General features: G+C 37.7%; 3 protein-coding genes across 8 annotated transcripts; 1 reads left to right on the top strand and 2 right to left on the bottom strand.

The window, feature by feature from the left end:
* Positions 1–13,823: 13,823 nt before the first annotated feature.
* Positions 13,824–21,135, bottom strand: LOC137963996 (putative GTP diphosphokinase RSH1, chloroplastic). 2 transcript variants are annotated; one of them, XM_068811252.1, is made up of 6 exons: positions 20,891–21,135; positions 15,278–15,314; positions 14,730–14,883; positions 14,472–14,603; positions 14,294–14,380; positions 13,824–14,064 (listed from the first exon to the last, which is right to left on the bottom strand). In XM_068811252.1, exons 1-6 carry the CDS (start codon positions 20,979–20,981, stop codon positions 13,930–13,932), a joined length of 636 nt encoding a protein of 211 aa, XP_068667353.1. In that variant the 5' UTR covers positions 20,982–21,135; the 3' UTR covers positions 13,824–13,929. The 2 variants fall into 2 exon arrangements, with proteins under 2 accessions (XP_068667353.1, XP_068667354.1); XM_068811253.1 differs by having other exon boundaries at positions 15,278–15,348.
* A 380-nt stretch (positions 21,136–21,515) lies between these two features.
* On the bottom strand, positions 21,516–25,623 carry LOC137962524 (uncharacterized). Of its 4 annotated transcripts, none has more exons than XM_068809430.1 (2): positions 25,429–25,623; positions 21,516–23,852 (listed from the first exon to the last, which is right to left on the bottom strand). In XM_068809430.1, exon 2 carries the CDS (start codon positions 23,550–23,552, stop codon positions 21,762–21,764), a length of 1,791 nt encoding a protein of 596 aa, XP_068665531.1. In that variant the 5' UTR covers positions 23,553–23,852; positions 25,429–25,623; the 3' UTR covers positions 21,516–21,761. The 4 variants fall into 4 exon arrangements, with proteins under 4 accessions (XP_068665531.1, XP_068665532.1, XP_068665530.1 ...); XM_068809431.1 differs by having other exon boundaries at positions 21,516–23,869; XM_068809429.1 differs by having other exon boundaries at positions 25,402–25,623.
* A 15,214-nt stretch (positions 25,624–40,837) lies between these two features.
* LOC137962685 (uncharacterized) lies at positions 40,838–50,787 on the top strand. Of its 2 annotated transcripts, XM_068809698.1 has the most exons (19): positions 40,838–41,676; positions 41,757–41,927; positions 42,544–42,654; positions 42,790–42,846; positions 43,455–43,531; positions 43,624–43,723; positions 44,114–44,187; positions 44,556–44,668; positions 44,786–44,889; positions 45,770–45,823; positions 45,923–45,978; positions 46,064–46,102; positions 46,426–46,567; positions 47,861–48,045; positions 48,260–48,327; positions 48,428–48,500; positions 48,678–48,739; positions 48,892–50,119; positions 50,227–50,787. In XM_068809698.1, the coding sequence occupies exons 2-19, from the start codon at positions 41,847–41,849 to the stop codon at positions 50,483–50,485; spliced, it is 2,883 nt and encodes a 960-aa protein (XP_068665799.1). In that variant the 5' UTR covers positions 40,838–41,676; positions 41,757–41,846; the 3' UTR covers positions 50,486–50,787. The 2 variants fall into 2 exon arrangements, with proteins under 2 accessions (XP_068665799.1, XP_068665798.1); XM_068809697.1 differs by having other exon boundaries at positions 40,838–41,927.
* The last annotated feature ends 21,302 nt before the right edge of the window (positions 50,788–72,089 follow it).

Below are 72,089 nucleotides of genomic sequence, written 5' to 3' on the forward strand. Positions count from 1 at the left end.
CAGGTAACAAACACATGCTTCATTTCTTATCTCCATGTTTTTCCAATAAATTTGTTACTATTACTAATGGTACCCAAACTAAAGTACTTGGCAAAAGTTCCTCCTCTATCACATCTTTTATCCCTCTTCAAGATGTCTTATTTGTCCCTCGATTTCCTTTAAATTTTCTTTCGATTAGCCAAATCACAAAAAATCTGAATTGCTCTGTCACCTTCTCACCCTATTCTTGTACATTTCAGGATCTAACTATGAAATGGGTGATGGGTGGAGGCCATGAAAAAGGGGACTTGTACTACTTCAACCTTTCTCCATTAGCTGCCTTATCATCCGCTACATCCAAGGCATAACTTTGGCATAACTGACTTGGCCATCCTTATACACCTTCCCTTCATCATTTACTTCCCTCGTTGAAATCTCTCTCTACTTCCAATTGCGAGGTTTGTCAATTAAGTAAACATCCTAGGAATACATATTCTCCTCGCCTTACAACTAAAAGTAATGCACATTTTTCTTTAATACACTTTGATGTATGGGGACCTTTGTGTGTCTCTAATATTTCTCATGTTAAATATTTTGTTACATTTGTTGATGATTTTACCCGGGGACACGTGGTTATATCTCTTTAAAGAACGATCTGAAATACTTACTATCTTTAAAACCTTTCATGCTATGGCATTAACTCAATTTGGCAAAAAAAATTCAAACTCTTAGGTCTGATAACGCTAAGGAATATTTTTCTAGTGAGTTCCAATCATTTTGTGAGGGTAATAGGTTTATCCATCAAACATCGTATGCCTATACCCTCAACAAAATGGTGTTGCTGAAAGAAAGAATCATCATCTTCTTGAAGTTGCTCAGGGCCTCCTCTACTCTGTGAAGGTACCTTACTTTTTATTGGCCTGCTTTCTTATCAATAGGTTACCTTCATCTATTCTTAGTTATAAAAATCCTTACTCTGTATTATTTCTTAGTGAAGACCTATTTTCTCTCCCGCTCAAGGTTTTTGGTTGTACATGCTTTGTCCATGTCACATCTCCACAAAAGAGTAAACTTGCTCCTCGTTCTATGAAGTGTATTTTCTTGGGGTACTCTTGCACCAAAAAAGTGTATGTTTGTTACAATCCTATCCTTCCAGGATGCTTGTATCTCGGGATGTTACCTTATTTGAGGACACTATAAGGATTATGGACACTACCTATCTCCTCATTGGTATGATATTGTCTACTTTGGGCCTAAGCCCTCGTGGGTTTGTTCTTCGGCTTTACCCCCAAAAGGCCTCATACCAATGGAGATAGTGTCTACACTTATATGTTCAAGATCCTCCCCACTTCTAACTAATGTGGGACTTTGGTCATATACCCAACAATCCTCCTCTCGAACAAAGGACTATCGAGCCTCCCCTCATACAATCATCCATCCATCCATTCTCTACCAAACCGGATTCTCCACTCCAATGCGTTTGAAGCACACACCTTACATGGAGTACCACCTGTCTCGAGAGCATGCTCTATCCAGATTAACTCCTCTTCACCATGTTAGGACCAAGACACATCCATGAAGAATCCAGAGCACACCACCTGTCCAATATAGCACATCCACGAATCCCTTTGCGATCTAATTCGAGGTCCTCCACCTTCGTTCGGCATTCAGAGGATCCCATCCACCATGGCTAATTCCGGGGCATAGCTTTGATACTATTTGTAAAGACTATGGACACCACCTATTTCTACATTGGTATGCTATTGTCCACTTTGGGCCTAAACCCTCATGGATTTGCTCTTAGGCTTTATCCCCAAAAGGCCTCATACCAATGGAGATAGTGTCCACACTTATATATCCAAGATCCTCCCCACTTCTAACGAATGTGGGACTTTGGTCGTATACCCAATAGACACCTCATTCTAGTCCTCGAATGATGCTCCTCCAGGTTTGTCATTTCTTCCTCTCACTCCTTGTCGACTTGTGCCCTTCAATGCCGATATTACTCAACCCCCTGAGCACCGACCAACATCTCACCTGTGGAGTTTTTCAGATCCATCCAAGGTAAGCCCATCCCCTCTTGTGTTTGATCCAGAATTTGATACTCGGCCTATTGCTTTAAGAAAGGAACGCAGTTCCTGTACTACTTCTCACCCAATATCCAATTTTATGTCTCACCATCGTTTGTCTTCAACTTGCTCTGAGTTCCTTGCACCTCTTTCTTCTACTTCAATTCCACAGTCTTATCATGAGGCCCTACACCATCTAGGATGGAAGGCGGCTATAGATGAGGAAATGCATGTCTTATATAAGAATCAAACTTGACACTTAGCTGCTCATAGAAGGAAAAAAACTAGTCGGTTGTAAATGGGTGTTTTCGGTTAAACATAACCTTGATGGGTCTGTTGCTCATCTTAAAGCTCGACTCATTGCTAAAGGATACACTTAGTGTTATGGAGTGGATTATGAGGAGACTTTTTCTCCATTTGCCAAGTTAAATTCGGTACGTATCCTATTATCTCTTGTTGTTAACTCATCATGGCCAGTATATCAACTTGATGTAAAGAATGCCTTCCTAAATGGGGATATCTACAAGGAAATTTATATGGTTCAATCACCTGGTTATGTGGTTGAGGGCAAGTCTGTACGCCAGTTACAAAAGTCATTCATTATATGGGCTTAAACAGTCCCCTCGGGCCTGGTTTGAAAATTTTAGCCAAACATTACTACGGTTTGACTTTCGTCAGTGCATGGTAGATCATTTGGTATACTTTAAAGATACCTTAAAAGGAAAAATATTATTGCCTGTATATATTGATGACATTATCTTAACTGGCGATGATGCACATAGCATATAAGAGGTAAAAAATATGATATGTTAGGAATTCAAAACTAAAGATTTGGGACTGCTTAATTATATTGTCTCAATGGAAGTACGTTTTGGACCTCCTCGAAGAAACAAGAATGAAGGGGTGTCGACCAGTTGACACACCTATGGATATGAATGTAAAATTATGTGCAACGACTGGAGAAGATATTGATATTGGTAAATATCAAAGACTTGTGGGTAAACTGATTTACCTCACGGTAGCTAGACCAGACATATCATATGTTGTAAGCGTAGTGAGTCAGTACATGCATAAAGTTGTGTCAGACTCGGGCAACATTGAGTAAGACTCAGGAGCAGTTGAGTCTGACTCAGGAGCAACGGAGGATGTACACCATGAGAATCAAGACTCTCATCGTGCAATTGAAGAGCATATGAACTCTTTACAAGTTAGATACAAGGAAAGATGAAGTTTGTGGATGAGATGTTTCAGTTCTTTGCCCTGAAGCAGACGTAGAGTCAGTCATCTTTGGATCCTCCCCCAAACCTGCCCCTTGGATTTTTATATATTTTTATAATCAATTTGATTGTAATTAATTTTATATTTTTTAATATTATTATTTTATTATTTTGTATTTTCATCATAAATGAAATATAATTTAAATTATAAAAATTAAATAAAAAAATTAAATTAATTTTTGTTAGCGAAATTCTAAAATTGTTGGTAGAAAAATCTTTAATTTTTTAAATTAGTTCTAACATTCTATCATCGATTTTCAAAATTTGTTAGAAAAATGTCATAAATTTGGCAACAAATTGAGGTATTTTGTTAGTGCAGTTCGAGTCCTATGCCAATGAAATTACCGATTTTCTAGCAAAGTTCGAATTATATGCTGGTAGAAATGGGAAATTCATTGGCATTGTTCGAATTCCCAGCCAGCATTTTTTAAATTTGTCATCTTAGTTTTTGAATTATATTAGCGAATTTCAAATTTTGAAAAAAAAATGTCTACCATAGGAAACAGAACAATGAATTATCCAGCAATTTTATTGGTGGCAGAAATTCTGCCAACGAATTGTGTACTTCCACCCGTGAAAAAATTCGTTAGCAAAAATATATTTCGTGTGATCTAAGCAAGCATGTGTCACACTCAATCTATGTTGTTTCTAAGGATCGACAGAGAAGTATTAGCAAACGTGGCGGCAAATTAAGGAATCATGACAAAGCATCGCATAAATGAAGTACAGACATGAACATTTCCAAGTTGCAAACGATTCCTTCCCCGTGCTTCGTGGCCTCGATCTAGCATGTATGGAACGAAGCCGGAGGACGAGAGGTGCAGGGGCCGTTAGACTTGGAAGATGAGAATACGAGGAAAAAATCCATGGATATTCTGAAATGGTTATCGCTTTAACCTCTGTATACGTGGTTGAAGGGCTTTTGTAATGGTGTATTTTTTAGATAAATATAATAATAATTATAAAAATAATGATAGAAATAGTGTTTATATTAGAGATAGACTTAAAAACTGCCGTCGCTAAAATCTTTTTCGGAAGTGCCCATAGCTACTATGCTCCTTCACTGTTCTCGTCGCCGTCACTGCTAAGCCGTTCCCGTCGCTCGGCGCGGTACGCAGGATTTTCCTTCTCCCCCCAAGCCACCATTGTCGCCGCCGTTCGTCCCGACGGCCACAGTGTCGGTGCTGCTGCTGTATCTCCCACTGTTGCTACCTCTCGTTGCCGCTCGAAGGCGTACGCCGTCGCCGCCGTTCGCCCCCACGGCCAGGCCTCATGCTCCTACTTCCGTAACGGGACCCGTCCTGGTCGTCCCTCACCCGCTGAAATATACTCTCTTTTGATCGTTCGCCCGCTGACGGTACCGCGCCAGCGTCGTCGTCGAAAACCGTCGCCCGCTGGACCCTACGTCGACGTTGAAAGCTTCCGTTGCCGTTGCTGCTCGCCCTGCTACCGCCTGATGCCGCCGCATCCGCTCTGTCGGCCACTCACGCCAGCGCTGCATAACATCTCTCGGTCGACCCCGCTGCCGCCTGCCGTCCGCTCTGCCGGCAACTCATGCCAGCGCTCCATAACATCTCTCGGTCGACCCCGCTGCCCCCTGCCGTCCGTCCTGCCAGCGCTTCCCCCCCCCCCGCCGCCCGTCTCGGCAGCAACGAGACGACCTAAGTTCAATTATTGTCCGCCTTGACGCGTCGTCCCGCGCACGAATGTGCGCAGCGTGCGAACTAGCACGTGGGTTTTCACACGTGTGAGATTTTCTTTTATTAAAAAAAAAACCCTCTTCATCCTATAGGGATGATGCGATTATGTCCGCCCCAGCCTTGTCTTTCTATCGGACGATGCAATTCCGTCCGCACCAGTCGTCTCTATTGTCGTTGTTTTGCCACTTGACGATGACATTCCGTTCACACCAACCGCCTCCAATGCAGCTGCTATGCCACTTGACGATGACATTTTGTCCGCACCAGTCGCCTCCAATGCAACTGCTCTTCCACCAGACGATGTGATTCTGTCCGCCCCAGCCACTTTCAGTGTCACTGCTCTGCCACATGACAATGCAATTTTGTCCGCACCAGCCGTCTCCGGTGCTGCTGCTCTGCCACCTGACGATGAAATTCTGTCCTCACCAGCCACCTCCAGTGCAACTGCTCTTCCACCAGACGATGCGATTATGTCCGCCTCCAGTGCAACTGCTCTTCCACCAGACGATGGATTATGGACTCTCCTTTCGGAACTCCATCTTGCAGGGGTATGATAGAGATAGAGATAAATATAATAGTAGATATAAAGATAATGATAGAGATAAAAATAACTAGTGTTTGTATTAGAGATAAACTCAGATTGTAGAGTCCTAATCACCTACAATCTCTCTGTGTAATTCTATAATAATCAAGACAATATTATTCATCATTCCTATATTCTATAACAAGGGCTTTGTCTCACCTAAACTCTGATATATGTGAGAGCAAACACTAAGTTGGACTCAGCAAAATCTTATGCAAATTATGAGAATGGCTGAGAAGAACCTTGCAAGCAAAGAGACGCTCTTGTTTTCGGTGGAGAAGAAGGTGGCCAATTAAAGTGAATTTACTAGCCTTAGGGAGTAATTTCACTTTCACTCGTTTTTCTTAAGAATAAGTAATGTAATTAACTTTTACTAGCTACTTACAATGTACACTAATAGGTTTTGGGTTATTTTTACTAGTAAATATGTTGAGAAATTCACCGTAGAAATCAACAGTAAACTCAACCGTTGTAAATGGACTGTATAAAATCGCGATTATAGATTGTAAAACTCTTGTATAAATTACCTCTTCATTCAATAGAAATTAATACGTGGAAAAATATACTTTCCTGTTTTACATGGTATCAGAGCAGACACTCTGCCGCTCTCGCTCCCTTGTCTGGCCAAGAGGTTGAATGATTTAGCTTTTTCTTCTCTCATAAATTTTGCCAAGTTATTCGTCGTCGTTCACTGAGTTTTTTTCTCACCGTTAGCCAAGCTTCATTGCTCACTATTTTCCGCAGTCGTCATTCATCGTTGTCAATCTTCTTCAATTTTTTTCTTCGCTATGCTTCGAAGCGAGAGGCAAGAAGACGTAGATTTACAACACCAACCTACTACACTGAATTAAATCAGCACCTTTTCCCAAACTTAGCCGAGCCTAGATCTGAGTCGAGCCAAGATCTGAGCCGAATCGAACCAAGGTGAAACCAACTGAGCCGCCCCACACCAATTTTTTCTGCCGAGTCAACTCAGACCTGGTTTTCTACTATCAAGCGCTGCTCAGGGTAAATTATTCTTTGTGCTCCCTTTATCATTGTTTCTGATCATCATGGTGAACGATCAAACTTTGAATAGAGGTAAGTTTGATGTTGTCAATCCATATTTTATTCACCATTCCAATCATCTAGGAATAGTGCTTGTTTCCAAACTTCTCAATGAGGATAATTATTTGACATGGTGTAGAGTCATGACGATTTCTTTGAATGTGAAATAAAAGTTAGGGTTCATAGATGGAACCACCATAATGCCATCTGCCACAGACAAACCAAACGAATATGTTTCATGGAGAAAATGCAATGATATGATCATCTCTTGGATTCTCAATTCACTCACACAAAATATTGTAGACAACGTTATTTTTTTGAACAAATCTTATCTATTATGCAAGGAAAATGGACAACACAATCCGCCAATCCTAAACTTAATGATGTCGTCGCTTCCTCAGGTTTGTTACAAACATTATTGGGACTCAATCTATTGATTATCGATAGTGGTGCAACAAACCACATTTCTTCATCTCTAACTTTGCTCTTCAACAATAGCAAGAACACTCTTTTGCCACCAATTGTTATGCCAAGTGGAGAATAGGCTCCAATTACTTCCATTGGGAATTTACCATTCTCTTCCACTATTACTTTAAAAATTAAATTCAATAATGACGAATTACTCCCCTTCTTCTTCCTCTCGCTCGACAGCAACTCGTTCTCACGGGTGCTGCAATTTCCCGAAATCAATGGCTTCAGGTTGGCAAGAGTGAGTGGCCAGAGGTAGAGACGACGTCGGCGACGAAGGTTGGAAGCCGACGGATGGAGGGAACGTCCGGCGAAGAACGAAACAGAGCCGAGGTTCTCTAACCGGCTCTCTCGAGTCTCGGTTGGAGTCGGAATAGCTCCGGGATTGGTCGGAAATATGTAACCGATGCTGGAGGATAGTCGGAAAGTGGAAGTGGCACCGGAGAAGCCCTCTCGGATCTCTTCTCAGCTTGGCGAGCGACAACTGTCGAACTCACCTCGACGGAGACTCTCTCGAGCTCTCCTCGGGTTTGTTCTCGGTTACTGGACGACGGTGGACGACGGTGGCGCGGCGAACGATGGTGGGGAACTCCTCTCGGGTCCTCCCCTGTTTCCGGTCCAAGCTCCTCTGTTTTGGTCTCCGTTTTTCTTTTCTTTTCACGCTCCTCTCCCGGGTCTCCCCTCTCGTTCCCTCTCGGGTCTCCCCTCTTCGGTCTTCCCTCTCGGGTCCCCCCTCTCATTCCTTTAATACCATCTCATTTATTTTAAAACGATTTGACCTAAAAATCACCTCCATTTCACTAAGGGCATTTTGGTAAATATCTCCTTCTCCACCAAAATTCTCCTGAAATTCCATAATTAAATCTATAAAAAGTATTTCAGGAAGAAATAAACCTTAAAAACAATGAAATATAATTCAGGAGAGAAAAATATGCAATATTGACAGTGATTAATGCCAAATTCAATAAATGCTCATTTCATTTGAAACCTGACAAATAACCACCTATAACACAATTATAAAGGTTATTCTATTATAATTAACCTAGTTCTCATGTCAGAATATGGCATCTATCAGTGTGTCATCCTTTAAGGTGGATTTAATATCGATGAGTCGAGTCACCAGAGATCTCAATTGTTCAGTAACCTTTTTTTCCTCATTGTTGTACTTTGCAGGATTTGATGACGAGAACGACGATTGGTTTGGGTGAACAACGAGACGGACCTTATCATTTGGTTGTGTTAGCATCAGAGAAGCCAAAACCTCCACCTCCATTCGTAGGAACCACTTCTTGTCGTTCATGTGGTCATCAGGTCACCTCCTCCACCGCCTTGTGGTATCCCCGATTGGGGCATTTATCTTCCTCTAGATTAGATTTTATGGCAAAACATTTATTAGATTTCTCTTTTCAGTCTAATAATGCTTGTGATGTTTGTGCTTTTGAAAAACAAAGTAGACTTCATTTTTCTATTAGTTCAGTTTCGTCTATTAGACCTTTTGAATTAATTCATTGTGATATTTGGGGCCCCTATAAATATGTCTCTCTTTCTTGTGAGAAATATTTTTTGACTATCGTGGACAATTATTTTAGATTCACATGGACACAACATTTACTTGTCAATTTTTTCTCTTTTGTCCAAACACACAATTTCATGTTTCTATAGCCAACATTCAGATTGATAATGATGGAGAATTCTTTTCCATGCAAGAATTTTTTAAGCCAAAAGGTACCACTTATCAGCATTCTTGTGTCTATACTCCCCAACAAAATGGGGTTGTAAAGTGCAAACACTGCCATATTCTGGAGTTAGCTAGAACTTTTTCATTTTCAAGGCCACCTTCCTTTATATTTTTGGGCAAAATGTGTTTCTACTTTTGTTTATATAATTAATTGTTTGCCCACACCAATCCTTTCTTGCCAAACTCCTTCTGAACGGCTTTATGGTAAGCTCCCTTCTTATTCCCATCTTCGAGGTTTTGGGTGTCTTGCATATGCTACTAATGTGCATGTTCCCCATAAATTCACTCCTCGAGCCAAACGTTGTATTTTTCTTGGTTATCCAGTTGGTCAAAAAGCTTACAAGCAATATGATCTTACCACTAATCAAATATTCATTAGCAGTTATGTTGTTTTCATGAAACTATTTTTCCTTATGAGTCCATTCCATCCACTCCCTCCAATTCAGCCCTAGTGATTCCTCTTTCTGTACCTGATCCTTACCAATAATCCTTACCACTGTCTCTAGTTCCTCCTCCACCATTAGCTGCTACTCCTTTCGAACTTATTTTATGCCGTTCCCAGCGTCCTCATAATCCTCCCTGGGCTTTACGTGACTATGTCTGCATCCAAGTGACCCCGACCATTTATCGCCTTTGTCATCAGGTTCACAAAAAGGTACGCGTTATTCTCTTAGCAATTTTGTCTCTTATCATCGTTACTCACCCAATATTACTTTTATATTGCTGCTATCAGTCAAGATATTGAGCCTACATCTTATATGGAAGCAACTTCTCATTCCCAATGGCAAGAAGCAATGCAATCTGAATTAGCCGCTTTAGAAGCCAACCACACTTGGTCCCTCACTTCTCTTCCTCCTGGTAAGAAACCCATCGATTGTCGTTGGGTTTATAAAATCAAACGACACTCAGATGGTACTATTGAGTGTTTCAAAGCTCGTTTAGTTGCGCAATGTTACACACAATTGGAGGGTATAGATTACCATGACACTTTTTCTCCCACGGATAAAATGGTTACTGTTCGTTGTTTATTAGCTTTAACAGCCACCCAGAATTGGCCTCTTCACCAACTTGATGTCAACAATGTTTTTCTTCATGGTAATCTTCATGAAGAAATTTATGTCTCCACCTCCTGGTCCTCCTGGTCTTCGGCGACATGGGGAGAATCTTGTGTGTCGCATTCACAAGTTGTAATATGGCTTAAAACAAGCTTCCCAATAATGGTTTGCCAAATTCTCTGTAGCTATCTAAGTTGTTGGAATTGTTCAATCCAAAGCAGATTACTCGTTATTCACATATCGAAAAGGAAAATATTTTAAAGCTCTATTGATATATGTTGATGATATTCTTATTACTGGTAATGATGTCAATGCCATATTAGCTCTTAAGAAATTTTCGTATAGCCATTTTTGGATTAAAGATTTGAGTGATTTAAAGTATTTTCTGGGCATCGAAGTTTCTCGGTCAAAGAAAGGTATTTCCATCTCGCAACGAAAATATACTTTGGAAATTTTAAAAGATGGTAGATTTTTGGGTGCTAAACCTGTGAACTTTCCAATGGGGCAAAACGTAAAGCTTTCAAATTTAGGAGAATTGATTAACAATCCATCTCAGTATAGGCGACTTATTGGATGCCTAGTTTACTTGAGTATCACCAGGCTGGATATTACCTATTCAGTCTGTGTGTTAAGCAGATTTATGCATGCACAACACAAACCATACATGGAAGTTGTCTTGCGTGTGTTGCGTTATTTAAAAAATCAGTCCAGGACAATGTTTATTTTTCCCTTCTCAAAATGATTTATCCTTACATCATTTTATTATTCGGATTAGGCTAGTTGTCGAATATCTCATAGATCTACTACGGGTTATTGTGTTTTGTTGGGATCTTCTCTTATTTCCTGGCGGACAAAGAGGTAGAAAACCGTATCTCTCTCTTTAGCCGAAGCCGAATATAGAGCCATGACAGGTACATGTTGTGAATTATCTTGGCTACGGTCATTGTTGACAAAGTTGAAAATATTGCATCCGAAACCAGCACTGCTATATTGCGATAACACAACTGCTTTACACATAGTAGCCAATCCTATTTTCATGAAAGAACTAGACATATAGAGATAGATTGTCATTTTATTCGTGACAAAATAGAAGATGATTTGGTTGTAACTAAATATGTTGCTTCAACAAATCAGTTTGTGGATGTGTTCACCAAGCCATTGGAAAAGTAAGCCTTCTCAACTATGATGCGCAAGTTGGGAGTTCTTAATATTTATTCTCCAACTTGAGGGGGGAGTGTTGTGAAAATCACTGTAGAAATCAACGATAAATCCAACCGTTGTAAATGGATTGTATAAAATCGCGAGAATCACAATTATAGATTGTAGAACTTTTGTATGAATTACCTCTTCATTCAATAGAAATTAATACACGAAAATAGACTTCCCTGTTTTATATAATACACTCTCACTTTCACTTGTAGTGTGCACTAACAGAGCCGATACAAAAAATCGTGTAATGTAACTCATATAAATCATAATGCACTTTTTTTTATTGAGTTGCCATTTGACACCCTAAACCATGTAACATCTTGTGACTCGAACTTATTCAGATGAGTTTCCCCTTGTAGCTGTATGTTTACGTGAAGTAGGTCAGCTAACAAATTTATTTATTAGGATAATTTCTTGAGAGACCATATTTACTAAAACATCCATCTACCCAATCTCTCTCTCACACGACCTGATTTAGTTGTGCCCAATATTTGGTTTGGTTTCTCTCATTAAAAGAAATATTGGTCGAGTCAACTCCTGTGAAGGACCGATTCTTATATGCATTGTTGTTTAAGAGTGGAGGGATGAGGATCAGGAAAAAAGCTAATCCAAACTTGACCCAATTCTCACCCTAATTCAACTTAATTAATTTACATATTTTTAATTATAAATATATATTTAAACATAAAAGAGATAACTTCTTTAGTTTTTTAGAATAATAATAATTATTATTTATTTATTTATACATAATAATACTTCTTTATATAGACTAATTTTTTAAAAAATTAATATTAAATGAATGGTAAATTAAGTATTGGGCTGAAACAGGGATGAATTGAGTATAAGAAGATAGAGCAGGGATAAGGTTGTAGTAGCGGATATTAGGTCAGGTTTAGGGTTGCAAAGATGGTTTATTTTTTATTTTTTTATTATTTTTGCAAAAATGGGTTATTTATTTATTTATTATAGACCAAAATGAGAGTGGGGATATTATAGTAATTTACTTTAATTAAGTTCTAAGACGGTAATTTTGAATATGGTCATGCTTTTATTTTTAGGTATCTACTATGGGTTCTCAAAATTAATAAAAATTAAAATAAATAATATTTAACTTTTAAAAATTATTAGAATTATTAGAATTATGTATATTATCTAATAAAATAATATAAATTATTAATTAAAAATACAAGGGAACAAAAAGAGCTTTTGACATAGAAAGAGGGATGCAAGAGAAATTTTGTCTTACCCAACTTTAGCGTTTTATTTTTTTATTTAAATAAATTATTTAAAAATTATTATTTTTCAGTATAAAATATTATCTACTCTAAATAATTAAAAAATAATTTTATCATTTGTATATTTTTTTTTTATATTTTGTTACTTCTCACTTAATTTGAAGTAGCATTTATTTAGTAAATATTGATTATAACATCCTTTACATGCAAATACATAATTTAGAGGGACCTACTCATCTATTGGATACAAAAATTACCCTAAAAACAATTAGAATAAGAAATGTTGACCCAACGTGAATGCATCACCACTTCCACCCCACCAACTCCCCCCTACCGACGCTCCCATTTCCACCTCCCAACAAGTTACAAATATCTTCTGAACCCTAATAATATATTAAAAATGGAGTGTTCATGTAAATGGTTGGATGAGTCTTAGATAGGGGTGACATCGAGCCGAGCCGAGTTGAACCCGAACCTGCCTATGTTCAAGCCAAGTTTGATTTAAAAATTTTGAGCCAAGCTTCGAGCCTAAAATTGTTATCGAGCTCGAGCCCAAAAATTTTAACCGAGTTCGAGCTGAGCTTCGAGTCGAGCTCGAGCTTCAACATACATTTAAAACTTTTCAAAAAATATATATCAAATAAATTGTATATAAAAATATTCATACATTTTACATAAAATTAGGCATGACCTCTACATAAAATTGGATATAACCTATATATATAATACATGTATAAGATTGGGCATGACCTCTACTTAAAATTGAGCATAATCTATGTATATAATACCTGTATAAAATTCGACATGATCTCTACTTAAAATTGGGCATAATCAATATACATAATACCTGTATAAACACTCCATAAAATTGTCTATGCATTCCATAAATATAGCCATGAATTGCAATAATACAAAGCAACAAATTGCAGCATCCACTAATCATAATAAGTTTGCTAAGTTCATAACACCTTGAAATTTTGCTACTACTTGTTAGTGATGTGCTTGCCATATTTGTCAAAAGATTTTCATAGTTTTGTAATTACCTTAACTTAGTATGCCGTCTATGCTTTGGCTGCTTCACTCATTCTTTGGGAAGTATGGTTTGACCACTCTTACAAAGTTATTCTTGGTTTCTAGAAAGCCTTACTCAAGCATTCAAATAATCAAAACTTCTCTTTAGCAGCATTATGTTGTGGCTATTTGTCCACCATATTTAGAGTTGTTTTTTTTTTTTTTTTTTTTTGTTAAATTTACCTACAGGCTGTCCCCAACATTGCTAACAAAATAATGCAGTCTTAAAAACAAGAAACAGGTACCAACCACACATGTGCAAAATCTAATAATACAAGAAAATCAAGGTACAAGTGTAGAGTGAGAATCCATCCATCCATGCTTTGGCTGATTTCTAGAAAGCCTTACCCCAACATTTAAATAATCAAAATTTATCTTTAGCATGCACTATGCTATTGCTATTATTTTTACCATGTTTAGAGTAGTTTTTTTGGTAAGTTCACCTAAAGGCAGTCCCCAGCATTGCTAACACGATACATCCTTAATAATTAGACACTGCTAGCAAAATTTAATGAAAATCAGAAAATCAAGGTACATGTGTACAGTGAAATATAAACTAACATTATATGTAATTATCTCCAAAACTTCGGCATTTGCAAGTACATGCATTGGAGAAACAAGATTGCCATTGACCTGCAAATAGGACAGAATGTCAACTTCATCCACGAAAGAATACAAATTTTGATTAACTTGCTGAATCTGCAACTTCAATACTTGAGCAGGTTCCATCAACCATTAGTTATTTCTGTTAGCCTCACCATCAATATTCTCTTGAGAAACCATGCCATCAACTTTGGGAAACTCATTCCTTGACAGCATGGACAACACAACTATACCACACAAACTGCTTATTTTTCCATACCTTTGCAGCCACCATTTTGTTGCCAATCTCAGTGTGTATTAGATATGCGTAATCAATCACAGTGGCCCCCTTCGGTAGGTTTTTTATCTGCGTAAAAGAGAAACAACATTGATTACATGGTATGTGTGCACACAGTTAACCATGATAAAATACACAATCTTTTTCTATCAAATCTTACCTCCCCTTTTGGTGTAAAAACAAAGACACGACTCCCCAAAAGGTCTCTCGTGATTGTATCTACAAATTCCCTTGAGCTCATGTTTCCAACAAATTCCTCTAGCCATTCTCTAATAGCATTAAGCCACCCAATCTACAGATAGAAAAACAAAGAGATTTGTATTGTAGCATAAAATCCAAAATAGGTAATTCAATTTAGAGGGGTAATGTACAAGAGTCTCATAACAGAACTAGGTCCAAAACAGTTATATGCCTTTACCTTCAAGGCAATATCCGCATTGTTCATACAATCAGCTTTCCCTCTTGAGTTCCTGCCATTGGATGAAGAATGCTCAACCAGACCAGTAACAGATCCTCTGCCACTGTAATGAGCGGCAATGCCTCTCTCTGCTATCAGATCCATCTCCTCTGTCCTTATTTGGATGGAGTAAATAAGCAACAAAGTTCGTATTCAGAACACCGATCTTTCTCAGAAGCTTAAATAATCCAAAAAAGAATAATCTAATGGTCCCAGTGATCACCAAATATAATTCCTATAGATTAAGACCCAAGCCAGCAAACTCAATTAACAGCAGTGCATAATGGCTTGATAGAATCACCTGAACCTCCAGCCTAAACATGCTCTCATATAGAAACGGTATCACGGTAGTGTGAAGACTTTGATAGCCATTAGGTTTTGGGTTTGCGATATAGTCTTTCATCTGCCAGAAGATTAATATAAATTGAAGTGAAATAAGAATGGGAACTCATGACAGCAAAGGTAAAAAACATACAAGTTTGCTCAAAATCATGAAATAAAATTCATACCGGCAGTTTCTTCCAAGGATTTCTTCCCGAGTGTACTCTGTAAGTTCAAAAAAACTGTCAGTTGCAAATATCTGCCAAAAAAAAAAAAAAAAAACAGATCGTTATCTTTACTTAGGCATAACTGCATTCTAATACAAAATATTTCACTTACAGAAACAGAGTGTTCGCCATTCGGATATCCAAAAAGCCTTTCCAAGAATGAAGAAGATAGAAAAGGAAGAAATCGCAAAGAAAGAAATTGTAGACGAAAAAATCGAAGTATTTGACAGAGATTGAGGAATCAAAGAGGGAGAGAGAGAACGAGGGATTTGAAGACCAAAATCCCCCATTTCCCATGAATACCCGCCGACGGACAGCGATTTCCGCGAGAAAATCATGCTGAAACGGCAGGGAAATGGCAGAGAAACATGGGAAATGACAGAGAAGAATGGGTTTCGTAGGCGGCAAGATGGAATGGAAGAGACGGGACTCTCTTGCCTGAAAATTTTCCAAATCCCCCCGATTCCCAAATCGCCGCTCGTTAAATTAACGAATCGGCTCGCGAGCCAGCGAGCCGAACCTGGCTCTGCTTGAGCTCGGCTCGTTAATCTAAACGAGCCCATGTCTGATCTCGAGCTTGGCTCGAGCTCGAGATATAACAAATCGAATCAAGCCGGCACCGAGCCAAACTCGAGCCGCTCGTGAGCCGGCTCGGTTCGAAGCCACCCCTAGGTATAGGCACGGATTCTGGCATCTGTGATTTTGTGGTGGTCTGAGACTCTCTGCCACGAAAATATTTCACAGTTGAGCCGGCAGGAAGAGGAAGGCCAGCGGCCTCATCTCGGGCTCGCAGTGAGAACCTGTAAGGTTCTTTAATGGTGCCTTTTAGGTGTTTTAAGAACTTCCTCACTGATTTTATCATGTCATCTGACAGGTTCGACTCGTTCCCTATCCGTTTCACGGGTAAAAATTACACTGCCTGGGAATTTCAGTTTCGTTTATTTGTTATGGGAAATGAGTTATGGGGTCATATAGATGAGACTGATCCCGCACCTCAAGAGGCCGAGGCTTTGTCCAAGTGGACAGTCAAGGATGCTAGAATCATGACCTGGATCCTTGGCTCCGTTGAGCTTCCCTTTATTCTCAATCTGTGGCCTTAGAGAAATGCGGCTGACATGTGGAGTTACCTCGCCCAAGTTTACCATCAAGATAACATGGTTTGGCGTTGTCAATTGGAGTAAGAGATGGCTCATTTCACACAAGGAAGTCTATCCATCGAGGAATATTTTTCCGGTTTTCAAAACCTTTGGGCTGACTATGCCGACATTGTTCATTCTACTGTTCCAGTTACAACTCTCTCTGTTATTCAAGCAGTGCATGAAACCAACAAGAGAGATCAATTCATGATGAAGCTCCGTTCCAATTTTGAACTTGCACGGTCTAATCTGATGAATCGTCATCCTGTACCATCTCTAGCTGCTTGTTTCAGTGAACTTCTCCGTGAGGAGCAGCGTCTAGCAACTCAGGCTGGCATCGAACATCGGGCTAACGTTAGTGACCTTGTCACTGTGGCTTATGCAACCTAGGGGAGGAATAAGGGACGAGATATGCGTGTTGTTTAGTGCTATAGTTGTAAAGATTTTGGTCATGTTTCTCGGGATTGCCCTAGAAACTTCTGTAACTACTAGAAGAAACTTGGTCATATCATCTCTACTTGCCCCATTCGACCTGCAAGGAGGTCGGATACTGCTTATCATGCCTACGCTGGTGCCTCTAGTTCTATTATATTGCCTGCTGCCTCGCCGGTTGTTCCTGCTGCACCTACCACTTCCGCCCCACCGACCATACTCACTCCTGATATGATACAACAGATGATCATTTCTGTTTTCTCTACTTTTGGACTCTCAGGTAATCCTAAAGTTTCTTCTAAGCCATGGTATTTTGACTCTAGAGCTTCTAATCACATGACCAATATTGTTGTTTCTCTTTCCAATGTCCAAAATTATGATGGAAATCAGAAAATTAACACCGCTGATGGTAGTTTTTTGCCTATCAGTGCTGTTGGTGATCTTTCCTCTTGTTTAACTGATGTTTTTGTCTCCTAACCTCTCCAAAAATCTGATTTATGTTGGTCAATTGGTCGATAATAATTGTAATGTCCATTTCTCTCGATCTGGTTGTGTTGTGCAGGATCAAGTGTCCGGGACGATGATCACGAAGGAGCCTAAAGTGGAATGATTCTTTCCTCTTTATGTTTTTCCTCCCACCATTAGTCCTAGTTTTCTCCTTTCCTTTCCTTTGCATGTAATGTTATTAATTTTGGACCTAAGATTTAACATAAACGTCTAGGCCACCCCAACTCTAATATACTTCAAAAATTATTTAATTCAGGTGTCTTGTGACATAAAGCGTGTTCTTCTCTTGATCTTTCTTTTGAATGTCCATCGTGCAAACTTGGCAAAAGTAAAGTTCTACCTTTTCCTCATAATGCCTGTCATGCCTTACAATGTTTCGATCTTATTCATACTGATGTTTGGGGGATTGCTCCTGTTGTTTCTCATGCGCATTACAAGTACTTTGTCACCTTTATTGATGACTGTAGTCGGTTTACTTGGGTTTACTTTCTACGGGCTAAGGCCGAAGTTTTTTTAGCATTCAAGCATTTTCTTGCACTTCTAGAGACTCATTCTCTGCTAGCATCAAGGTCTTGCGCTCTGATTTTGGTGGCGAATACATGTCTCATGAGTTTCAGGACTTTCTTCAAAGAAAAGGGATCGTCTCTCAGCGCTTTTGTCCTTTGACACCGCAACAAAATGGTGTTGCTGAGAGGAAAAATCGTCATCTTCTTGATGTGGTCAGAACCATTTTACTTGAATTCTCTGTTCCTTCTCATTTTTGGTGTGAAGCGCATTCTACTTCGGTTCATTTGATCAATCGTTTACCTTCTCCTACATTACATCATGTTTCTCCTTTCTTTAAGTTGTTTGACCATTCTCCTTCATATTCTGATCTTCGAACATTTGGTTGTGTTTGTTTTGTGCATCTCCCTGCTCATGAACGACATAAGCTTACAGCCCAATCAGTTAAGTGTGCTTTTTTTGGTTATGCTATCCCTCAAAAGGGTTATGTTTGTTATGATCCACATGTTCGTCGTATACGTGTTTCTCGGAATGTTGTTTTCTTTGAAAATCAATATTTTTTTCCATCTCATGTTGAACAACCATCTGCCTCTTTATCTCTTCTACCTTGCCTTGATGATTCTCCGCCAATTGTGGAAAGGTTCAAAACTGGTTTTGTGTATGGCAGACGTAGTGGCCCTGAGTTTGGTTCTACTTCCTCTGTGCCCCCTCACGATGTTGTCCTGGCGCCTGATCCTACTCCTGCTCCAGCTTCCACCACTCTTCGCCGGTCTACTCGCTCTTCTAGGCCTCCTCATTGGTATGGTTTCTCCTCCACTGTCTCTCTTGTCGCTACTTTATCTTCTATTTTCATTCCCACTTGTTACAAACAGGCCATGGCACATGAGTGTTGGTAACATGCAATGCAAACAGAACTTCGAAAACTTGAGGAAAAGCACACTTGGGATATTGTTCTTTGCATTCCTCTCCTTAAGCCTCTTGGGAGTAAATGGATTTTCTCTGTCAAACTTCGCTCTGATGGCTCTTTGGATCGGTACAAAGCTCGCCTAGTAACTCTGGGCAACAAACAGGAATATGGGATTGATTATGAGGAGATATTTGCGCTGGTTGCCAAGATGACTACGGTTTGTACTATATTCGCGATTGCAGCCTCTCAGTCCTGGCCGCTGCATCAGATGGATGTAAAGAATGCCTTTCTCCACGGTGACCTCCAGGAAGATGTATACATGAAGCTCCCCTCGGGTATGACTACCTCCTCTCCTAATCAGGTTTGCAAGCTTCGTCGTCCTCTGTATGGGCTTAAACAAGCCCCCAGGGCTTGGTTTGAGAAATTTCGTGGCACCCTTATTCTCCACCGGTTTACACAGAGTTAGTATGATTCATCTCTCTTCTATCATAAGTCTGTCGCGGGCATGGTCATTCTCCTGGTTTATGTGGATGACATCATTATTACTGGCACTGACTCTGGATTGATTACCAAGCTGCAGCAGGTGTTACATGCCACTTTCCATATGAAAGATCTTGGCCAGCTCACGTACTTCTTAGGACTGAAAGTCCATCATCGGGCCAATGGTATTTTCTTAAACCAGCATAAGTATCTTCAAAATATTATTACCATGGCTAGTTTGGAGGATACTTCTTCTGTTAATACTCTTATGGAGGTAAATGTCAAATACAGGAAAGATAAAGGGGACCTTCTAGATGACCCTACTCTCTATCGACGCTTGGTTAGGAGTCTCATCTACTTGACCACTACTCGCCCCGACATCTCCTATGCCGTTCATCAGGTCAGTCAGTTTATGTCCTCTCCTCGTCATCTCCATATTGTTGCAGTTCGAAGCATCATCCGTTATCTTCGCGGTTCTCCTACTCGTGGGTTATTCTTTCCTACAGGCTCCTCTCTTCAACTTATTGCTTATAATGATGTTGATTGGGCTGGGTGTCCGGATACCCGTCGCTCTACTACGGGTTGGTGTATGTTTTTAGGTGATGCCTTAATTTCTTGGAGATGTAAGAAACAAGATCGTGTTTCTAAATCCTCTATTGAAACTGAGTATCGTGCCATATCTACTGCTTGTTCTGAGATCGTATGGCTACACGGTCTTCTTGCGGAGCTTGGGTTCCCTCAGACTACTTCTACCCCTCTTCATGCTGATAACACTAGTGCTATTCAGATTGCCACCAACTCTGTTTTCCACGAACGCACCAAGCACATTGAGGTTAATTGACATTCTATCCGCGATACCTTGGATAGTCGGGTGATCTCTCTTCCTTATATTTCTTCGGATCTCCAAGTGGCCGATGTCTTCACCAAAACAATGACTCGGCAACGGCATCAATTTTTGGTTGGCAAATTGTTGTTGGTTGACTTACCAACATCAATTTGAGGGGGGATGTTATCGTATATTATTGTCATTTTTGCATCATGAAAGGGTATTATTGTAATTTCTGTATCTTATAACTTAACCTATGTATATCTATGTATGGGGAGTAAATAAACATCATCGAGATCAATTGATTTTCGATCTCTTTCCTATTCTCCTGGAGATGTATGGAAGCGGCCTTGCAGTCCGTCTAGTCTCTTTGACAGGTGAAAATCAGTACCTCTTTTCATTTTCTCTTTCCCTTCAGGCCTTTAACAGTAGCAACTATGCAATTTCTGCTTTACAAAATCTAGATGAGATCATATTCATTTATCCAGAAACATGGATAACTTGGAAAACAGCATAAGCAGAACTGCGTGATAGTTTATGAGAATTATCAACACACTCATTTGCTTGATTCTAAGCTTTTTTTCTCAAATCAATTGAATCAGGTTTAGGAAGTCAAATTGTAAAAGCTCTCATGATCATGAGAATCCGCCAAAGGTCGCAACGTCAGAAAGAGATCTACGGCCACTGTAATTCAAATTCAATAAGGTACTTCTGTCTGCTATCTGATCTCGTGTTTCTTAAGCTTTTTTTTCCATCTACAAAATATAAAATACATACCTTACCTTCAAAGAATAAAAATGATCCATTTCTGAGAGTCGGTTGGGCTTCAGAGTTCAGATCATCTCCTAATAATGATAAAGGAGAATAATACATCGTAGAAGCTGCTGCTGTGAGGAATTTACGTGTCCATCAATATGCCAGTGGTAGCAGACACTATCAGGTATTTCTTGACCTACTCATGGCTTTACCGCCTCTTATTTATCAAACGCTCTTCTCCGTCTCTTATTTCTGGATGGTTTTCTTCAGCCTTTTAGTTAAGACCAGCAAAAGTTTATTAGAGAGCTTACGACGACTATTTTATAGTCTCGACTCCCCCCATAATGTATGAAATGTTGAAGACCTTAAAAGAAAAATATTTACTGCCTAGAACAAATGTAATTAGCAGTAATTTTATTGTTTTTGATTGAAATACGATCTTCGTATGTTGTTTTTGAGTGAAAGTCTGTCCATGATCTCCGTATCTATTTCAACTGGACTGATAATTCTTCTCGTCATTAACAATCCTTCCAAAGAATGACAACCCTTATTCAGACAGCAGCAGGGACTCAACTGCCTTAGAACCAGTCCCTAAACCTGCTCAGTTTACCTACTGCAACGCCAAGCCAAATTCTCTTTGCTAATTACGTGTGAACTAGTCTGTTCCTTTTGTTTCCAACTAAAAAATCTTCCCAAAGTTAAAAAAAAAAAAAAGTTCTGAAAATGAGAACTAAAATACAAGACACCGAAGGTCTGTCAGTGCCACTACATGAAAGTACAACAGGCAGCCGGGCTTCCTCAGATGATCTTCTCCAATTCAATGAAGCAGTTGAAAACGTTTGCTGAAATTAGAGTAACGTGACACCAATTGCAAGAGGGGTAAAAACAGGCAAGTATTCACGGAAGTTGAAGCTGTAGAGTGCACTTCTTCTGAGAATGACCCAGTAATCGACATCTCCCACATTGAACAACCCTCTTTGGGCGCTTGAAGTTCTCGATTCGAAGGACCTTCTTTTTAGGTCGCCCAGGTGGTCTACGAGTCTTTGGTGGCCTTATCACTATATCAACTTTGGCACCCCCACCTTCCCCCTCAGCAAGTTCTTTCCAAAGACTTCTATCAGGAATTGGGTGAATTGTTTGTGAGTAGGTCTCACGATAACTTGCAACAGTGAAACAAGGCTCTGCAAACAAATAAGCATCTTGTCCACAGGAGATGAGTGCTGCAGCAGCATGAGCACATGGCAGCCCAAAAAGTTGCCACCTTCGACATGAGCAATGGCGACTCCGAATATCTACAATATTTGTTCGCTCAGTTGAAACTATTTCAAACTCCACTTCATTTGCCCGAAGTACTTGATAGCAACGAGAATCAGAAATAGCCTCTAAGACCACCTTCTCAGCAGATGGTACTAGTGTAGATGCCCATGACATACCAGTGTTTCGACGCTCATTAAACCAACATGTTAGCTGGTGCCGAATGTGTTCCATCATCTGCACTATGGGCAGCTCATGACAATCAAGTGCCCAATTGTATAGTAATTCAGTGACTCGCAAAGAGAAGTGGCCATATCTTACCCCTTCAAAATATGAAATAGCCCAAAGGCGAGGAGGGAAACGATTAAACCACTGCATTACATCTTGAGAAATTTCTAGCATCTCCGCCATCTTAGCTTCAAACTCAACAGTAGTCAGAGCATAAACAGCATTCCAAAAGATATTCACCAGCTTTGTGTTTTTGAATTCATCACGAAAGTTTTCACTCACATAGCGCAGGCAAAATCCATGAAAAGCACTTGGAAAATGAGTCTCAACAGCCTCTACAATACCATTTTGCCGGTCAGACAATATAGTCAACCTTGGCATATTCTCTGTATTAACTCCTAGAAGTTTCCGGAGCTCTGACAGGAACCACATCCAATTATCATCATTCTCTACATCAACAATAGCAAAAGCCAGGGGAAATAATTGGTCATCAGCATCAATAGCAGAAGCACATAGTAATGCCCCAAGGTACTTCCCCTTTAGGTGAGACCTATCAAGTTCCAAAAGTGGCCGACAAGCATTTATAAACCCATATATCGAAGCACGGTATGATATAAAGAGCCGGTGAAAGAAATTCTCTTGTCCAGTAGCTGAGACTAAAGCAATACTTCCAGGGTTTGTCTTCCGAACTTGTTCACAGTATGCAGGAAGAAGACGATAACCCTCATCAAGAGTGCCATGAACGGCAGCCATACTTCGCTCTTTTCCCCGCCATGCTTGCATGTAAGACACCATAACTCCATGTTGTTCTTTTATATCCTTAGCTATATCCTTTGGTTTATACTGTGGATTGGCACGCAGGCGGGTCTCTACAGACCTGGCAACCCAGGTCACTGAAGCTTGTTGGTGATGAAGGTCACGAACTCCTTCACATGTATGTTCACCATGCAGAGTCCTAATAGAAAATGTTGGAACACCAGGACATTTTGCTATGTGGACCCGCCAGGGACATCCTTCCTTGGAGCACTTGGCTATAAACCTACTCCGATCTGACTTCACAATCCGAAGATCAAAATGCAAAGCAATGGCAATCTCTTTTAGGGCCCTTCTGCAAGTATCAACATCAGGAAACTCTTGCCCAATTACCAAAGAATGGTCTCGTAGAGATAAAGAATTATCTGGGACAACTAAAGCATTATCGGCCATGGTCCAATAAATTAATTAGATCCCAATTACTTGTAATGCCCAATTCCTTTCAGTCACATGCCATCTATTGCAATGGACAAGGTACAAGGAATGCTCTGCATTTGTCACTGTACTGCCATTGACAGAAACAACTCCTAAGTTAATTTTTCCCACAACCAGAAAGAAATTCCAATCCAGGTCATGCAAAAATTTAAGTCCTTCCCGATGCATAAATTGAAGATCTGATACACCTCTGAAGCTTTTAAAACTTGCATTCCCCTTCAACAACTGTACATGTCTAGTGAAAGAGATGGTCAAAGCCTGCAGAATATGTGCAGCTGAGACATGGGAAAAATCAAAGCAATGAAGGTACAGAAATCATGCGTCAATTTGTAGAGACCAATTTCAAGACTTCAATCTGCTATCCATAAATGATCTACAAACTTCTTTTATGCTTACTTCGATAAACATCTGAATGACATAAAGAGAAGCAAATAAAGTGCAACTATTTAACTTATCAACAGACATCGAAACACCAATATCATGACATACAACTTCTCTTCAAAACGATTTCTTTTTTTTAACGCCATTTAATTCAACCTTAAGAATACGTAATAACATCAAATCCTTTCCAGAGTTCCTGGGTTTCTAGTGGTTCCATGGGGGGGTTTCTAGTGTGAGGTTTTGGCTTCAAAAAATATCAAATCCTTTTTCAGCTTACAAATGAAAGTTGTTTTAAGGTTCTTTGATGAAAAACACCACATGAAAGGAAAAGTAACACCATATGCAAGTTAAATACTCCACAAACCATTCCTCTGAAAGCAAGAAATTGATGCAGCAGGATCAACTACATGAATGCAAAATATATGAATATAAACATTGGATAGATAAATTATTGTCTATGCATAATTAAGCATGATAAGTCCATATATCACCAGAATTTTCCCACAATATAGAAGAAACTTGCACTAGGTTAGTGAAATGGAGTTTCATGTTGCTGCTTCTCCTAATATAACTTAGCTACTTCAAACTGAAGAAGCCACACATCTTTCTATAATATACATTTTTTTTACCAATACATCTTCAATAATTTCACAGGGGTGAAAACAGAAAAAATGGAAAAAAATAATTTTCATTCTGAATTGGGAAAAAATGGACTTATTTTCAATAATGACTGTTTTCCATTTCACAGATTCACTAAATCCTGATATCACAATGATCTTTAAGGAAAAAAAAGGGAACTTCAAATTGACCCGGGTGTTCAGTTCCAAGTGTGACTTTCCTTGCCTCAAAATAATTTACATGACGATCTAAATTTGTCTTAGTTTTCACCTTTTTCAGATTTCATTCTTCCTAATATTCACAAAAGAGAAAGATTTATTTTTATTTTTTTCCTAGGAAGAACTTTACACACGGTCAGCTTGTTGTAACTTGGCCTTTTGTAGAAATAGGTATTCTGAATTAAAGAGGTGTACTGAGGACTAAACCATAACGAGAAACCTACTAAAACAAAAGTATCTTACAGCGCCAGGTAGAAGAACCGCATCGCAGAGTGAGTTTGCCGAAGAAGAAAAAATAATGCCTTCCATAACTATAGAAGATACAAAACTGTAACGGTTCAAACAATCGAAAAGGTTGCAGTGTAAACATAACGTGAACGCAAGAAGTGCCAAAAAAATAAAAAACCTCCTCGAAATTCTAGACAACCAAAAGCTGCCGTTTCGGAACCAAATACGAAGCATAGTCAAACCAATCATAGAGTCACATAAACCCTAATCCGGTGAAAATAATTACCCGGAAAGCGAAGCGATAAAAAAAATAAAAAAAAAGGCAAAAAGAAAACACCTAAAGCAAAAAGCAGATCACATACCAATTCCAGGTAAAAGAAAATGCTCACTCTTTGCGTGCCCGTGACAAGATGTGGTCAGACGGCTCGCGATGGAGACGAAACTTCGACAAGGGGAGAAATTGAAGCGAAGAAGAAGCGAATTGCGTAGAGGTATCAGTTAGTTACTCAAGTTCGTAAGAAGATATGATGGATTAGAGCGTGTAGATGCTGAGAAAAATGAGAAGCGTGGAGTCCCTCGGCTAGTTCTGGGGAAAAAATGGAAGAGGTGAAGCGTCGAAGCCTTGAAGAGGATGGCGTTCATATCCGTCTGGACAGTCTTCCAAGAATGTCCTCGAGAACAGCCAACCTTGACATGTCTGTCCTGCACATGCACTCTCGTGGCGCTGTTTCCGGAGGTTACCAATCGATTCCAATATGGTCATATCATGCAAGCGGAACGTAGGAAGTACATACGAATGATGTTAAAGAAGTTGATTAGATTTACATTTACACCACAAAATTGGTTACTCGGAAGTTAGGGTATTTAAGCATAATAATATTGGATTAACTTGAGATTTTGTACAAGTCTTCGCCAAGTCACCCAAGTCCCAAAGTGTCTCAAATATCTCTAAGGTTAATTCAATTTATAAATTATGCAAATTTATTATCTTATAAAATATAAAATGCCTTTTTAAAAAAAAATTGGTAAGAAACAAGTTTTTACATTTGATTATGAATTAAATATGATATGATTTGGAAAGAAAATTTTTATATTAAATAAAATAAATTGGAATATTCACTAGATTGAGAAAAAAATTGATTCCTAACTTCTTTTTTTAAATATTAAATAAAATCTAGGATATTGTCATGATAGTACAAATTAGAAAATAAAAAATGAAACTCAAAAAATATTTTTCTATCCTTTAGTTTAATTTTATCTTATTATGTTACTCGAATTGCACAAGTTTAACTTTTAATCTTCATTGTTTATTATATAGATTTTTCACAAGTACTCTCTCTCTCTCTCTCTGTCTCTCTCTCTCTCTTTACACATAGATGAATCTGTCCCTCTTCGAAAAAATCAAAGGAGTAGGTGTTTATTGTATGCACATCATTGCCCAAATAAGAAAGGGAAGCAACAAGAGGCAAATGCTAAAAAAAAAAAAAAAAAAAAAAAAAAAAATTGGGGCCGTACGAAAAATAATCAAAATTATAAAGAGTACAATACAAAACAAAATCTAAAGAAAAAAAATTCATATTTGATAATTCTAATAATCTTGTTATTAATTTGTGTTTTTAATTCCATTTCCAAGTCAAAATGCATAAAAATGATTTTGGCTAATCAAAAAGCTCATTAAAATTTACGCGTCCACCCCCCCCCCCCCAAAAAAAAGTAACAAGACTCCCAACTCTTCTCCCCCTTTTGTGAGTCAAATAAAAGGAAATGGGGGGGGGGGGGGGGGGATACCTCTCTTGCACTAACTAATCACGATTTAATCTAATTAAGCCACTCTTTTCAAAAGAGCTCAAGTTTTTGCATTTTCAAACTTGGAGTGGGGAGTGGATTAATTAAACTAGTTCAACTAAGTTAGTCCAAATGAAGTTTGATAACTTTGATACGTGCATATAATCATGGCCAAATTAGCTAAATTTAGTTGGAACTTTTTTTTAATTTACCAATTTTTTTCTGTTACTTGGAAAGTCCTTTTGATCATAAACTAAAAACTTTCTTTCGAGATGACATGTAGAACTCTGAGGATCAATTGAGGGCAAACATTTAAGTTAACTTTTGGTTATTTTTACAATTATATGTAATATATAAATATTACTTTTAAAAAAATTTAAAAATTTTATTCTTTAAAATATCGTATTGGAATTGTTTCCAAATGATAAGTATTTAAACTATCCAAATTTTTATTTTTTATCAGTCTTAATCTTCACCCCCCAAGCACACATATGAACATTAAGTCGTTTCCCAATGGCTAACTTTATGACTTCTAACTTACTCAAACATATTTCTTGACATTGAATAAAAGGGATGAGAAAAAAGTTGGGAGGATCCTACCTCTTCCCTACTCAACTCTTCAATGTCAAGATAGAAGAGAACGAACAAGAGGGGCCCCTCCTCTTAAAAGTCAGGTCGGAGTGAAACAAATTGATGACTGTACTGATTGATAATCCATAAGGGATCAATATCACAAGCTGGGTTTTTATAAGTAAACCTTTAAAATTTTATTACATTTATCATCTCACTCTAGTAGTCATTAAGAATAGAGTACCTTTGATAACAAAGTATAATTAACCATTGAAATTTTATTACGTTTATCACTTCATTCAAGTAGTCATTAAAACTAAAGAGTTCCTCCTATACAAAACTGGCATGCTAACTGGCTTAGAATTTGTCAGGACAATGTGGTACTTCTATGACATGTGAGTATATCATTGAATGGAAGACAACCACGAAACAATTTTACTTTTAAAGTAGAAGAGCTTTGTTCTTGAAAATGTAAATGAGAAGTAATTGGTAAAATAAACAAATGTCGACTAATTGAGCTGCGTGTTTGATCGGATTGGATGAGCTGCGATTACTATAGGAATATTTTTATTGTTATAACTTATGATTACAAAATGAGTCATGCACTAGATCAGCGATATAAATAAAAGTAAAGAATGATTCTCCCAATCCATGAAGGGAACAATGACTCTGTAAAACTCACATATGACACCTAGTATGTTTTGGTATGTTGTGAAGAATATGATTCATGTTCATAGCAATCACTCTTTGTTACAATATGATGTAGAAATACTTATATAATAAAAAATCATATGAAGTATTTGTTGAATCCAATCTAATTCTGCTATTGCACTTGCATTAGCTTGATACATGACTTCAATTTCAAAGTTAGCAATAGTTCATTGTTTTTTACTATGCCATAAAAACTATATAAACACAAGTGTATCTGCAAGTTCCTAGATCCCCAATCCAGTTTGAATCAAAATAATTAAGTATATCTAAGAGTCTAAAAGAAAGAGAATTCAAACCTTTAAAGACTCCGACAGTATGTAGCGAACCTTAAATGTAAATAATCCATTTTAGTGCTTCAATGTCATGACATTGAGATAAATTCATAAATTAACTGATTTGATTATTAATAAATATAATAATAAAATGAGCCGTAGTTAAGTACTTAAGCTCACTAGCCAAACTATGATAATTTCTAACATTGTCAATATATTCATGGGTAGTATGAAGAAGATTGGCGAACCTTAGATGTAATGAATAATCCATTTCAGTGCTTCCATACGATGACATTGAGGTGAATTCAAAAAATGTAAGCAAAAGGATAACTTATGCATAATAAAATCAATTTGCTATCATAAAAATAATGTCATCCATATATACCACAATTAAGGTAAGCAAATAACTACTATTGTGCATAGAGAGACTATCAGTTTATGCTTGCTAGAACCCAAAACTTTCAACCACAAAGTAAACCTTAAACAAATACCTTAAAGCTTGTTTTGGACCTAGAGAGATTTTTGTAGATGACATACATACCTTTGGCAATATTTTCCCTCAAATCCTTTTGTTGTTCCATGTAACCTCTTTTTCAAGCCACCTTTTAAGAATAAATTCTCGACATCTGGATAAAGTAAAGGCTGATATAACGTTTTTGATTACTAGACAAAAGGTTTCCTCATAATCCAACTCATACTATTGAGGGTACCTTTATGCAACCAACCTCGTTTTATAGTGTTTAACAATCCCATCATAACAATATTTCATGTTATAAAACTACTTACTACTCACAACATTTTTCGTTGATTGATTGATCAACTAGCTCCCCCATGTGGAATTGTCATGCATAGTAGGGATTTTTTCAGCCCTGGCATTAACCCATTGAGGCTCCTTGACAGCTTTAGTATAGGCGCAAGGTTATTTGTCTTTGAGAACATTAATAATGAAAGATGGAAATGAAAGGGATCTAACATGACTGTATGGTAGTTATTTGTTTGATAGGTTATGACAATGAGATGATTTAGGAGGTTCAAGACAAGTGGTATGATTTTTGGAGGGGCAAATTAACCTGTGAGGCTTGAGGAGGGTAATAATAACAAATTGCCCTAGGTGGGGGTGAGTCCACTTGAGGATGGTGATAGTAATAGGTTGCTCCCCATTAGTAATTGATTAGACTCATGAGAGAGGTTAGGTCGACTCAAGGATAGATTGACTTGACTTGAGGAAGGTGACAAGGAACTTAAGTGCTTAGGTGATGATCGAGTCGACTTGTATTGATGGTTGAGTCAACTCAAGGACAATCCAGTGTGAACTTGAAGAGACAAGGAGAATTGAGTGCTATAAATGAGATCTATCAAGTGTGGTGATGGAACTTTAGGAGGAACAAGTGGATATTATTTGACAAAGACGGAGACAATAGGGATGTGGTTGAGAGTGATGGAGAAGTTATTATTTAGAAGCCAATGTGTGTTAGGTCCTAGGAGGCATAAACCTAGAGTAGGTAGGAGTGAATAGGTTTGTGTGCTTTGTTGTTGATTTATTATTCATTTTTCTTAAGCTTAATGTGGTCTTTACTTTCTATATAAATTTTTATTTGCAAAGTGATTTTAAAATTAAGGTTCACTATAAATAAGACTAATCACCTCAATGAAGATACTTGATTTATAATGGCTCACAACCCAAACCCAAGTTTCTATGTCCATTCCCAAAGTATTTGCACTTTGGAGTTGAATCCACTATAGTAAAAGCCAAATGACATCTATATCAAGAGTCACAATGGAAAAATTAAGTCGTATTAGGTCTCATGAAGAACAAACCAAGAGGGGGATGAATGGGTTTATTAACTTTGATACCAAATTTCAAACTCTTTTGGCCTGGCCTATATTTTCTATCACTCTTAATAAATTCTATTTTACCATCATGCAAATGTAATTAAAAGTACAATGAAAAAAATTCAAACTAAGGTTACCATGTCTAGCCAAGTTGGTTAGCACCTTAGAGTTAAATCCTCTTAGGCATGGCATAATGACATCTACATGAGGCCTACGGGCCTAATTACATTGCTGCTCACATAGGGACTTATGCGATTCAATTCCCCGTAACAACCAATTTACAAAGCACATTCTTACACACATTAAAATATGCTAAGCTCTCTTGCCTAGACCTATATTCAGCAATTTTATTGCGGTAAGGCACTTTAGCCTAGACCTACTAAGGAATATTTTTAACTACACAACAGGCTCTCCAACCTAATGCTATATGTGGGATTTTAGTAGCCAACTAAGCTCAATGGCATAGATCCACATAGGGCTTATCAGCAGACAACCATACTCTCTAACCTAGATTCACAAAGAGCTTATCGGAAGACAACTAGGCTCTCGAACCTAAACCCACATTAAGCTCATCAACAACATGCACCCACAAAGGGTTTATCAATAACCAACTAGGCTCTCTTAGCCAAGACCCACATTTGGATTTTTCTACTTCTCAACAATAGTCTCATAGGCTTTCTCAAGCAAGGTGAGTTGAGTGATGGTCTTGTCTACACAAGGATTGATCCATTACAATACAAGGGTTATTTGCTTACAATTAGCCTCTTACATTTAATACCTCTCAATAGGTATTGAAGAATAGGTATAGAAAAGTCTTACATGACTTTCACAAAAAGAAGTCTCATAGACTAGCAATTCTTATGATAGAGTCTTATAAGAGTCTCACAGAAGAAAGTCTCACAAAATTTACTCAATTAAAACTTGTTTTAGTTATTTTAGTATTTTGTTCATGTTTAATTGTTTAATTACTCTAAGACTTATCTTTAAGAATTAGACTTTGGAAGTAATTTACACATGCATAGTTTATTTGTAATCTGATTGTGTGAATTTCCTCTATTATCAATAAAGGTTCACTATACTCAGTTATAACCAAGTTAGTAAATTATTCTCGTCACAAAAAATTCAACATGGCATTAGAACGTGGTTTGTAAATTGACACAACTTTAATTTACGAAGATGATTTGTTTCTCTCTCCCAATCAGGTTTTAAACTTGTGTGTTTTTCTTTATTTTATTTTTCCTTATTGAATTTCAGTTGCCCTATTCCTTAGTTTTGTTTCTTTTGTTCTTCAATAATAACCTTTGTAGTAATTTTCTTTGCAGCCATCAACAACCTCTTTAGAAGCCCTTTCAAACACACCTTTAATATTTTTCCTTGCATGACCAAATAATTCATGCATGGTAGCTGATTCTGTAATCTCGCCTCCCTTTTGTTTTGTGTTCTAAGGGCATGGTCTGTGTTACCCTCTCTCTTCTTCTATGGTGTTTCCTGAAGTGTGAAAATGGGACAATTGGAAGGAGCACTTGGTGATGGGTTAAAGACCTGTGATTGGAAGTGTTGTTGTGACATTACTCTTAAACGATAGTGTAGTTGGAGATGGGACCACAGTTTCTCATCAGCAACAAATTCACCGAAGAGCCAAAAAAAAACCAATGATGAGTATATTATCTTTTCCTCCGTCTTTGCCTCTCTGAAGACTTCCAATACATTTTTCAGGCTTCCCACATTAACAAGTAAGAATTTAAAGGGTTTGGAAGCCATGGCTCCAAGAGAGCAGTTGCATGGAAGATGATTGGCAGCTGGGCAAGCGGAAGGCACAGAATGGTAGTCAATGATGTCGCCATAGGCAAGTTGGAGCTCATTGGAAGCACCCTTGACCGGCAGAAGGCTCAAAGAGATCACTGTTTGTTCTCCATGCACGAAACGGAGAAGATTCACTGCAGAAACCAATTTGAATGGTTTTGCAATTCAAATTGGCGAGCCTCCATTCAGCCAAAGAAGTAATTAGTCGGCTGCAGTGATGAACTTTGCTTACAGATTCCTAGTTGTGGGAATCAATGAAGCTGCTGTAAATCCAAAGCCGGAGTTTTTCATTGTATCTGCCTAAGTTGATATCAGCTACTGAGTTGATTATGGCACACTAATCTTAGAGATCTTGATGTGAAGGTATAGGACGCTTCATGGTAGATGCCAAATGAACAACGAAATCTAATTCAACAATACTAGAGGAAGCGTTTGTAGTTGCTATTTCTGCTCTTGGCATCCAAACTAAAGAAGGGGTAGATGTTTATGATGGAAAGGGGATTTTCTGTGAAGCACGTGTTTTGTGGATTGTTAGAGTTCTCGTGCACGACATAGTTTGGGTCCTGGATGGAGGTTTACCTCGATGGCGTGCTTCATGACTTGATGCTGAATCTAGTGCCTTTGGAGATGCTATTCTTAAACCGAGTGCAGCTAGTGAACCCTTCAGCTTGTGGGTCTGGTTGGTCATTATTAATAAATTTTTTATTTTTTTATTTTGAGGGGAGATCACAGGAAGTGATTTGCCTTGGGTCTCTTCTTGAGTGTTGGCTTGCTTGTTTGCATCGGTTGCGTACCCTTCGCATCATTATCTCCAAAAATTATTATCAAACTCAAAAAATTATTTGAGATCATACTTGGTCCAACCTGTTTCTTATTTTTCAATTTTTTTCTTATTATCATGGTGTTTATTTTGTCTACCTTTTATCCCCCTCCATAACCTTTGCTTCAGTACCTTTCTCCTACCATTTCTTTTTGGACTCTCATTTACCGTTTTAGGCCACCCCCTTGTTAAGTTGATTAGGTTGTTTTTTTTTTATTACATATGGGTGTTTTTAAATCTATCGAGCCTGTTTTACTAGTGCCCTTACATGGGTTCTTTTATTGTTGTCCTTTTAGTGACAAAAATTACCCTTGTTCACAATCCTTTGAGGTTGGTTTTGACTTTTTTTTTTACTCATATTTAAAAAAAAATTGTGAGTATGTGTCCAATTGAGTGTTTATCCCTAGAACACCTTGATGGAGGAGATAATTACTATAATTTTTATTTTTTTCAAGCTAGGATTACTACCAGTACCTCCAAACTTGAGGGGGAGAATACAAGGATAAATATGAAGGATGATGTAGGTGACAAAATACACCATGAAGAAGTTCACGTATTATGATATTCAAATTTTAAGTGATTTGAATATCTAAGTTATGAGGCATACAATATGAAGAATATTTACCAAGATTCTTTTGTTAAGTTGTGGAGCTTAATCAATGCCTTACGCCGATTTAGTATTCGGATCGACCTTCACTGTAAGGTCGCCATGGGGGTTGGAAGGGGGTGGCGAGCCCCCCTCACAAGGGTTCGGGGGCAGAGCCCTGGAATACATTAACTATTGTTTCATTAAGGGCAATTTGGAGATTTCAATCTTGTATTGCAATTGCCCTAATTTTTTCTTTATATTTTGGAGTGCCACTATTAAGGTTTTATCATCACGGAGAAGTATCTTGAGTTGTGGCCCGAGAGAGGTTAGAGAAAAAACACCCATGAGTGTGTGCAATTGCTCTTGTAAACTATTTCATCTTCATAATGGATTACTGCAGTGGCCAAAAACAGGACGTAGTCTCACTTTGAGTGAATTTTTATATTGTTCTCGTATTTATTTTTTCTTTCTTCTGCGTTTATTATTATTGCTCTCGTTAGTTTGGAATTATGACATCTAATTCCTTACATCTTTCATTACAAGTTGCAAGAGTGTTACATGACTTTCATAGAAAGAAACCTCATAGACCAACAATTCATATGATAGAGTCTTATGGGAGTCTCACGAAAGAGAGTCTCACAAAAGTATCTTAGTTAAAAGGTGTTTTAGTTATTTTAGTCCTATATTCATATTTAGTTGTTTAATTACTCTATGGCTATCTTCAAGAGTTAGATTTTGGGTATAATTGGGACATAGGTAGTTTATTTGTAATCTAATTCTGTGTATTCCCTTTATTAGAAATAGAGACTCATTATACTCAGTTATAATCGAGTTAGTGAATTATTCTCTTCTCTAGAATTTCAACATGGTATCAGAGTAGGGTCAATAAATTGACAATATGTAAATTGATAGAGATGATGTGTTTCTCTCTGCCAATTAGGTTCTAAACTCGATGTGTTTTTTCTTTAATTTTTTCTTATTGAATTTCAATCTACTTCTTGGTTTGTTTCTTCTGTTCTTTAATAATAACTTTTGCAGTAATTGTATTTGTGGCCATCAACACCCTCTTTAGAATCCCTTTTAGACACACCTTCTGTTCTTTATTTTATTCTGGCAATGTACCAAGTCACGCAAAATCCTATGTTAAAGAGAATACTCTCTACCATAAATAAGACGATAGACACAAAGTACAAGAAGATTACGGGAATAGCAGTAGAGATAGAATCCTAATTGATGGCAAATAACTTAGTGGAATCATCTCATGGCAATGAGGGAGACAACCACCCAATGAAGGAGATGAAAACAACTTCCCAAACAATCCAGCCAAGTTACAGAAGTTACGGAATATAGATCAAGTTTCAGCCTGACAGACGAGCAAGTCAACCGAATAGAGAAATGGTAGCAAACAGAGTAATGGCAGCAAGACGGAGAAGAGAAGGCCAAGGAGATTGAAGAGACTATTGATGTGCCTAATGAGTGCAATCTCTTCAACAACGAATAGGTCTTCGATAATGTGACACACCCTCTATACAGGGAGGACGAATGCAAGTTCCTCATGGCATAAGTCACTGGTATGAGAAATGGTAGGAATGACTCTCTATACCAGTACTAAAAATGGCAACCAAGAGACTGATCGTTGCCCAAATTCAAAGCCAAGCTGCTGCTCAATTGACTCAGAGGCAAGTGTTTGATGTTTGTTGGCGACTCCCTCAACTGGAACCAGTGGGAGTCAATGTTGTGTCTAGTCCATTCCGTCATCCCCCCAGGGAAGAAAAACCTGAACAAGAGTGGCACGTTGGCCATGTTCTGACCAAAGTAATACGACACGATAATTGAATTCTATTGGGCCCTATTTCTAGTGCAATCCAACTTGGACGATCACACAAAGCACAATATTCTGGACCGGATAATTATGCCCTAGTCAATCTCAAAGCATCGGCAACACTGGAAAGGAATCGACTACCTGATCTTCAACACTGTAGGACTCCAAAAAATATTCTCAAAGTCTAGTTGGCTGTGGCAGCAACAACAGTAATCTTTACAACAACAAGATTTCAAAACTCATAGATTTGGAAGAAAAAAAAACTTCACTTACTGTCTCTTACAATAACGTCTAAACTGATAAAAAAAATTAAAGAACCCACAATATTGGTAGAGCAACGTGAAATGGGCAACAATAATAATCCGAGCAGATAGCAAGATTGAAATTCTAAAACACCATAGCTATGAGTCCTGAAAATCAATGTTCTAATTTCATGTTGATTTTTAGGACTCCATAGATTATATCCTGGGTAAGGAAGAGAAGGAAGATAGGAAAGAGAACGTGAGGAAGAAAGGGAAGAAGAATGGGGTTACGGACATGTACCAATCCCCTTCCCCCCCTTCCCCCCCAAATTATATTTATAGATGAAAAAAGTATAATATTACAATTATACCCTTCACCTTAGTAACAGTGAAGAAGAGATAGAAAACATAAAGTAATTACATCAATAACACCCTAATTACATCATATCTTCCGAAAATATGCAAAAATCTCCTACTTCGATGTTGTCTTCAAGTTTTGCGTTTTAATTACTTGGTTGTGTATCTTACGCATTGCCAACTCCGAAAATTGTAGTCACCTCCCCCCCCCCCCCCCAAAAAAAAAAAGTTATAATTGTTAAAATTTATTAAGTTCTATCATTAGTCTCCCCTAGTTTTTCAAAAAATAAAGGTCACATTCTAGAATTCGTTTGGAAGTATGAGTGTTGCAATGTCACCTTCTTCGAGCTAAAGGTGTTTTACACTAGTATTTCTTTAGTTTATTTTCTTGTGTTTTCATCACTTCAGAGCAATGCCTAGACCTACTACCTAAAAATTTTAGGACTGTGACCAACATCCATCTTGAGTCAAGTCTTTTATTCTTTACCCAAGAGGTGATTTGTGTTTGAGCTACCCTTAAAAAGTGAGTAGTCTTTTTGTTAAGCCCTATAATTGGGCTGTTTTTTTCGCCTTTAAAATTGAACGGAGTGTGTTTCAGACTATGACTATATTAATTGGTGTATAGAGCATAATTATACGGCTAGGAGTGATTTTCTTCTCCCACTTTGCATTTTGTCTAAGTTGGGTCTCTATATCCTTTTTATCCCCAACTTGTGGGGGACAAGTACAAGAAGAAGTACAAGAAAAAAATATTGTGTTCCACATGTTGTGGTAATTTTTATGTGATCAAAATATTCAAGAAAATGGGAGAATAAATGATCAAGATTAAACATCTGTGAAAAAAAATTAGCTATTGAAGATTGAAGACCAAACTACCCTAGGAACTAAAACTTCGGAGTTGACATTCAATTCCCAAAGCATAAGGGAAACTTTCCCAACATAGTTTGAAACATAAAAAGTAATTAAACATTTAAATTATAAACAAAGAGTTCAAGAACAAAACATAAGGATTGATCTTACCTAAAAGGGAGTCACTTGTACTGTTTGAGATGGAATGGGAAACAAGTAATAGAAAAGTATTCAATGAATATAAAAATCTACAAGTGGATCCATATTGTCTAATCCATGACCCAAATGCATGACAATAAAATACATTTAAAATACAATAAAAAATAATATACAAAATAGACTACTAAGTCAACCTTAAAATTGAAAACAAAATTAAACTCCGAGAAGACATATACACTAGAAAATGACCCTTTTTTTCATTGCATGTAGTTCTTCATTAGAAAATTTCAAATTGAATTCTTGTGCATCCAAAATTTATATTTGTAAGTTATTCAAGAATCCACCCTTGATTTGAAGTCACGATGAATCTAAAACCTGGGCAAATTTTGTTAAATTATGGAGCCTATTCAACGCCCTATGCTGAGTCGGTATGTGGATTGACCTTCACGGTAAGGTCGTTGTTGTCAGAGTGGTTCTGTCCACTCTTGTAGGCGGTAGCTTTTCGCACCTAACAGATCGGTCTTTTGGGTGTATTGGCTACCCGCAGTCATAGTATCAGAGTTGGGCAAGCCACGTCCCGCGTTCGAATCCCGTGAGAGGCGGTTAAGAATGGGCGAGGTGGGTGTATTGGCTAGCCGCTGTCAGCTGTGCGGGTTGCGGGGTGAACCCCTGTCAAATCCATGATATATTGACTACTATTTCATTAAGGGTAGTTTGGGGATTTCATACTTGTAATCCAGTTATCCTAATTTTCTCTTTATATTTGGGGGTGCCATTGTTAGGATTTTATGACTCAGAATATTATCATCGGAGCAACATCATCTATAGCGGCCGAAGAGTTTAGAGAAATGATTTCTCTTGTAAATTATTTCATCATCATAGTGGAACTGCCGCAGGGGAAGACAAAACGTAGTTTCACCTTGAGGCGAACCTGTATACAACTTGTTTGCATTCTCATGCTTGCTTGTTTTCCTTTCTTCCGTGATTATTATTATTGTTCTTGTTAATTTAGAATTAGGGTGTTTAATTCCTAATAGATAAATCTTTAATTTCAGGATGGTTAATTACCCACGATAAATATTGGAAGATGGGCCCAAGCCCAAATGACCAAGGAAGATCCACACGTCCAAGTGTGTTAGAAGATGGGCTCAAACCCATATGACAAAGGAAGGCTCACGCATCCAAGAGAGGTGGAAGATGGGCTCAAGCCCACATACTAAGAAGAAGGTTCATAGGCCCACACATGATGGCATGATAATAAATAAAGAGTCATCTTATAAAGATGACACTAATGTAATTAATTTAAGTTTTAGGGGTATTATTATAATATTATAATTTTATTCATCTATAAATTGAGCCTTAGGGGGAGGGTTAGGACACAAGTGCGTAACCCTTTTCTTCCTCTTGCTTTATCCCCAACATGTCGTCTCCCTTTTTCTCTATGAGCTAAATTCACGGAGTCCTACAAATCAACAAAATTCTTATCTTCCATGATGTATAATCACAGTAGAAGAGGATTAAGGGGTGAAAAGAAGAAGAAGAGTTGTGGGGAGAAGGCTCTAGGAGTAGAAGAGGAAGAGTGACGAATTTAGAGAAAAGAAGAGGAAGATTAAGGTAATGGACTTGTCCAAACTTTCCCCATTAAGTTGTATTTATAGATATTAAAAGTACTAATATTACAAGAATACCCTTCACCCTAGTAAAAGTGAATAAGAAACATATATCATAAATTAATTACATCAATGTTATCTTCATGAGATGACTCTTTATTTACCATCATGCCACCACAATGTGGGCCTTCTCTTTGGTTTGTGGGCTTGAACCCATCTTCTACACACTTGGATGTGTGTGGCTTCTTTGGTCGTGTGGGCTTGTGCCCATCTTCCAACACAAGGATGCAAGGGGAGAGAGACATGTGGCAAGACTTCTTCATGTTCTCAAAAGAGTTTGACATCTCATTTTTTTAAAATGTCACCTATCTCCCTTATGTGAAGCTTTCCTATGTCACCACATATCACCTATGTACCATCTTCTTTGCTTGGGTGGAGCTTTCCTATGACACCATGTGTCAACTCCTTTGCTTATGTGACACTTAGGTAGTGCTTAGGTGGCACTTTAGTAACCTTCTCCTTTAATTTGAACTTGGTTATGGCTCATGCAACCAACTTTATTTTAACCATTGATTGAGTTTTGATCTAAATAATCAATTCAATTCTTGGCAAATTTTTTGATTTTGATTGTTGACCGACTTCTTGACAAAATCTCTATACTTTGATCGTCAAAAGTTTTGACTTTGACTATTAGTTAAGTAATGATTGAGTTTTTTTCATCTTGGTCATTGATCAATATCGATAATAAAAACCATCGAATAGAGTTCTAGATTTGCCGATCAAATTATTATGTCTATACTACTGATTTTCCAAAATACAACATTAAAGAAGTTCATAGTTGAAAATTAAAAAAAACACAACACAACACAACACTTTGGGGAGAGTCATTCAAACTCTTGATATCAATATGTTAATCAATCAACCTACACACAAAGCCAACTATGGCACTTTCGCAAGGGTTACAACGATTGATAGATTATGCAAAAACTGTGGCATACCGATTTTTTAAAATCTTGAGACGTCTTACATGTATTACGTCGTGTCAAAAGATTTAACAACTTTATTAAGAATCTCTTTTTTCGCACGACAGTTTGTCTTTGCCGAGGGCCTCCGTCCTCGTCATCCATCCTCGCACAGCAGTAGCGACCACAGTCAAAAGCCTCCACGCTTGTCGACGAAGCCAATAAAACAAATCCACTGAGAAAATCAAATAGTAGTCCACTTGGCATTTGGTTTCGATCAAATCGAGTCTAAGATCGACAGAAAGCGATGTCTCCCACTGGAGTAGTAGGTCTAGGCATCCAATCTGTTTTGAACTTGTTTGTCGTCTGTACTCGGTGCCGCCTTATCAAGCAAAATAGGTTTTCAAGCTCCCTTCTACTATTTCTCTTATTCCTCCTTAGGAATGTCAGATCCAGGACAGCGAGTCGCCTGTCCAAATGCCCTCTTAGGCTCGCTCCGTCCCCTCTTTCTGTTTCCTGTAACTAATCTCTCCTCCCTGAATTTCATTTTGAACTCCCCGTAAACTTCCTCTGATCAAGATCTTTCCAGGCTAATCAAATTCAAATTTTCCTCTCTTGGACTTGAAGGGCTGCCTGCCCCCTTTCTTTCGTTTCTGTCTGTCAATTGTCAAAATTCAAAAAAGACCATGAATTTTTCGTCCCATCCATCGGGAGATTAGTCAAAAAACAGCAGCGATTAAATCAGTGAACGGACATTGTCGTCTTTCTAGTTGATACTTCCTTGCCGCTCGAGCATTAGCGTTTCGACAAGTGTAATTGACTATTCTGTTCTTGTGATTTGTTTATCGTTAAATTCGGTATTCTATTAGAATTTATGTTAAATTGATGGCATCCATTAGTGTTCTTCCTAATTCCCATTTCGTGAGGGTGTTCTTGTAATTTCTGAAAACCAGCCAACGTACTTCAGTTTACTCTCAGTTAATTAAGCTTTATGTTTTTCCGTTCTTTTCAGTCAGACGTAGCTCAAAATGACAATAATGCCCTGCTCTGAGGACACCGAAGTCTCTAGGACGCGCAGACGATCAATCGCCAGAAAGGCTGAAACTATCTGAAATTTAGGCACCGTTTTTCCAGGTAGTCCTTCCACGGAGATGAAGAAAAATCGCAAAAATTGACCAAATTGGTAAATTCTTCTCTTCTCGAACAACGACAACCGGAAAACGCCTCTTTTCTCGATCTCGGGAATTATGCCATGTACTGTGAGAAGCAATTTATAGGCCTTTCCGTAGTCGATCCGACAACTATTTGAAGCGGATTTTATCGTTTTTACCGGAATAACGCGGCGGTGAATGTGAAGCTGTGAATCCTGCTTATAATAAGTAGTAACTTCTTCAGCTGCTTGTTTGAATTTGGATTCGTTTTCGAGTCTTCGGGTGCGTAGGCACACCACCGCAGCGGAAAACTTGACTGCAGAATTTTCTTACGATTGGAACGCTGCTGCTATAAATAACCAAGCGAAATCCGGTATTGGCACACATGACAATTAGAGAGAAGGAATTGCTTTAAAGCTGTATAGGAGGCAGGACAGCGTCGATGCGAAAGACAAAACGGATTCGATAAGTCACTGTTTCCGTGCTCTCGAGTGTTGGACGAGTACCGGGATTCCACTACATGAATTGAGAGGGGCATCATATGCGCATCTCTTATTTTTTGACTCATTTCTGTGGTCTTTCTAGGTACTGAAGGTTGAATATCGTGGTTTTGATCATTCGAGTGGAGAGCGATAAGGTTCGGTGGCTGGGAGAGGACCAGAGTTTTTGGCTGCGGCCTGTGTGTAACAATCACTTCCATTTGGTTTCTTGGAGGAATTTGGACTTCTGGAGGTTCGCGTGATTCGGTGATTTCGAACTCCTGGTGATGCCCGGAGTTTGAATAGTGACAGTTTTGGATGTCTCAGATGTTACTTCGAACTTTGTAGTTTTAGTCCCTCATAAGTTTTCTGGGTACTGACCCGTCTTGCATTTCGGAAGACGACTTCCGCAAGAATTTATTGCTGTTGAAGGTCGCTGGGAATAGATTCCGAAATTATTTGGTTTAAAGTGATTCAACGTAAAGTGGAGTATATCCTTGTTTGCTGGTGGAGGAACTTCGTCACTTTAGAAGGAATTGGTCGATTTGAATCCCTTATTTTCTGGTTTGGAGGGACCAAGAAAGTTCTCTGAGAATCGTAATCAACTTGCATCATTTCAAAACGTAGGAAATCGGATGATTTGCATTGAGGAAGTATTTTTTGCATCTGTGCTTCGTCTTAATTTGTGATATTCATTCCCCAGAATTTGGAAAAGTTCGGAGATTTCTAGGCCTCAATGATCTGCATGGTTTTTATATGACTGTTCTAAGATCTTTAAATTGAAGTATTCAACATGGTTAGCGGAACCCTTTTCCACTATAGGAAACATTCATGGCCTCCTGAAGAGTATGTCAGCAAGGCAACGTTGCAGTTAGTGAGTTCTTTATCAGAAATTTCAATCTCTCCTTTGAAAATTATACCATGAAGTTCTTTCTTACTTTGTTCTTTATTCAAAATCAAATCATTTGTACAGTTGTTCGATAAGTTACTTTCTTAAATATTTTTTTTATACGGGAAATGACTCGTGTTTTAATTAATTATTAGAGTGCTGCTGCAGATATATATTTACTAAATTCTACACGTTGATTTGTTTTTAAAATTTAACTTTCTTCCCCTATGTGCAAAAATCACACGTGATTTTGGCTTGGGTGTGGTTCTTTACTCATGAAGTTTGACCAGGCTGGCTCTGCAGCAGGACTTTATAAAGCAGTTGACCAATGCGTACTTCAGTATATTCTATCTCGGATTTCAGTTGTGAAGGCTGATAAGCCACTCTTATTGTACTCAGGGTTTGTGTATAACTGAGTTGTTGTAGTGGGAAACTAAACAAACTGTGTTATTTATTCTCATTCTAACGCTTGGAATGTGTATGAAGCTCATGGTTGTGTCTATTTTATTATAAGTTATTTTTAATGCTGGTTGCTACTCTTTTTTTAGTCAGGCCATTGAAGCATAAATCCTAAATCCTCAACTGGGTTTCATTTTTGCAGCTGGACTTTGACTCTGCTGCACCACCAGAACAGGCATGGAGAAGGCGACTAAACGGCCATGCTAATATACTGAAAGAATTTAGTGTTACGTTCATGGAGGCAATGAAAATGGTAAGCTTTGAGTAGTTAATTTAGTAGACGAGCAAAATCTGTTCCTTCGCCGAAAATGTCTTCCTGATTGTTGATTTTCTTTGTCCTGTGTAATCTAGACATTACTGCATTGCTAACTTCTATTTTGGGTTCCAGATGGGTCTAGGTCTTCGTCTTTGGTCGTATGTTAGGGAGGAAGCATCTCAAGGGAGAGTAAGTTTTGTGCTTCTCTTTGTCTATTTGACCCAGTTACAAGTCTGCTTAGTTCTTCGATATAAATGTTAAGGAATAGTCTCACATGGATTAGTGAGTACAAATATCTTAAGTTTATTAGTTGAGAAAGAGGCTTCCTAAGGCGGTTAGTCATTTTAGGATGAGCTTTGGACCCAACTTAACATGGTATCGGAGTAGGTACTCATATGTGGACCTGCACCTAAACTATTTACCTGTTGAGCCACAAAAGAGGGCCTACACCTAAACTGCCTACTCCTAAATTATCTACTTGTAGAGCTACAAAAAGAGGGTCTACACGTGAGGGGGAGTGTTTAGGAATAGTCCCACATGGATTAGTGAGTACAAATATCTTGAGTTTATTAGTTGAGAAAGAAGCTTCCTAAGGTAGCTAGTCATTTTGGGATAGGCCTTGGACCCAACTTAACAATAAATTTTTAATATTGTGTCCAAAAGTAATCAGAGATTAAATAAGCTCAACCAGTTAATAATATATAGGCTAGTTTCTTCAATATATCAAATCCTTCACCTTTATTGATTGGTCCGGATTTGGTGTTGGGAATTTACTCAAGTCAGTTTACTGTTTTCAGAAAGCTCCAATTGATCCATTTACTCGGGAGAGTTGTAAACCCTCTGCTTCTCAAGGTGTACCCCTTGGTGGGATGGGGTATGTTTCAATAGTTATTTATGTCACAGTCATGGAAATCAATTTTTGACATTTTAGACTACAATTGAAATGAATTTTTCATTTGTGTGCAGAAGTGGTAGCATATCAAGAGGCTTTAGAGGGGAGTTCAAGCATTGGCAAATTATACCTGGCCAATGTGAAGCATCTCCAGTCATGGCCAATCAATTTTCTGTAAGTTTGTTCCTTCATTTGACTTGTGTTTACATTATATACGTTGTAGCATTTATTAAGTCCTTATTTTTGTTATGGTATGCTTTTTTATTTCTTGGACTGAGGTGAATGTAGTTGATCCTTAATTATAGGTCGGTCCATGAATTTGTTTGAGAAGTGGCAAAGTGATGTGGGAAACTAGTGTTATGTGTTTATAACAGAATTTGATTTTTTTTTATTATTTTGTATTTTTTTTGTGATTAACTCTTTCCTGTTGGTTATCTCATTTTAGAAAAATTGAGCGTCAAGTTACTATTTTTTTTGTTTTTTTTTAGTTTTTCTGAGAGTTAGTCTCGTTGCTCTGTTCAGTATGTGACTTCCTCTTCAACATTTTGGATCTTAATTGTGCAGATTTTCATATCTCGAGATGGAGGAAGCAAAAAGTTCTCATCAGTTTTAGCCCCTGGTCAACATGAAGGAATAGGGTATGATGGATCTTTCACTAGATCACCTTACATGGGTTGGATTGAAACTAAACCACTTCTTTCTGATAATGTTCATTTGCATCAAATGCTTTATGCTTTTGGGAAAATAAGTGTGCTTTGATATTAAGGCTTCATATTATTTGGATCAATCTTTGCTTTGCTGATTCATATATGGTTTACATTTTTCCTTAATAAATTGGTCTACTTGACATGATTCTTTGGGGGACGGATGATATTAGAAGTGGAAACATAGAAACTGCTGCTCATGCATATTGAGTTGGACCATAATGTTGCTCAAAATCTTTTTCGGAATCATAAATTAGACTGTCATGATTTTCTTGTTCTAAAATGTGTTCTTTCTCTTGCAGAAAATTTTCTGATCAAGGTATTCACCAAGATATAACATCATGGGACTGGAATTTGAGTGGCCAGCATTCAACATACCATGCTCTATTCCCCAGAGCATGGACTATATATGATGGTACTATTGTTTTTGCCAATCTTATGCGAAAAGGAGACTTCATTTTCTGTTTTGATCTCCTTATGTTGTTGTGGGCGTTCTCTTAGATGACTTGAAAACTTCCTCTCATGTTCTCAGGCGAACCAGATCCAGATCTCAAGGTTTCATGTCGCCAAATATCACCATTCATACCACATAATTATAGGGAAAGCAGTCTTCCTGCTGCTGTTTTCGTGTACACAGTATGTCATTTCAACTTGGTGTTTTAAGTTGTTTCTATGTTTGTTAGTCTTTCTTTCTTAGTGAGCTGTATACGTTGTGAAATATATATGTATTTTTTACTATGTCACTACCATTAGTTGATTATATATGAGATACAAAACAAGTATTTTAGTTGAAACCTTACAAAAGCAACACCGGACACTATTTCAATCTGCATGTTATTTCTCACTTACGACCAATGTGATACTAGTATTGTTCATCAGTTGACATCTGTAAATAGTCATGAATTCAGGAGATGGTAACGAGGGAAGACCTCTGGGGAGAGAGACTAGTTACAACTTTTTTTTTTTCCAAAATGTTTATGGCAGATTATTTACCATTATTAATTGCTAGATTTATCTGACAGAAAAGAAGTGGTAGCTTTGTTTTGAAAAGCAAAATTGAGACAAAGGAAGTTGCTTGTATATAACTAGATGCATAATAAATGAGAGTTGTTCCCCTTCTGTCAAAAATCCATGAATATTAATGTTGCATATTAATCAGAGATTTAGGGCAATTTAAAAGTCTGATTTAGTTCCTGGAAAATGGAGTCTGGGGAAGATATCCTTTGGTCAGGAAGAAACAATTGACAAACTATTTTGTGCTTTCCGTTCTTTATGTCCACGTTTCTTTCTCATCTTTCACGGATTAGTATCTGGAATTTGGGATTTTGACATGGGTATGACACTGCTCTCATTTTTTTATCAGTTTAAAGTCATGATATGAATAGGTTTACATTTCAAAATAGTGACTTGGTGACCTGTTTAGATTAGCTTCTATAATAATAATTGCTAGGTAAACTGACGTCTCTTTTTTTTTTTAACTTCTTTCTTATTTTTGTTTTAATTTTTTTGGTGGCAGTTAGTCAACACTGGAAGAGAAAGGGCAAAAGTTAGCTTGCTTCTGACTTGGGCGGTAAGTGAATTTGACTCCTAATAGGTCTTCTGGTAGTGTAAATGGCACATGAATTTGTTGAATCATATGTAACTTCCATTCTTTTGGCGATTCATACAGAATTCAATTGGAGGAATTTCACACCTATCAGGAGGTCATGCGAATGAGCCTTTCATGTTAGTATCTTATCACATGGATGTTTGTCAAATAAGTTTCTTTATGAAATATATGAAACTCAAACTCTCATGTTTCTTCCTGTAGAGTGGAAGATGGAGTTTCGGGTGTTCTTCTACATCACAAGCAAGTCACAAACCCTTGATTGCTCTATTTTGACAGTTGGTTAGCAGATTTCCCTTAGGTTATTTGTTCTCACATCCTGGAAAGTCCATGTACTCCATTTCCTACTGATTTCCACAATGTTCAGATCTCCCTTCTATCAAGATAATGTAGATTTTTTCTTACTTAAAAGCTTGGCTTAAAAGTTAACCTTTCTGAGGATCTTTTCTATGATTTTTGAACATTTAATGATTGATGCCATCCTTTTATGTCCAGAGCTGCATGTTTACAACTATTGTTTAAATTGTATGCATCATTCACTTCTTAGTGTGATCAATGCATTGCAGGACAGGAAAAGATAACCCTCCGGTCACATTTGCAATTGCAGCATGTGAGACTCAGAATGTAAATGTGACTGTCCTACCATGTTTTGGTCTCACTGAAGATAGTCGTGTCACAGCTAAGGATATGTGGGACAGAATGGCACAGGTTAGTTGTTTCTTACTTGCATTTTGATGCGTTCAGTGATATCCACTAGGTTCAACAACTTTTAGAAACCTAATGCTTTTCGAATCCCTTCCATCAATACTTTTGACTGTTCATGTACTTAATACTTTCCAGCCTGAGCGAACTCCTTTGCATAATGAAAGCCTTGTTAACCTTAGTGTACTCCTGATGAATAATTAAGCCATTGTGCACCATGCCTTACCTAAGGTCGTCCAGATTCAGGTTCACTGGAGAGCCAAGTATCTGTTAACTTTGGTAAATCATTTTTTAGCAAATTTGGAATTTTAATTTTTTTGTTTGATTCATTTATGAATAATGAGGTTTTTTGGAGTTGACATGAAACATGGCTTACTCATACAGAAGTTTGGGTTTAGAAAATGAAGCTGGGAGTCTAAAATATTTCTGGACCCTGAAGCTATCTAGGAAACATGAGTTAGATGGTATGTCCAGGGTTGCCTGTGTCGGAGACCTCAAAAACTGATTCGTATTGGGTGTATCAGCTGATATACTCTCCTGTATCAGCCGATATACTAGTAGCATCGTTTTTGGCTGATTCATCTGAGTTTGTCTGTGTATCAGGCTTTTGCCTCACATTAGCTGGTCTAATGTTTGAAACTGTCCATTTTATGTACTTTTTCCAACTTAATAAAATCTTATATGACACTGTTATGTATAATTTATGGGGAAGATTTCCATTATGTACTTTCTGTAACAATCATATGCAGTTGCTAAATTATCTCTTACTATGTGCAATGAGCAAGTCTACAATACAGTGTTGATATCATTTGACTGATGCATTGAAGTGATGTATACTGCTACCACCCTTTAATTCGTCTCCAATTAAATCATCCAAGGTCCAGAAGTAAATATTGACTATCTGTAATTTAAATTTTAAAGGATTGACATAATTAATATCATATAATGCGAATTCATGAGTAAATCATGATCTTTTAAGCAATGTTATTCTTTACGTGAATATGTATCCTCTGATTGGAGTAATTCTTTTATATCCTCTGATACAACCTTTATGGGATGATCTGAGTTGGTTTTGAGGCGCTTTGATACGAGTGTTATAGTTTTTTTTTCTTCAAAAGAACACCATGTGAAGGACCCTTAAGCTCAGAAGTGTATTACTATCTTTTTAGTCACAAAAGATCCCTAATTATTCTGTTTTTAGGACACAGGAACACTTTTTTTTTTAATTTTATTTTAAAATTCCGATGGTTGTCTTTAATTTCTTTTTTATGGTTTCTAATATATCTTTAACTTCTGAAGGATGGACAATTCGACAGAGAAAATTTTGATCAAGGTCGCAGCATGCCATCATCACGCGGAGAAACGCTCTGTGCAGCAGTTTCTGCTTCTGCTTGGCTAGAACCTCATGGAAGGTGCACTGTTGCATTTTCTATAGCATGGTCGTCACCAAAAGTAAAATTTATGAAAGGAAGCTCTTACCCCAGGTATCTATCAAGATGACTGTGGACTGATTCTGTCCATAACCACAACAAAATGATCAGTTTGGGATTTGTCTTATTTCCTTAACAGTTGGAACTTTACAATTAATGATTGCTCAATACAAGAGAAACTTTGTTATGGACTTTACATGTAATTATTTTTGGTTGCAAAATATGACTTTAACAAAGCATGCTATCTCATTATTTGATGAAATTGCAGGAGGTACACGAAATACTATGGATCTTCAGAAATGTCAGCTGTCAATTTGGCACATGATGCTCTAATAAGTATGTGTTATTGAAATCAAATCATTAAGTTGGTACTCTAGGATGCTATGCATGTTTCATATCTTGATTATCAATCTAATCTCTGTGATAACCTTTTCAGATTATAAGTGGTGGGAGGAAGAGATTGAGAAGTGGCAAAATCCAATTCTTGGAGATGACAGGCTTCCAGAATGGTATTGTATGATGAGAGTTAGATTGGATGCTCCCTTTCGAGTGCCATCTTATGACATTTAAGACTATGCTAAGTAATATGTGAACTGAAATGTCGTGCACACAAACATAAAAGTCTCATCCAAAGTTTTAAGAGTCAATATTTTGTGCAGCTAAAGCTCCCTTTTCTTGGAGTGCAGGTACAAATTCACTTTGTTCAATGAGCTTTATTTTCTAGTTGCTGGAGGGACCGTTTGGACTGGTATTTTTTTTTTTCATGTTTCTTCACTTCTGCGCACTCCTAGTTGATGCCTGTCATTTGCAATCAAGTAAACCCACTTTTATTGCTTAACTCTGTAAATGTCAATGTTTTTAGTGGATTTAAAACAGCTTTATTGATTAGTTCTTTTGCAGATCCCTCAGCGGATGATGAGTCTACAAAAGTGGCAAATGGAGTCATGGATAAAACTGTAGGTCAAGTAAATATTGAGTCAGGTGCTTTTATAAAACATGTTACCACAACGAATAGACTGAAGGATGATGATGAAAACATTGCTGAAAAATCTTTATCTAGTTGTAATTCTTTGACTGACCGTGAAAAAATATGCACCCTAAGGAAACCAGAAGATGATATTGACAATGTGGGCAAATTTTTGTATTTAGAAGGTATCGAGTACATCATGTGGTGTACTTATGATGTACACTTCTATGCCTCTTTTGCACTTCTTGCTTTGTTTCCAAAGCTTGAGCTAAGCATTCAAAAGGATTTTGCAAAAGCAGTCTTATGTGAGGACAGGCGGAAAGTCAAGTTTTTAGCAGAGGGAAACTGGGGAATTCGGAAGGCTAAAGGTGCGGTTCCTCATGATTTGGGAACACATGACCCCTGGAGTGAAATGAATGCCTACAACATACATGACACAAGCCAATGGAAAGACCTGAATCCTAAGTTTGTGCTTCAAATCTACAGAGATTTTGCTGCCACAGGAGACATGTCCTTTGGGGCTGAGGTTTGGCCAGCAGTTCGTGCTGCAATGGAGTATATGGAGCAGTTCGACCGAGATGGAGACGGGCTCATTGAAAATGATGGCTTTCCTGACCAAACATATGATGCTTGGACTGTTCATGGTATAAGTGCTTATTGTGGGTGCTTATGGCTTGCAGCATTGCAAGCTGCAGCTGCTATGGCACACCGTCTTGGTGACAAGTCTTTTGCTGAGTGGTGCAGGAGCAAATTTCAAAAAGGCAAAGCAGTTTTTGAAGCTAAACTGTGGAACGGGTCATATTTCAACTATGACAGTGGGACTAGTGGCAACAGTAAATCTATTCAAGCAGATCAGTTGGCTGGACAATGGTACACTGCTTCTGCCGGCTTGCCTTCTCTCTTCGATGAAAGTAAAATAAGGAGAGCTCTTCAGAAGATATTTGAATTTAATGTGATGAAAGTGAAAGGGGGTAGGATGGGAGCAGTAAATGGGATGACTCCTAATGGTAAGGTTGACGATTGTTGTATGCAGTCGCGTGAAATCTGGACTGGTGTTACTTATGGTGTAGCTGCCACTATGCTTCTGTCAGGAATGGAGCACCAGGCGTTTGCAACTGCCAAAGGTATTTTCACTGCAGGGTGGTCAGATGAAGGATTTGGGTGAGTAGTAAATTTGTTACAAGCATGTTTTCGTGAATATGTTTTTGAGTATATAACTAGCTTGAATTCATGTGCGAAATAACCAGAATTATATTTTGTTGCTGTAGGTACTGGTTCCAGACACCAGAAGGATGGACGGTAGATGGCCATTATCGTTCCCTGATATATATGCGCCCTCTTTCAATTTGGGCGATGCAGTGGGCTCTGTCGCTGCCAAAAGCAATTCTGGAGGCCCCCAAGGTAAACATGACGGACAGAAATTATTCATGTACCAACGACATAAGAACTCCGAAGGAGAGTGGTGCGAGGAAGATATCAGTAAAGTGCAGGTGTTTGGGGAATTCCGTCTTCCACTGTGATTGCTGATTAATACAGGAATAAGAGGAGCTCTTTTAGCAGTAAATTGGCCCTATAAAACAGTGAATCCCCTTTACTATCGCCTGGAATAGGTTCCTTGTGCACGGAAAGTGCACGAAATTTCCTTCAATTGGCAGCAAATAAAGGTGGGTGTACAAGTGAGCAAGAGTAGAATCTGTATTTTTTGTAATTATTTTATACTAGTAAAAAACAAATGCAAGGTGTAACAAATTGCACCTTTTTTCTTAAGTATGACTTTATAATACCATGAATTTTAAGATTATTTTAAAGAAGTGATATTCTTAGTCTAACCTAAATGTCTAGGATAAGGGGCAATAAACAAGAGTCAGAAGAGTCTTTCCTAACAATTGTGAAGTGTATTTTTTCATTAAGGCCATTCAAGGTGATGATGAAGAAGCAGCTCTAAATATTGGCATCGGCTAGAAAGGTTTGTGAAGTTTTAGGTTTGCTTATTGTTTTCAAATACCTTTTGTCTTTTCTTTATTATTTGTCTGCTTCTACTGGTAATTAATGACTAATGCATATATTTTATTTTTAGTTGATGACTCTGTTTGAATTGTTAGATTGCAAACTTAGTTACCCCTTCTTGATTATTCAGTTTGGGGCACTTTAAATTCTGGCATATTATCTTAATGAATTTTCTTCTGCTTCGAATTTTATTGCATTTATTCTGTTGGTTATTTGCAAGTGCAAGCAGTTTAATTAACATATTCTTCCAAAAGATTAATTATGTACAAATTTGTTTTTTTTTTTTTCACTTTTCTTGAATTTAGATGGAGCATCTAAGGGGGTCAGCGTTTCATGCTTGTTTGACATTTAATATTGGTTTTGTTAAATCCAGAGTTGGGTCAAGGAAGATGAGAAAGTTGAGAGAAAAAGGAGAATGGAGAAGAAATATTTTTTTAAGAGCCTGAAAGGCTTCGTTGGGAACTTATGCATGAATTCTTAGGCTTCTTAAATAGGTGTTTTGAGTTAAAAAATACAAAAATAGCCCTATATAGTTAATAAATATTAATCTCTTTATATCTCCCTAACTACACATCTTATGTATATAAAAATTTAACCACTGATATAATTTAACATGTAGAACAGAGTTACATAAACAAAATTAACCATTAAAGTGGTAAAATGATCAAAATACCTATGGATATATTTTCTAATACTCCCTTAAGCTGGAATGGAACGCTATAAATTCTCACTTGCCAAGGGCTTTGGTGAAGACATCTCCCAACTAATCTCCAGACCGAACAAACGGAGTCATTACCTTCTTTTTCATCGCCACATATCAGAAGAAGTAGCAATCTACTTCTATATGTTTAGTCCTCTCATGGAAAACTGGGTTACTTGCAATAAAGATTGCAACCCAATTATTACAAAACATGCTCATCAGCTCATCTTAGTTGAAACCCAACTCTCATGGGATTGACTTAACCCACATAAACTTGCTCACTGTGTGAGCCATCGCTTTGTATTTGGCTTCTGCATTAGATTGGGCTGCAACATTCTATTTTTTACTTCTCAAACAAACCAAATTTCTTCTCCTAGCAAGTCATAATATCCAGAGGCTGATTTTCCATCCAGTTTGAACCCCATATAGTCTGCATCAGAGAAAGTCTCTATCTTCATATGATTGTTAGGTCTAAAGAAAAGACATTTTTCTTGGTGTTCCTTTCAAATATTTCAAAATTCTTTGTACAACTTCTAAGTATACTTTCTGAGAACGTTCCATAAACTGGCTCACTACACTTATTGCAAAAGAAATGTCATGTGTAGTAACTGTTGCATAAATTAACTTTCTCAGTAACTTCGATATTGTGTTCTATCATTTAATTCATCCCTTTGCTCATCATGGAGATTATGTCCCACTTCCATTAGGGTGTCAGATGGCTTGGCTCCCAACAAACCATACTTTTGAAGCATATTTATGACATACTTACGTTGTGTCATTACAACGCCTTTTTTACTTTTCACCATTTTAATGTCCAAAATGTATTTCAATAGTCTCAAGTCTTTAGTTTGAAAATGTGCAAACAAATTAGACTTGTTCTTCTATACCTGAAATATCGCTCCCAAATAATATAATGTCCTCTACATAAACTAAAAGCACCACAATTTCAGAAGATCCCTTCATCACAAACAAGTAGTGATCACAATGACTCTTCGAGAACCCCATAGATACCACAACCTGGCTAAATTTTTCAAACCAACCACATGGACTTGGCTTCAGCCCATTAATCTCTTTTTTAAGTTTACATACTTTATGTGTCTCCCCTTGAACAACATATCCTAGAGGTTGCTCTATATATACCTCTTCTTTCAGATCACCATATAAGAAAGGGTTTTTAATGTCCAGTTGACGTAGGAACCACCCCTGATTCACTTCAAGAAATAAAGGTTTACCTCTTTGCCGCTCCAAACCTCTTCTGGTGTTAAAGGACCTTTGTTGATCAAATAGGCAGCAATGTTAATAGCCTCAGACCAAAAGTTCTGTTAATTCTCTCAGGCACACCATTTTGTTGAGGTTTTTTAGGATTGGTCTTTTTCATCTTGATTCCATTATTAGCACAGTATCGTTTGAAATCACTGTCTATGTATTATCCCCCATTATTTGACAATAGGCATTGTACATTCAAATCTGTCTTATTCTCAACCATGCTCTCCATCTCTTAAAGTTATAAAAAATATTCTATTTATTTTTTAGGAAATAAACCCATACTTTCCTGCTTGCATCATCAATAAATATCACATAGTTATTAGAACCACTAAGGGAGGTAACAATTGATGGTCCCCACACATTTGTGTGAACCAACTCCAATTTTGTTGTCTTTTGCTCCTTTTCAGCCTCAGAAAAGCTAACCCTTTCTGCTTGCCAAAAATATAGCCTTCACACAAACTGTTGTTTACAGATTTCAACCCTGGTAGCTTCCCTTTGAACTGAAGTATTTTCATTCCCTTCTCATTCATGTGACCGAGCCTATAATGCCACAAATCAGAATTATTAACAACATCAACAACTGCAACCGTGTCTCTACAACTGGAAGTGATGTAAAGAGTTCTAGTTTTAACTCCTCATACAACAACCATGACTCCCTTAGTGACTTTCCAGGCCACACCATTAAAAGTCACATTATGACCTTCATCATCATGTTGCCCTACTGAGATCAGATTACACATCAGTTTTGGCACATGTCTCACCTTGTGAAATTTCCACTGACATCACCAATACTGACAATATCCAAAGGTTCTCCATCAACAAGATACACCTTCTCTTGATCTCCGACAACATAATTCTCCATGATCTCGCAGTGTAGTGGTGTGAAAAGAAGCTCTTGAATCTAACACCCAAGAGTCAATAGGGATATCAATCACCAATAGTAAAAATCTTGTACTTCTTTAGTCACCATATTTGTAGCATTGTTTTTCTTTTCATCCTTCTTTGGTGCTCTGCAATTCTTCTTTATATGAACAAACTTGTCATAATTCTAGCATTCCACATTCTTTTCGAATTTGGACTTGCTTCCATTCCTTGACTTCCATCTACTGTTGGCCTTGTTGGAATTTCTCTCGAAGTTCCTACCCCTAGTATCGATATTTGGGGTAAAATTAGATGTCGACGATTCTCTGGAGTCCTTTCAACGAACTTCTTTAGCAAGAATAGTATCCTGAACATCATCAAAGATCATCTTTCCGTTGCCTACATAATTGTTGACCGTAGCCTTCATAGGCTCCCAACAATTTGGCAGATATGCTAAAAAAATTAAATCACAAACCTCATCATCAAATTTAATTTGAATAGAGGTCAATTGATTGACAATCGTGCTAAACTCATTCAAATGCATTGCCACTGATGTATTTTCTGTCATCTTTAAATTGAACAATTTTTTTATGAGATGTACCTTATTATTTGTGGAAGGCTTCTCATATATATCAGACATAATCTTCAACATTCCAGCTATGGTTTTCTTTGACGCCACGTTATGAGCGACATTCTTCGACAGTGTCAATCGAACCATTCCCAACACCTGTCTATCAAAGGAGATTTCACTCATCATCTTTCATGTCTTCTAGTTTCATATCCAGAAGTGGTGAGTGCAACTTTTTACTATACAGGTAATATTCGATCTGCATCTTCCTGAATGCAAAATCCATATTATCAAACTTGTTGATTCCAAGTGCCGATCCTTCTCAACTAGCCATTGCTCTCAATCACGAACCAAGCTCTGATACCACTTGTTAGGAATTAGACGCCCTAATTTAAAATTAACGAGAGCAATAATAATCGCAAAAGAAGAAAAAACAAGCACAAAAAAACATAAGATTTATATAGGTTTGCCTCTAGGTGAGACTACGTCTTGTCTTCCGCCGTTGCAGTAACTCACTACGAAGATGAAATAGTTTACAAGAGAAATCACACACACTCGTGTTTTTCTCGAACCTCTCTTAATCGCAACTGATGATCCTCCTCCGATGATAAACCCTAACAACGACGCCCCAAATATAAAGAGAAAATTAGGGCAACCGCAACACAAAAGTGAAATTCCCAAACTACCCTTAATGAAACAACAATCAATATATCATGGACCCTTAATGATCCGCGTACCGACTCGGTGTAAGGTATTAGTTAGGCTCTACAACTTAACAATCACACCAAATGACATTAATCAATGGATGCATCTTATTTTCGGTTTTGCTGAACAACTTATAGTAAATTGGTAATAAGTTATTCTAGAAAACTTCAATTCATGAATGGTTTGATTAATTGGAACCTAGACAGTTTTAGCTTTCCAATGATATATTATTTGCACCATTTAAATGAGAATATCCCTTCAATTGATTCATTGATTCCAATTAACTTTAATATTACAACATCGATCAACATTCTCAGCTTCTTAAAACTTTCATATTTGAGAGGCTTGGTGATAATGTTAGCCGCTTGAACAAGTGACTTTACATATTCCATCTGAACTTTCACTTTTTTCAAAACACTCCTGGATGAAATGATATTTTGTATCAATATGCTTGGATCAATCATGAAACACTGGATTCTTTGCTAAAGCAAGTGCTGATTTGTTGTCTATCATAATCTTGGTTGCTTCACTTTGTTCCAAATTGAGCTCCTTTAATAGTCTTCTTAACCAAATTGCATGACAAGTAGAAGAAATTGCAACAACATACTCAGATTCACATGTTGAGAGTGTGACTATGGGCTGCTTCTTGGAACACTAAGAAATTGCACCGTTTCCCAAAAAGAAGAAACCCAGTAGTGTTTTTTCTATTATCAATTTCGCCCAGCATAGTCACTGTTGAATTTATGGGAAAGAGAAATACTTCATTGACATCATTAACTTAAGAGTACATGAACCTCTATTTGTAATAGAGGAAAGTAGTAGAATCCAATTACAATAAAACTATTTTTGTTCCAATTACACCCAAACTCTAATACTTCAAATAAGTCTTTGCATAATTAAATAACTCAATATAGATAAAAGACAAACATAACTCAGACTAGAACTCTTCTAGGATGTGACCATAAGATAAAAATGCTTTTGTGAGTCCTTCTTGATATTCCAACTTATGTGATATGGATGTCAGCTCGTGGTAATCATGGTGGGTCCTACTTTTTATAGGCTTGAGCCCATCTTGTGGGCCTTTCTTGGTCATGTGGCCCATGTTATAATACTCTTAGATATATGGGGCTTCCTTGGTCGTGTGGGCTGGAGCCCATCTTCCAACACTCCCCCTCAAACTGGGGGTGAAAGAACATCATGAACTCCTAACTTGCTACAAATGATGTATAAATTCTTTTTTGTATAAAATGACACATTTTCCAATATGCCTTCATCTTCCAACACTCCCTCTCACGCTATTGCGTCTTGCCATGAGACCCTGCTGGTATAATATAAATGAGAGTAAAAATCACTCCTAGCCAGTAAAACATTGCTCCATACTCCAGTCCTAATGCTGGATGTAAGGCACACTCCGTCTTCTATAGGTAGTGTGTCTATCGGCATTGCTCTGAAGTGTCCACCACCGTGTCCATCCACAGGACAATGACTCTCAAGTGGTAGGAGTAATAAAATCCATTACAGGGGGGTTGTGGGTTTAGTTATAATGGTGTCCCAATTTGGACATCGACTCTCATGGTATCCCAACCGTGATATTTTTGAGGGTTAAATTTATCATGGTGTCCCAATCCGGGCATCGACTCTCATGGTGTCCCAACCGTGATACTTTTGAGAGTCAAATAAATTATAGTATGAGAAAAGGTCCTGAGGCAAAATCTTCTTTAATAATGTCTCATCCAAAGAGACATAATAGCAGCAACTGTAATGTAACACGATCATCTTCCAACATATATAATACGAACCAAAATAATAAACCTTGTAGAAAGACCCATGAAATAATCATAATCCGATATAATTATTTTTTCTTAGATGCAGAAGCTTCATCTTTTGTGCACCCCCTTTCTTGAATATTTTTGTCACATAAACTTATCCACAACATATGGAATAAAATACTTATTTCTTGTACTTCTTCTACTTCTCCCCCTCAAGCTGGGAGGTAATGGCAATGATCCTAGCTTGAACCAAATATCATAGATGTAGCCATAAACCCATATAACAGAGATGTATAGATAAACCCTCAAACCAGGGAGAAATGAGATATTTTTCTGATATATCAACTCAAAAAGTGACACAAAACAATGAGCATAAATTCGGATTTTTCAATACAATAGAATACTAGCATGACCTTTGATTCTTCCGATGCGAATATATCTTTAAATATAGATCAGATTGAAATTAAATTTTCTCCTTATGAAACTAGACTTAAATAGCTTTCATCCAAGTATAAAATCTCTTCATAAAATATAGTTATCAGAAGATAAATAATCTGATAGATTTCGGTCTCTGTTATCTAGCCGAACTAAGCACTATTTCTTTTTTTTATCCAGCATGACCATTGACTCTTCCAAGATCAATATCTCCTTATATAAAAATTATAACGAAAATTTGTTGAATAGGTAATAAAATAGACTTACATATATTTCTTTTGATATATAATTCTCCATATAAAGTCTCTTTCTTGATAGCATAAAATACCTCGGAAGTTGAAGCTTTCTACTGCTGCTCGAACCTCTTTTTCAATCTGACCTTTTCTGCTTCCAATATCGATTTGTCTTTGTAGATAACTCAGATAAAAAATGATTGAATAGGTAAAAGAATATACTTACAGATCTTTCTTTTGATATATATATTTTTCCATATAAAGTCTAGTTCTTGATAGCATAAAATACCTTGGAATTGGAAGCTTTCTGCTGCTGCTCGAACCTTTTTGCAATCTGACCTTCGATCATTCAAATATCGATATCTCCTTGTAGATAACTCCGATTGGAAACATTCGTTTTTCCTTGGAAAGTAGACTCAAATATCTTTCTATTAATATATAATTTGTAATATGAAAATCTCAGTATAAAGGTGAAAACGCAAAGAAAACTATGAGTGTAGGGATTGAAAAAAATAACTACGAACCTAGACTTTGGGTTTAGGGTTTAGAGAAAAGGATCTCATTATCTCTGTTGGTTGACCAAGTCAACTCACAGAACGTGCTCTGATACCATGTTGGATTTATGGAAAAGAGAAATACTTCATTGACTTCATTAACTTAGAGTACATGAACCTCTATTTATAATAGAGGAAGGTAGTAGAGTCCAATTACAATAAAACTACCTTTATCCCAATTACACCCAAACTCTAACACTTAAAATAAGTCATAACATAATTAAATAACTCAATATAGATAAAAGACAAATATAACTCAAACTAGAACTCTTCTAGGACGTGACCATAAGATAAAAATGCTTTTGGGAGTCTTTCTTGATCTTTCAACTTATGTGATATGGATGTCAGCTCATGGTAATAATCATGGTGGGTCCTACTTCTTATGGGCTTGGGCCCATCTTGTGTGTCTTTCATGGTCATGTAGCTCATGTTATAATACTCTTAGATATGTGGGTCTTCCTTGGTCATGTGGACTAAAACCCATCTTCCAACAGTCACTATCACAATACCCTATCAACTTGAATTCATTTGAAGATGAATATAAAATTCCATAGTCAAAGGTACCTTTGAGATAGCGAAGAATCCTCATAGCTGCCTTCATGTGCATTTCACTGGGATTTTCCATGAATCGACTCGTAATTCCAACTGAAAACAAAATGGGTACAAGTCAAGTACCTCAAACTGTTGATTTTCAGGACTCCATGAATTTAGCTCATGGAGAAAAAGGGAAAGAAACCCATTGGGAGAAAATTGGAGGAAGAAGGGTTATGGAATTGATTATTCCTTACCCTCCCCCTGAAGCTATATTTATAGATTTATGAAACTACAATATTACAATAATACCCCTGAACTTAGGGTTTTAAGCCTGGAACTCTAACATAATTACATCAATGCCATCTCTATGAAATGACCCTTTATTTACCATCCTGCCATCAATGTATGTGGGCCTATGGGCCTTCTCTTTGATATGTGGGCCTTGAACCCGTCTTCTATTTCTCTTGGATCCATGGGTCTTCCTTGGTCTATGGGCTTGGGCCCATCTTGTAATACACATTGATATGTAGGCTGTCCTTGGTCGTATGGGTTTGGGCCCTATCTTCCAACACTTCCCCTCAAGTTGGGGGTGAGAGAACAGTATGAACTCCCAGCTTGCTGCAAATGATGTATAAAATCTTTTTTTGTATAATGTGCCTTCATCTTCCAACACTCCCCCTCACGCTAGTGTTCTCATTCATGAGGCCCAATTAGTATAATATCAGTGAGAGTAAATCACTCCTAGCCGTCGCTAAGACATTGCTTGAAGTGTCCACCTCCACGACTATGTCCCTCTATAGGACAACGACTCTCAAGTGGTAGAGTAATATATGATATTAATGGGGGGAAGTAACATAAATATAACAATAAGTTCCTCCGTGATGGACTTCCAACCACAAAAATGTGATATTTTTGACGAGGATGAAGTTCCTCCGTCTTGGACTTCCAACCACAAAAATTTTGATATTTTTGACGGGGATGAAGTTCCCCCGTCATGGACTCCCAACCACAAATAAATTTGATATTTTTGACGGGGATGAACTTCCACCGTCATGGACTCCCAACCAAAAATCAATTTGATATTTTTGACGGGGTTGATAATAAATATAACAATAAGTTCCTCCGTCATGGGCTCCCAAGGTTTTTGAATAAAGTTGGGTCTACTCTTGCTTCATCCTCCATTTTAAAAAGCTACATGCCACATTTCATGGGGGTATTGGTGGGGTACAATTCACCATGTTGAATTTCTTGATCACTCCCTTGCTTAAGTCTCTTGAGATGAAAATTCTATCTTCCACTTGCTTTACTTCAATTCCAAAGTGGTAAGACATGAGGCCCACGTCACTCATTTCAAAATTTTGAGTCATAGTCTTCTTGAAGTCTTAAAAAATTCTTGGATTGCTTCCAGTGAAAATAAATTTATCCACATACACACAAACAAAAATAATCCTTCATTTTCTTGTTTTACATAAAGTACATATTCATGCATGCATGTAGTAAAACCATTCTCTTGGAAATACTCATCAAGACGATTGTACCAAGCTCTTGGCGCTTGCTTGAGTCCATACAAAGCCTTCTTCAATTTTAGCACTTTGTCTTTATGGCCTTTAACAACATATCATAATGGTTGTTCAACGTAGACCTCCTTTAGATAACCATTCAGAAAAGCGGACTTTACATCCATTTGATGAGTCTTCCAATGATTTTGAGTTGCATGAAAAATTAGCAAATGGATTGTCTCTAGGCGAACAACAGGAGCAAATACTTCATTATAATCAATGTCTTGCTTTTGTTGTACCCCTTAGCAACTAACCTCGTTTTGTATCTCTTTACCTCTCCCTTGGAATTCTTCTTAGCTTTGAATACCCATTTAACTCCAATAACCCAATGACTCCTTGGAAGAGAAACAAGTTCCCAAGTGTCGTTATTTTCAATGGCTTGAATTTCTTCATTCATGGCTTATGTCCACCTTTTCTCTTTTACAGTTTCTTCAAAACTCAAAGGTTCATCATTAGAGAAAAAACAAAATAATTTTTCATCTTCTAACCTTTTAGTTTTATTGTAGAAGTCTTGAAGGTTCCGATATCTTTGAGGTCCTTCACTTGAGCAAGATGAAGGTGAGGACGATGACAATTAGGCTTAAGAGAATGAATTTGATGAGGTTGGAAGAGTAATTTCACCTTGAGTTTGTTGCATTGTAGACTCTTCTTCTTCAAAGTATGGAATAAAATCATAGATTCCTTCATTAGCACTCCAATCCCTTTAGCACTCCAATCCCATGAAGCATCTTCTTCAAACTCAACATCTCTACTAACTAGAATTTTATTATTGCTAGGATTGAAGACCTTTTAGCCTTTTGAATTTTCGTCGTAGCTAATAAACACAAATTTCTTGCTTCTATCATTGAGCTTAGATCTCTCTTGTTCTGGAACATTAACATAGGCTACTGATATGAAAAATAGCAAGTGTGACACACTTGGCTTCCGTCCACTCCATGCTTCTTGGGGTGTTATATTCTTTAAGCTTTTTGTTGGTAATCAATTTGAGAGATAGATTGCACAAGCAACAACTTCTGTCCAAATTTTTTTTGGCATCATCTTGCTCTTCAACATAGTTCTAGCCATGTTGATGATTGTTCTTTTTTTACTCCATGAAACTCTATTTTATTGTGCCTATCTAGGAACTATCAAAGGGCAACAAATTCCTTGTCTTTCGCAAAAATTCTTGAATTCATTGGAAGTGAATTATCTTCTTCGATCATTTTATAGTGCTTTAATCTCATAACCATTTTTATTCTCAGTTCAAACTTTAAACTTTTTGAATGCCTCAAAAGCCTCACTCTTGGACTTCAAAAATTATACCCAAGTTTTTCTAGGAAAATCATCGATAAAAAGGATAAAGTAAGAGTTTTTTCCAAGAGATTGAGGCTTGATAAGATTGCACACATCAAAATGGATTAGTTCAAGTGGAGTGGTGTCTCTTATAGTGGATTGTTTCAGAAAACTCTTTCTTGAATGTTTACCAAGTAAGCATGCTTCACATACTTGATTGGGAAGATTAACTTTTGGAATACCTTTCACCATATTATTTTCTCCTAAGTCTCTAAGTCCTCCAAAGTTTAGATGACCAAATCTCATGTGCCAAATCCATGATGGATCTGCCACACAAGCTTTGAAACACAATGCTCCAATGTTCTTCATATCAAGTATAAACATTTGATTCTTTGTCATTGTGACCTTAGAGATAAGATTGACTTCTCGATCTTTAAGCCAAAGAAAGCGATTTTCCATGGTGATTTTGTATCCACTATCCAAAAGTTGTTCAATACTCAAAATATTATTTTTCATCTTGGGAATGTAATAAAAATTATGAAGAATTTTGTGGCCACCACCTTTCATTTGAAATAAGACAATACCTTTGCCTTTAATCTCCACCTTTGTATCATCACCAAAGTGTACATGGCCCATTTTGTTATTGTCAAGTTCCACAAATTTGCATCTATCACCTATTGTATGGTTGCTAATGCCATTATCAAAATACTATGTACTATTTTCTCCCATGGGCTCATGCTTTAGTGAAAGGAATAATGTAGACTCCTCAATATCTTCCTTGTGCTCAATCAATTTTGACTTTTCATCCACTTTCTCTTAAATTGACACTCCCATGGATAATATTCGTATTTCTCTTAAGAATAGCGTTCATATTCGGATTTGTCAATTCTTACCTCATTATTTCTCGAATAGTTGCCTTCATTATTGCATTTTCCTCTTCCTCTTCCATGACTTCTTTGAAAGTTTGGTTTCTATTCTCAAAAATAGAAATTTGCTCTTCATTACCTCTTCCTTGACCACGTGCATGACCTCTTCCACCTATCGAAGTGATTTCACTTTTAGATTTGAGAGAACTTTGCTTGCAAGGCTTGCTCAACTTGTTCTTATTTTGCCTCGATTCATTCTCTCCTCATGGCCTCATAATGACCCGTTTAATTCATCAATGAACATGATCTCCAAGTCTTTAGATTCTTCAATGGCTACCACCACACGATTAAATTTTGTGTTGAGAGAGCGTAGAATCTTCTCAACAAAGCCGAACATCTTCAATCTTTTCTCCTAGCTGCTTTATTTGATTCACCATTGCCAAGACTCTTGTGAAGAAATCTAAGATAGATTTGCTCTCCTTCATCAAAAGTGATTCAAACTCAATCTTTGAAGTTTGAAGACGTACCTTCTTAACTCTGTCAACTCCCATAACAAATTTTTGATGAGGATCCCATACTTGTTTGGATTTGGTGTTGTTGGCAACCTTCATAAACAAGTCACCATCCAACCCTTGATGAATGACGGTAAGTGCACATTGATCCATCTTCCTCTTTTTCTCTAAAACTTCCTTTTCATTTTTTGGCAAAACCACTTCATTTTCTGGTTATTCAAAACCTTTCTCAATGATCTCTCATGATCCTTGAGAACCAAGGATAACTTTCATTCGAATATACCAACTCTCATAGTTGGTTTTGGATAATTGTGGATAATAGAAAGAAAGAGATGCTCCATTTGAACTCATTCTCTCAACCTCACTCTGATACCGCTTTGTTGGAAGCAAAGGTGGGCAAGCAACTCAAAGAAAGAGAAGGGAAGAAGAAAAACAAAGGAGAGACAAAGGATAAAAGGAATTCTTTGTTACAATTGCTTGCTTATTCAAAGTTTGAGTACTTGGATATTTATGCTATTCAAAAGACACTAACCAATAGATACATCTTATCACACCAAAAGACACTAATCAATAGATGCATCTTATCACATCAAAAGATATTAATCAATGGATGTATCATATTTTCGGTTTCATTGAATAACCTATAGTAACTTTGTAACAACTTCTTATAGAAAACTTCAATTCATGAATGGTATGATTCATTGGAACCTAGACAGATATAACTTTCCAATGACATATTATTTGCACCATTTAAATGAGACTAGCCCCTCCAACTGATTCTTTGATTTCAATAAGTTCAACACTTCACGTCATGGATCAACTGCCATGTTGTCTGAGTGCATGGAAAACTATGTTCTTTTTTTATATTTTGCATTGAAGTAGGTATTGGCTGTACTGAGTGCAATATGTAGGTTAAGTCTGTGTCGTCGATTCCGACTTTGTCCTCATTAGTCTGGAGTCTCTATCATCAGTACTGTTAGTTTCACTTTTATCCTGCATTAGTCTGAAGTTAGTACCACCAATACCAACTTTACCACAAGTACCGTCTCCATCCCCGCCACTGCCTTCATTGGTACCCTCCCTAGTACCATTACCACCGGTACCGTCTCCATCCCTGTGGTATTGTCTCCATCCCTGCCACTGCCTTCACTAGTACCCTCTCCATTTCCTATATTGAAGTTCATACCGTTGGTTCTGACTTTCTCTTGCGTTAGTCTGTAGTCAGTACCAACCCTAGAGACTTTACCACCACTACCATCTCCATCCCAGCTACTGCCTTCACCTTCTACATGTTCCAATAGGGAGAACCTTTCAATCCAGCCCACTATCACTCGATTTTGTTGTCGTCGTACTCCCTCATCGAGCTGAATCCTCCGCTCAACTGAATACCAGAAGAAGTGCTTCTCAGAAGCAAAACCAGTGGTCTTCCCATGGCTTGCTTCTCGATTTATACTAAGGCGGACTCCCACGTGGTCTCTTCATAGTTTGTAGAGGAAAGATTATGAAAATCTTGGCTGGTCACTTGACTGTGAATGATTCATGAAGAAGCACTGGAATGCAAGATAAGAAAAGCCAAAAATCACTGTGATGTCTCAATTTTTTGCTAATTTATTCATTACTTCAACTTTTTTTTTTTTCAGTTTTGAGAGAAGTCAATCAGAATCAGATAAGGAGTCGAACCCTCTAACCCATTTCCAGAAACCAACAAACCACGGATGATCCATTGTTTTTCTTAATGTGAGACTGAATGTTTAAGGTAAAATCAAGCAAATAAAATATAACTCAGTTGGTAGGAAGTATATATAATATGTAATCAAGCTCCCAAATGTTTCATGAACTATGAATCATCATGACAACAACAAGGTTGAGTTCAACTGGAAAACCCATGTTTAAAAATTCTAGTCGGAGCTACCGATTTTAGTCCAAAAAAATAAAACTATGTGTGAAGATTGTAATGGAATGTATGTAAATTAGATTAGCGTAATTATTGGAAACTAATCGTTTCTATTAATCTGTGATTCTGTACCTTGATTTTAGGATCTAAATTGGACCTAAAATAAGGATGTAATGTCTTATAAATAGCCTTCTAAATGGAGAAGAATACATCGAAAAAATTCTTTGAAATCCTTCATTTTTACATGGTATCAGGGCGAGAGAATTATCTTCTCCTTTCCATCACAGAAGGTCAGAGCTAAGTCCTCTAGTAGTCGCCGAAGGAGGAAGCCGGAAAAAAATCGTTGAGGAGTTGTAGAACTCTGTTTTTTATGCAATTCCGTATCCTGGCCGTCCCGTAGCCAAAAGAACGTCATCGATGGCCAATGACGATCACCGAAGACCGAAGACGACCTCACCACCAGCCCGTTATTGTCGCAGAAGGAAGCCAACTTGCAGAACTATGTTCTCTTTCTGCAACAATGGTCCCGTAGCCGAAATAGCGACCTGACGATCTCCGACAACCGTCAACGACCACCTACGATCGACGACGACCGCCGACGACTTCACCACCTACCCCGTTGTCACTGCCGACCACCGCGCCGAAGGAAGCCGATGCAGCCATCGCTGAAGAAGAAAGGTGATAAATTTTTTTTTTAACTTAGGAACACTATTCCTTTATTTATCTGTGGGTCAACCCAACAAATAACGAGTCAACCCAGTAGATCCAAACCCGACCACAATCTTACTGAACCCGAATTGGACCCGAACCGAACCAGACCAGACTGAGCCAAACTGGACCGAATCTGAACCGAACTAGACCGAATCAGTCCAAACCAGACTAGACCAAATCGAACCAGATCAGACCAAATTTCCAAACCAGACAAAGTTGTGATGGCCACCACTACTAGTGCATCAACCAAACTTATCCCATCACCACAGATTATCGTCCACCAAGACAATGAGACCAATTATTCATTATGGTCCCAGCTCGTGGAGATGCGAATTGGCGCGCGCAACAAAGCTGTATATCTCACCCGACAAAATGAGAAAAACCAGCATATGGCGATCTCAATCTTGGAGCATGGATTACTAAAAATCAAAGAGTCAAAAGTTGGCTTATTGACTCCATGAGTCCATTGCTAATGCAATGATTTATTCGCCTCTCCACTGCCAAGGAGATATGGGAAGCAATATAAAAAACGTTCTATGTTGGATCAGATGAAACCTGTATATTTGAGCTGAACCAGAGATATTTTTCTACCAAACAAAATGGTAGACCATTATCCACGTACTATAATGAACTGGTTGCTATTTTCCAGGAGATTGATCATAAAACTACATCTCAGGAAGGAGTAGTCGAAGGACTAATCTAGTTGCGCTCTGCAATGGCTAGGCTTTGAGTTCATATTTTTCTCAGTGGGTTTGACTTTGAGTTTGATCAAGTTCGTGGAGAAATCTTGTGAAAAGACCCCAAACTTGATTTGGAGAGTACATACGCATATGTCAAACGAGAATATCAATAAAGACAGACAATGGGGAGCTATCATCCAGTCTCAGAGAACTCGGCGATGTTGGTCAACCAAATCCGACAAGGATCTTCAAGCAGTTGAAACACTCAATCATCTGGTAAAAGGTAACAACCGGGTATGCACTCACTATGGAGAAAAAAGACATTCGCAACAACGGTGTTATGAGGTTATTAGCTATCCGGAGTAGTGGGAGTTCTCAAAAAAACCCTGTAAAAAGATTGCTGGGAAAGCTATGGTGACATCCACGAAAGATAATCAGTAGCTATATATGACAAATGTTGCCCATCCAGGTATTCTCGATAGAGCATCAATATTCTCTATAAATTCTAATAATAGAACTTGGATTATTGATACAGGTTCATCCGATCACATGACAAGGGATCCCAGTCAATTACAATCTATCCTACCTTCTCCACAATTTGTTATTTCAATAGCCAATCGTAGTACCTCTCCTATTACTAGGGAAGGATCTGTTATATTATCCAATAATCTTACATTAGAAATTATCCTCGTGGTTCCATCTCTTGAATATAATCTTTTGTCAGTTTGCCAAATTACTTCTACTCTTGCTTGTACTGTAATGGCCCTAATTTTGTGTCTTTCAGGACATTCTAACCCAGAAGATTCTTGGTTATGGTGTTAGACGGGGTAAACTCTACTATTTGGAGTTGATAGAGAATGGGGGATAAAAAATCAGTCAGACCAATCAAGCTAGCAGTGAAGATAATGCTCAAACATGGTTATGGCACCGACAATTAGGCCATCTTTCCTTTGGTTATCTTAAGAAATTGCGACCACAACTTTTATTTGGTTTGAATGATGTGCATTTTCATTGTGACACTTGTGAACTGGCTAAGAGCCACCGTATTGCTTATTTACAGAGTTTGAATAAAAGTTTTGAACCTTTTGAGGTTATTCATTCCGATGTTTGGGTTCCAGCCAAGGTTCCCTCTATTTCTAGAGCTGGTTACTTTGTGATATTTTGAATGCACTAGAATGACTTGGGTATCTCTGATTATAAAAAAGTGTGTTGTGTGTCTAGCATTTCATTAATTTCACACAATGATACATACTCAATACCAAAAGCAGATTCGTGTTTTGCAATCTGACAATGGTACTGAGTTTGTCAATGCTTCTTTCGAGAATTTTCTGACCAATCATGGAATTCGTCATCAGACCTCTTGCACCCATACTCCCCAATAGAATGGATTGGTAGAAAGGAAGAATAAATAACTTTTGAAACTAGTGCGTTCCTCTCTCTTTGGCATGAACATGCCTCGGTTTTATTGGGGTGAAGCTGTCAAATCTGCTGCCTACCTCATCAATCGAACACCTTCTAGAGTACTAGATTTTAAAACTCCTCAACACAAGCTGCAATCCCTGATTTCAATTCCCCATCTTCTAAACCTTGAACCCCGGATTTTTGGGTGTACCTCATATCTTCATATCCCAAAAATCTTACGCAATAAACTTGATCCATGTGCCTAGCAATGAGTATTTGTTGGCTACTCTGAATTTCAAAAAGGATATCGGTGCTATGATCCACACACCCAAAAGCTCCATGTGACTCTAGATTTCTCTTTTCATGAATTAGTACCTTATTATTGAGGGGGAGTCTCTTGGACATCTCTTCAAGGGTAGAGTCCAAGTGAAGAGAATGTTTCACAAGAAAATAGCGGAGGTGCTGAGTTTATTGAGTTAGAAGTGGTGAATGAATTTTTCAAGTGTTAGGATGTGCAACAAGACTGTGATTCAGTAATTTCTCCTGAAGAACCCTCAGAGTTGCCCCCATCCGTACCAAAAACTGAAGAATCAACCGGAATGTTCCTCCTCAGGTAAATACGAGTCCTGTGTTTGATAAGTCTAATGAAACATGTCTTGCTACAGAAAATATACCCCCTAGATATCCGCAAAGATTGAATAGGGGAGTGCCAAAAAAATAGTATGAACCTGATCTTAAAGCAAGACCAAATACTCAATCAACAACTATGTGTCCTCCCATAGGTTGACTAAATCGTATGCATTTACTGTTGATCAATTATCCAGGGTTTCTATTCCTAGTAATATGTGGGATGCATTAGCTAATCCAAAATGGAAAAAGGCGATGAACGAAGAGATGGAGGCTCTACAAAAGAATGCCACTTGGGAACTTATTCCCCAACCTAAAGGAGTAAAGACAATTGGATGTCGATGGGTGTTCACATTGAAACTCAAACTGGATGGAAGTATTGACAGATATAAAGCTTGGCTATTTGCAAAGGGATATATGCAAAGTATGGGATAGACTATCAGGATACTTTTGCACCAATAGATAAGATCAATACAATTCGCATTCTTATATCTATAGCAGCAAATCGAGGCTGGCCTCTGCAACAATTTGACATTAAAAATGCCTTCCTCAATGAAGACTTAGAAGAAGAAGTCTACATGGAGCTGCCACCCAGAATTAAAAGTAGTTCTTTATTTCAAGGTGAAGTCAGTAAATTGAAGAAGTCATTGTATGGGTTGAAACAATCACCTAGAGCATGGTTTGGGAGATTCTCGGCTACAATGAAGGAGTTTGGCTATAAGCAAAGTAACTCAGATCATACTTTGTTCATCAAACATAAAGAAGGAAAAGTGTTGAATTTAGGATCCTTTTTCCATGATCACGAACAAGAGAAAGAAGAAAGAAAAATGAGAAAAAGGGGAGGAAAGCTCTCGGTAGAGAAGAGAAAAAAAATAAAAGGAGAAGAGTGGGATGCGCCAAGTAAGGAGAGGGAGAGAGAGAACCAACTCGGGATTGAATGTGTGACTTTATTAATTTCAACTTACAAGACCTCTCTTTATAGTAGGGGAGGAGGTAGAGTCCTTATACAACTTATCATTCAATCCTAATTACATTCCAACTCTAACTCTTCAATATAAGTAAGTCTATCTAAACTAAACAACTAGAAGACCAACTTGAGTAGAACTAGGAGTCCTTTATTATTCATGTGAGGGGAATGGATAAGCCAACTCGTAGCCTTATCCTTGTGGACCCCTCATTATCTCCCAGTGCACCTTGATAAGAGTGCCAACTCATGAGATCTCCGTGCGTCCCACTTGATCTTCAAGTCTTCTAAATCAATTCAGCTTGTGCTTCTTACTTCCTTAACTCGTGCTTGCTTTGGGAGAGGACTCTTCTTGGTGTCCCATGTCCTCTAGGACTCTTCTTGATGACCTACGTCCTTATAGTGGGTCCCACCAGTTCGAACACCATGGTGGGTCCCACATTGCAACTCTCCCCCTCATGTTGGGGGTGAGAAGACATTATAAACGCCCAACTTGCTGCATATGGTAGACATAATCTTGTGAGTGATTGGTTTGGTGAGGATGTTTGCTACTTGATTTTGTTATGAGATGTACTTCAGGGATAAGAGACCAACTTGGAATTTTTCTCGTATAAAGTGACAATCTACCTAAATGTGCTTTGTCCTCTCATGGAAGACAAGACTAGATGCAATATGTATTGCTGCTTGATTATCACAGTATTGATCCATTGGAGCTTCTTTATAAAACCCCAATTCAGTGAGAAGAGACCTTATCCATAAGAGTTCACTTACAGTGTGTGCCATGGCTCTGTATTCTGCTTCTGTACTTGACCGTGCTACTACATTTTGTTTTTTTCTTTTCCATGTAACCAGATTTCTTCCAACCATCGTGCAAAAACCAAAAGTAGATTTTCTATCATCTGGGGATCCAGCCCAGTCTGCATCTGCGAATCCCTCAATATTGAAGTGACAATGTTTTTTATAGAGGAGCCCCTTTCAGATAATGTAGTATCCTCTCAAGTACTTGCCAATGACTAAGTTGTGGCTTGTGCATATACTGACTTACCACACTTACTGCATATGAAATGTCTGGCCTCGTTACACATAGGTAAATAAGTCGTCCCACTAATCTTTGATATTTGCCAATATCGACATCTTCTCCAGTGCCTCCATAGAACTTTGTATTTGCATCCATATGAATGTCTACCGGTTTACATCCCATCATACCTGTTTCTTCTAGTAGATTAAGGGCATATTTTCTTTGGGATAGAATAATCCCATGTCTGGATTGTAAGACCTCAATACCCAAAAAGTGTTTCAGTAATCCAAGATCCTTTGTTTTGAATTCAGCACATATTCTCTCTTTTATTTTCTGAATGCCCTCAGAATCACTTCCAGTTAAAATAATATCATCAACATAAACAGCTAGAATCACCTTACCTCTTGCCGTGTTCTCAATAAATACTGAGTGGTCTGCAGATCATCTGTAAAAACCTGCCCGGATGATGGCTTGACTAAATTTCTCAAACCATGCCCGTGGGGATTGCTTTAGTTCATATAGAGATTTTTTAAGACGACATACGGACTCCCCCTCAACCACATATCCAGGTGGTTGTTGCATATAAATCTCTTCTTTGATATCACCTTTGAGAAATGCATTTTTTTACATCCAGTTGATATATTGGCCATAATGAATTAGCTGCCAAGGATAATAATATACGTAACGAGGTCATTTTTGCCACTGGAGAGAATATCTCATCATAATCAATGCCATAGCATTGAGTATATCCTTTTGTAACCAATCGAGCTTTCAGTCATGCAATAGTCCCATCTAGATTATGTTTTACTATATAAACCCACTTGCAACCAACGGGTTTTTTATCTGTAGGTAGATGAACTAGTGACCATGTATGATTATCATTGAGTGCCTTCATTTCTTTATCCATTGCTGCCTTCCACCCTCGATGTTGGAGAGCCTCCTGATATGACTGTGGAACAAATATGGAGGAAATAGAAGAAAGAAACTGACAACATAAAGGTGAGAGCCGATGAAGAGACACAAAATTGGAGATAGGATGAGAAGTAGAAGGTTGACTGCATGAATGAGGTTCATTTATTATAGCAATGGGGACTTACCTTTGGTGGATCTGACAACTTGGCAGGTGTGGTATCAGCCATTGTCTCTGGGGGCTGAACAATCTCTGTATCACGAGGGACAACCAGTCGAGGAGAACTTGGTACTGATGACATACCAGATGGAGCGCTATCAGAATAATATGAGGAGTCTTCAAAGAATGTTACATCCCTAGACACAAATAAAAGTTGCAAAGAGAGACTATAACAAACATAACCCTTTTGTGTGCGAGAGTATCCCAAAAAGATACACTTTATAGATTTAGGGTCAAGTTTGTTGTGTCTAGGTAAAGTATTATGAACAAAACATTGACAACCGAAGACTTTCAATGGTAATGCAAATGGATCATCATGTGGTAATAGTTTAGAGTAGGGAGGTTTATTCCCAAGAACAGTAGACGATAGACGATTTATAAGAAAACACGCTGTAAGGACAGCATGGGGCCAATAAAAATATGGAACTTTCATAGTATATAATAGACCTCGAGCTACCTCAAGAATATGATAATTTTTTATCTTCTGACCAAATTGTGTGAGTACCATCGCATAAAAAGATTTAAAAATAGATGGTATCTCAGAACGCTCCTTAAAAATAAACAACAAAGTTGTGTGAGTGAAATCATCAATAAAAGTTATAAAATATTTGGCTTGAGAAATATTAGAGACACTCAAAGGCCCCCAAACATCAGTATGAATCAATGAAAAAGGAATGTTACTTTTGACTTCCAGACGAGGAGAGTATGTACTCCTTTGATGTTTACTTAACTGACACACCTCACAACTGAATTCTGACCTTATCTTAAGAGATGGAAACATATGATGAAGAGGTTTTATGGAAGAATGTCCCAACCGATTGTGCCATAATCATGTCTCATTCTCAATACTAGACACCATGTTGACC

Source organism: Aristolochia californica, unplaced genomic scaffold, assembly GCF_029961685.1.
Source record: "Aristolochia californica isolate CCGP_79_NKW_82.1479 unplaced genomic scaffold, dmAriCali1.0.hap1 SCAF_4, whole genome shotgun sequence".
NCBI classification, from domain to species: domain Eukaryota; kingdom Viridiplantae; phylum Streptophyta; class Magnoliopsida; order Piperales; family Aristolochiaceae; genus Aristolochia; species Aristolochia californica.

Excerpts from the sequence above, each read along its gene's own strand:
- LOC137963996 (XM_068811252.1), bottom strand. The coding sequence starts at position 20,981 with ATGTATTATTCTCCTTTATCATTATTAGGAGATGATCTGAACTCTGAA. Across the intron at positions 14,381-14,471 it reads TTTTTACACCAAAAGGGGAG|ATAAAAAACCTACCGAAGGG; the intron begins GTAAGATTTGAT and ends TCTTTTACGCAG. Across the intron at positions 14,065-14,293 it reads ACAAAATGGTGGCTGCAAAG|GTCAATGGCAATCTTGTTTC; the intron begins GTATGGAAAAAT and ends TCCTATTTGCAG.
- LOC137962524 (XM_068809430.1), bottom strand. The coding sequence starts at position 23,552 with ATGGCCGATAATGCTTTAGTTGTCCCAGATAATTCTTTATCTCTACGA.
- LOC137962685 (XM_068809697.1), top strand. The coding sequence starts at position 41,847 with ATGGTTAGCGGAACCCTTTTCCACTATAGGAAACATTCATGGCCTCCT. Across the intron at positions 43,724-44,113 it reads TCATGGCCAATCAATTTTCT|ATTTTCATATCTCGAGATGG; the intron begins GTAAGTTTGTTC and ends TTAATTGTGCAG. Across the intron at positions 48,046-48,259 it reads AAAGGAAGCTCTTACCCCAG|GAGGTACACGAAATACTATG; the intron begins GTATCTATCAAG and ends ATGAAATTGCAG.